The 69,443-nt window shown below is 58.7% G+C and overlaps 2 protein-coding genes across 2 annotated transcripts; both read right to left on the reverse strand.

Annotated features, from left to right (window-relative positions):
* Positions 1 to 9,681: 9,681 nt before the first annotated feature.
* Zbp1 (Z-DNA binding protein 1) lies at positions 9,682 to 17,281 on the reverse strand. The gene is made up of 7 exons (XM_090352735.1): positions 17,248 to 17,281; positions 16,543 to 16,726; positions 14,856 to 15,100; positions 13,680 to 13,847; positions 12,449 to 12,637; positions 11,522 to 11,716; positions 9,682 to 10,261 (listed from the first exon to the last, which is right to left on the reverse strand). Exons 1-7 carry the CDS (start codon positions 17,279 to 17,281, stop codon positions 10,116 to 10,118), a joined length of 1,161 nt encoding a protein of 386 aa, XP_090208861.1. The 3' UTR covers positions 9,682 to 10,115.
* A 6,099-nt stretch (positions 17,282 to 23,380) lies between these two features.
* On the reverse strand, positions 23,381 to 59,912 carry Pmepa1 (prostate transmembrane protein, androgen induced 1). Its single transcript, XM_090352564.1, has 4 exons — positions 59,769 to 59,912; positions 30,793 to 30,947; positions 25,378 to 25,431; positions 23,381 to 25,128 (listed from the first exon to the last, which is right to left on the reverse strand). The coding sequence occupies exons 1-4, from the start codon at positions 59,872 to 59,874 to the stop codon at positions 24,622 to 24,624; spliced, it is 822 nt and encodes a 273-aa protein (XP_090208690.1). The 5' UTR covers positions 59,875 to 59,912; the 3' UTR covers positions 23,381 to 24,621.
* Between the last annotated feature and the right edge of the window lie 9,531 nt (positions 59,913 to 69,443).

Consider the following 69,443-nt stretch of genomic DNA (forward strand, 5'->3'; position numbering starts at 1 on the left):
CTCCCCGGTCCCCAAGCAGGGGAAAACAACATAATGTATTCCTGTCTGCAGCTCCGAGCAAAAGCTCATTTCGTGTCTTGTGTTTCCATTTCCTGAAGATTAATAAGGGTGGAGGGGCATGAAGGCTTCGCGCCGAATATTTATTTAGTCAATATACACATCCATTTAGCAAATTAGAGATTGCAAGCCATTTCTAAGCGGTGCTGTAAAAATAATAGCTGTACTTTAAACTTGTAATGGATTTTCGAGGGGGCAGGGGGGCAGCCAGGACGTGCCTGGCACTTAATGAGCCCAAAGTTTAGTTCTCTCAACTTCACTGAATGCCTGAGTCATCCTGGGTGTTTGTTAAGGAAGCAGATGGCTGGGTCCTGTTACCCAGAGTACCAGGGCAGGATGGGGAGGGGGCTCTGAGACGCAAGCAAGGGGAGGGGGGGCTCCAACACCCAGCAGGGGGAGAGGGCTCTGAGACCCTGCAGTGGGAGAAGAGGGGGGGCTCTGAGACCCAGCAAGGGGAGAGAAGAGGAGGGGCTCTGACACCTATCAGGAGGAGAGAAAGAGGGCCTGAGACCCAGCAGGGGGAGAAGAGGGGGGCTGTGAGACCCTGCAGAGGGAGAGAGGAGGAGGGGCTCTGAGACCCTGCAGGGGAGAGAGGAGGAGGGGCTCTGAGACCCTGCAGGGGAGAGAGGAGGAGGGGCTCTGAGACCCTGCAGGGGAGAGAGGAGGAGGGGCTCTGAGACCCTGCAGGGGAGAGAGGAGGAGGGGCTCTGAGACCCTGCAGGGGAGAGAGGAGGAGGGGCTCTGAGACCCTGCAATCAGGAGGAGAGGAAGAGGGGCTGAGACCCTGCAGTGGGAGAAGAGGGGGGCTGTGAGACCCTGCAGGGGAGAGAGGAGGAGGGGCTCTGAGACCCTGCAGTGGGAGAAGAGGGGGGCTGTGAGACCCTGCAGGGGAGAGGAGGAGGGGCTCTGAGACCCAGCAGGGGGAGAAGAGGGGAGCTGTGAGACCCTGCAGAGGGAGAGAGGAGGAGGGGCTCTGAGACCCAGCAGGGGGAGAAGAGGGGGGCTGTGAGACCCTGCAGAGGGAGAGAGGAGGAGGGGCTCTGACACCGATGGGGAGGGGGACTCGGCTCCGGGTGTGTGGCCTCCGTTCCCCTCCTGGCCACAAGGGGCTCCGTGGGCCTCTGTGGAGGGCTGAGGGGGGGCAGCCCCCTCTGCTGCTGTGACAGACACTGGTGTCTCTTCATGGATACCCCGCCATGCCCCAGCCAGGCAGAGCACAGCAGCCATCCATGTGGCTCAACGCTGCAGCCAGGCAGCTGCAGGCCGTCATGGCCGCCTCAGACCCGTGGCCAGGCTGGGAATGACAGCGGCTGCAAGGCCAGTGGTCTCTGCAAAGGGCTGTGGAAAGGCCCAGCCCCCTCCCCAGGGCCTTGCTGCTCCCCTCCACCTTCCCTGTTCTCTGTGGACCTCATGCCCTGTGTGGCCGGGGTCTGGTCTCTCCCCAGGAATGAGGGTGCCGTTGAGGCAGAGCTCCCCAAGCTGGCACCCTGAGTTTCTCAGTCCCTGGCTCCTAGCAGACGAATCAGAGCAGCTGATGTCCCATTACTCATTGTCCTCTTACTCTTTATGCAGGAATCCCCAACTCTAGCTCTGCGGCATACGGGTAGGGGACCCTATGCCAGCTGCTGAGGTGGAAGTGGAAGGCACCTTCCAGGTGTCCTGTCCTTTTTCTTCCTCCTAAAGACTGCAATGGGGGCTCCATGGCTGGAGCACAAGCAGCCATGTTGGGCTATAAAGTCAAAGCTCTGTGATAAGCATGGAGGAGTAACAAGGGAAAAGGCACTGGGGCTTTAGTGCTTTCTGGATGGTGCATACCTGACCCTGAGCTACCTTCCTCTGGGTTTTTATTGCCTAGTGGCAAAGTAATACACGGTGCAATAAAGCCATAATAATATGCTTTATTAAAGCGACTCTCTCGCTGGGCTCCTGTTCCTGTGCCACAATAAAATCCAAAACAGTGTGTGAGGCCTCTGGGAGGGCCCAGGATAGAAGAGGAGCCGCTGTGGAGTTTTCACAGGCTGCTCTCCACCAGTTAGGGATTCCCGGCGGCATGGGGGGTCCAGTTACCTGTCACTCTGCCCTCAGCTGAACACGTCAGCAAGTGCCCACCCATGGGCCAGCCTCTGGGGAAGTGGAATGGAGCTCATGCGATGCCAGGCCAGGCAGGCCTGGGGCACTGAGAGTGGCCAAGTAGCAGGGCCCAGCAGGGAGAGGCAGGGCAGGGACTCCGAGGGGGCAGTGCGTGTGGGGAAGGGGAGATGGGGGAGGCCTCAGGACCTGGCTTGTGGCTGGCAGGTGCCACAGGGCCAGGCTCCTATAGGGAGACATAAGAGGGACCAGGGAGAGGTAAGGGAGGTGAGAGGGCCAGCTGTGGTGGCCATGGCACTGTGGCGCCTGTGGCGGCTGTAGCAGCTGTAGCAGTTGTGGCATCCATGGCACTGTGGCACAGTGGTGGCTATAACACTGGTGGCTGTGGCAGCTGTGGCAGGATGGGCCCTGTGGAGGCAGTGGGGGGGAGAGCCACGGTGTGTTTGGTGCATTGGTGCTTGCAGTGTCTGGGGGAGCCCAGCCCCCCGCTCTGCATTGCTCTGCTCTGCTCTCACAGGCGGTCACCTCCCCATAGTGACCCCAAGAACAACCTTAACCTGAGCCACGAGTCCCAGAACCCCCTGGGTCCTTCACCTTTCGTCTCCTGGTCTGCTCCTGGGACCCCAAATGTGAGGCATGGACTTGTCCATTTGCCCTGCCTCCAGTTATCAGGGCAGAAGCCAGCCAGGGGCAGAGCTAAGCCAGGGGCCCAGGGGCTCAGCCTGGCTGCGAAGTTGGGTTCTGGGTCTGGTTTGATGCGGGTGGAGGGCTTGGGACAGCTGGGGACCTGCCCAGGGGCTATCACAGTCTGGCGACCCATCTCAGGGCAGTTGGGGGCCACGCTGACCTGCTACGTGAAAGCTGGGGGTCTCCGCCTGGAGCACGTCCGGAGCTGCAGTTCCAGCTTCTGCCACAAGAGGGCTCACTGGCATCTCTAAGTCTCCCTGGATGGAGGACGGAGGACGGAGGAGGCCGGGTGGGTGGCTGACCTGGGAGGGAAGGGTGTCCAGGGGAGCAGGGGCCGCTGGGAGGGTCAGACACAGGGTACAGATGGGGCTAAGCACTCAGACTTGGGGGTGGATGAGACTTCCGGGCGAAGTAATGGAAGAGCCCAAGTTCTTGCCTTCCACCAGCTAACATGGGGCGCTCTGGGGTGTGTGGGGTGAAGGGCTGACACCTGATACTTCTGGGTTCACCTTTCTCCAAGCCCTGAACTTTCCAGACACAGGCTCTCTCTAGACCCTCCCCAGGAGGACAAACTCTGCTGGACTAATCCCCACTGGGCAGATTTTAAAAGAGGGATATTTTTGCTTTCTTTTTGTGGTACTGGGGTTTGGACTCGGGCAGGCGCTCTACCACTTGAGCCATGCCTCCAGTCCCCACACAGGATGGTTTTCAGAAAGTATGTTTGATCATTTCCTTGTGGCTCCCTCTGGAGGCTCGGGAAAGGGTAGGGAGGAGAGGGGACCTGCCAATGTCACCTCCGCAGAAACAATGGCTCTCAGCCCAGGCCAGGGAATGGGCCCTGTGTGGTCCACAAATGCCCTAATGAGGTGACTCTGAATCAGAAGAGAGAGCCCTCGCCTTGCAAATTTTTCTGGAAGGGGTCGGGGTGGGGGGAGGGATTGATTGTGTTGCTGGTGGAGTTCCAGCCTCAGGGAGCTGCTTTCCCTATCAGCCGGCTCCCCAGAAGTGGTTTCCCTGTGCCACAGACCATGGCACGTGTCTCCAAGCCAGCACCACAGGATCACAGGAGGCCAGTGGTGGTGATACCCCAGAGAGGGCTACAGGCTGGATTTGAACCCCTTCTTCCACCCAGGTGGTGCCAGCATCATCCCAGTGAACTCAGCTCCTTTCACCCCATCCGTATACAGGGAAACTGAGGCTGGAGGCCATAGGAACAAAGCAAGGATGAGTGATGGGCCCTCTAGCGCCTACCCTACACGAGCAAGCAAAGGGCACATGCTTGATGTGTCCGCTGAAGGCGGCCTGCACAGCCACTCCCAGGCCTGCCCACCTGCCAGGGGCTGGCACAGGTGACTCCATGACCCTGACCAGACGTGGGAGGGGTCTGGGGAGGGGGCGAGAGGGGGCTGGAACTCAGTGAGGGTAACTGCTCAGCAGCCCCACAGTGTGTTTCTGACGGCTTCTCCCTGGTGGGTGGAAAGCCCCCTGCCCGGCCGCCGTCTGTGGATACCCCACCATCTGTGGATTTCTGCCTGGTGGGTGGAAAGCCCCCTGCCCAGCCGCCGTCTGTGGATACCCCACCATCTGTGGATTTCTGCCTGGTGGGTGGAAAGCCCCCTGCCCGGCCGCCGTCTGTGGATACCCCACCATCTGTGGATTTCTGCCTGGTGGGTGGAAAGCCCCCTGCCCGGCCGCCGTCTGTGGATACCCCACCATCTGTGGATTTCTGCCTGGTGGGTGGAAAGCCCCCTGCCCGGCCGCCGTTCTGGATACCCCACCATCTGTGGATTTCTACCTGGTGGGTGGAAAGCCCCCTGCCCGGCCGCCGTCTGTGGATACCTGTGTGGCCCTGGCTGAGATAAGGCCTGGGAGCCGCCCCGTGGCACAGCCGGCCCACCGCAGACCTCAGCCGCCTGGCTCTGGCCCTGCTCCTCTGGCTCTGCTCAGAACTTGCTGGGCTGGGCAGCCTCCGACCAGCTGCCCGTCCAGGACCCCCTGGGCTCCTGGAGAAGAGTGCGTCCCCCAACACTTGGCAGTTTAGGGTAATTAGGTGCTTGGGGTCGCCATCATGGCAGTGGGGTTCGCCCAGTGTCCTGCTGACTCTGCTTTCCCCCGAGGGCCTAACGAGGCAGCGCGGCTCTTGTCTATTCATTTGGAGACGAGGCCTTGCTCGGCAGCCCAGCCTGGCCTTGAACCGGCCACCCTCCTGCCTTGACTGGCTGCCTAGGTTCTCCACCAACCCAGAGCCAGAGTCTCTGGCATCATTGTTTCCAGCAGGTGATCCTGCCATGCTGCCCCATTAATCATGGCTCAGCCTTTGGGGGTCTAGGTCAGAAGTTCCAGGCCAGGAGAGGGCCCGGAGCCAGCATGACTGCAGAGCGTGAACACTGGCAGGGCTTCCTAATGCAGTGGTGGTGGGGGACCCCCAAGGACGGGAGATGGGGTGCCACATGAGAAGCTGGCCACACGCTGGGCAGCCTGAGCCCCCCAGGGCCTCCCCCGCCCCCCGAACATCTGCTGAGTGCCACCAGCAGGGGGCGCCGGGGGATGGAGCCCTAACGGCCTGGGGTTATGGGTGGGGGAGGGCCAGCTGCCAGAGATGGGCAGAAGGCAGGGGGGAGGCTAGGGGCCTTGCAGGGGGCCTCCAAGAGAAGATAGGGCTTGTCTGACAGGGTGAGGGGCCTGGGCGCAGGCCAGAGTTCTGGCACCGCCCCAGGGGCTTGTCTAGGACAGAGCAGGGGAGGGTGGGGGACAGTGGCTAGGGGACCTGAAATGCCCCAGTGGGGCTCTTCCCTGCTCCTGCAAGGACAGGGCGTCTCCAGAGGGGCCTCCAGACCCACGGGGCCCCGGAAGCCCAGGAGTTGGGCTTCAGTGCAGGCTGAGTGTCAGGCTTCCCGGGGGTCCTGGGGGCGAGGCTGGGATGGAAGAGTCCAAGAGGCAGCCCTGACCTTGAACGTCAGCAGGGAAGCGGGAGCCAGGCAGGAGGGTTAGCCAGGTTACCCGCCTAGCCTGTGACCCTTGCCCGAGGCACGCTGTCTTGCAGGATCCAGATTGGCCAAAGCCGGAATCAGCCGGAAATCAGAGCCTGGCCCAGCAGCTCCATGCGGGCTGTGGGCACCACCTCAGCACATGGGCAGTGGCCTGGCCCTGCTCTTCCCCCAGCCTGGGGCGAAGTCCTCACCCAAGTCCCCAGCCGTGCCAGGATTCGAACCCACAGGGAGGTTCGGAGTCCATGGAGGGAGTTCTGCAGCAGGGTTCTGGAGGCCACGCGGAGTGGGGGGCAGAGACTCCCCACTGTGCTGGGCCTTGACCACGACCCAGAGCCCAGGGTGCTTTGTGGCTGCATTGCCTTCTTCCTAATGTGCACGTGAGGTGGGCGAGGTCTTCCCCGACTGGGTCAAGGGCTAGAGGAGAAGGGCAGGGGTGCTGTGGACCCCAGGAAGGGGCCCAGGAGCCGACCTGGGGAGCTGGGGTGAGAGGAACGGGTTCTGAACGCAGCCCAGGCCCTGCCGTGGGGTCATGAGGCCGAGTGGGGGCAGAGCCAGAGACAGACAGGTGAGACGGGCTCCCTCCCTCGGCCCCCCCTCCTCCAGGCCCTGCTCGTCTCCGTCACATCCTGGAGCATCCTCTGCGCAGGGCTGTCCAAGCAAGGCAGGGGGCTGGAGACCCTTCCCACCCACCCGACCCTGCAGGAAACCAGCACCGCAAGTGGGAGCTCTTGCCCAGGGCCCCACAGCTTTTACCTGGCAGCCTAGTCCAGTTCTGCTCCTTCCCCTGCTTTGCCCAGGCCTAGCGTCTGTCCAGTCATAAGCTGCGGCCGGAGTCAAGGCTGGGGGACGAAGGGTCAGCCTGGGCCGAGTCCTCAGTCCTGAGTGTAAAGGAGGGAACTGGCCTATCCCCATCCCCACGCCCATCCCACCGAGTGTGGAGGGATTGGAAGTTTCCCTTCACCACGCAGAGGGGGCCTGACTCCGGGTCTGGGGTCACCAGAGGTGGGGTCCCCAGGAACGCATCCCTGCCTGGGCTCCTGGGCTGAGCGGGGCTGGCCCTGGGCCCCCGCCCTGGTCATCATTTCAGAGCTGGAGCTGTTTCCAAAACAAGAGCAGGGGCGCCATCTGGTGGCCAGAGCCTCAGCAGAGGCACCTCAGCCCAGGCCGGGGTCCAGCAAGTCCAAGCCAGGGGGGACAGCCCTGGTGGACCCCGCTGTCTGTCCCTGGGCCGTCTGATAATCACTCTGTCTACAGCAGGTCCAAAGACAGCCTTGCTGGGATTTTGCCTCCAGCACCAGCCCCTGCTGATTTCCTTCTAGACTTTTCTCCACGCACCCAGACACTTTTTAATTTAACAAGTGATTCATACCCCGCGCCCCCCCGCCAGAGTCTAGAAGCTGCCGGGCTGGCTCCCACGCCTGCCCCTTCCCGCCCCTTCCCGCCCTGCGTGCCCTGGTGGAGTGGGGTGGCTCTTCCACAGCACAATGAGCAAGTGTCCTGCTGTGGGCAGCAGAGGCCCCAGCTGGGCCCACCCCGCCCCGCCCCGCCCGGCCTGCCCTGGAGCGGGCATTCATTTCATTTCATTTCATTTTAGGAACAACAGAACTTCCAGTTTTCTGTCTTTGCTTTTGTCTTCCCCGAGGGAGGTCTCATGGGAAGTGGGGAGGGATTTGCCCCTGGTGGGGATAGATGTGACCATGTGGGACGGGGCCCTCTTGCCTCCCAGGCTCCCTGGCGGTGGGGGGGGATGAGGGGAGGGTGTGGGGGCCAGAGGATGCCTGCGAGGGTTGAGTGGCTCTGCTGAGTTGATGTTGAGGGCAGAATCAGGGTGGGGCTCTGGGACGGGCAGTGCAGGGAGAAAGGGAGGAAGAGAGGGAGGGAGGGAAGGAGAGAGGGAGGGTGGGTGGGGGCCTAAGAAGGACAAAGAGCACTTTTCTTTACACATGGGAAACTGGTGCAGAGCCCAGGACCTGCCCGAGACGGTGGGGCTGAACTTTGAACCCAGTGTTCTCTGTGGCCTGCCCACCTTGTGGGATCTGGGGGTGTCGCCGTGTGCTCAGCTCTGTGGAGCATGGCCTGTGGCCTGCCCACCCTAGCCATGCCCAAGTGGGCCCGCAGACAGCTGCTGTCCCTCTGTGTGGCCTCTGGTGGCCTAGGTGGGCTGTGTGACCTCTGTCAAGTGGCGTAACCCCTGTGTTTCACTTTCCCCACCACGGGAAGTGGTCGAGCGCTTTCCCGCAGAGGCCGTGGTGTGGCAGTAAGTGATCCCGGGCCATGGATGACGCAGGGCACTGTGGTGCCAGGGGCTGAGGCTTCGGGTGAGCTGAGCATGCAGAAGGGCAGAGGGGCACTCTGGGGTTTCCCCGAGAGAGGAAACCAGCTCCTGAGGTGCTGGCCTGGCGTCCTTCCCCTCACAATTGAGGTACAGTTACTACTTACAGGAGCCCGTAGGAGATGTGGGGTGCCCAGTGGCACATGCCCACACCTGGGTCTTGCTGGGGGCTGGGGGTTTGCGCCCCTTTCTGCCTGTGGTTCCCAAGCTAGACTGGGGACGCTGGCCTTTGTGGTCAGCAGAGGGCGCTCGGCTCAAGGCAGAGAGAGGCTCCGGGCAGCCCAGGGCCATTTCCCAGGCCAGGCAGCGTGGCACCTCGGCGGCCAGCAGATGGCGCTGGACTCTGGATGCTGCCTGTGGTCACTGGGGCTGTGGGGTGCTCAGGGAGCGGGGTGGGGATGGCCTGAGGAAGCTGTCACCCACCCCGGGGCACACGGCGTCCCCAGGGGCTGTCAGCACCCTTCCACTGGGTTCTAGGCTCCAGACGTGCGTCCCGTCCCTGGGCAGGCTGCCAGCCCGATGGCTCAGGGCTGCAGTTGCATGCTGTGCTCCAGGCTGCTCAGTCCTGGGGCAGGGGGGTTACGTGATTCTGTAGCCATCCTGTGGGGTCCGTGTCCTAAACACACAGCCATATGTCTGGGGACACAGAGGCGGGGCTGTCCCAGGTCACTGTGTCCCTACAGCAGGTCCAGAGCTGTTACAGAGGCTGGCGTGGGTTCCCAGGAAAAGGGGGTGCAGGCCAGAGTTCAGCACCAGGACCTCACAGCCTCCCTTCCAGACTCAGAGGAGACCTGCCCTTGCCTCGTACAAGACCAGGGGTCCCAGAGCCCAAGAGAGCCCCAGCCCTGGGGCCTCTGCCCCCTCTCCCTGAACTCGGGGTGAAGGGCCCCTGGGCACCTAGCTGTGTGCCCACAGTGGGTCAGGCTGGGACAACGGGCTGTGTAAGTGCAGCAGCGGGGGTTCAACACCGATCTCTGCCTCTAGGAAAGTGGCCTGGCCGCCCTGTGAATCCGAGTGAGTCCTCATCACATTGCGTGCCGGCCATCCAGGGCCCTGGCGGATGGTGATTACACACAGTGTGGCTGCCAGGGCCAGGCCTTCTTTCCCCTCTCCTCATCCCTGCCCGGTGGAGGGCTGCTGGGTGCTGGGAAGTGCTCTGCTCACCAGAAGGGGGGGCTCCACTGAGCAGTGGTCAGCCCAATTGTCCCCACTTCCTCAGTGGGTCCTGAGCAGCTAAGCCCCCTTTCTAAAGTCAGGGCCGGTCCACAACACTGGGCCAGCTTCACCAACACTGGGAGGCTTAGCCGCTGCCATTTGACGTCTGCGGGGATGTGAGGGCCGGAGCCCCAGCTGCCGCTCGGTAGACATAGGGAGTTTCCACAGCCTGGAGGGCTGATGTTGTGCGGAGTTGAACCTAGAGACGAGGGTGGAGGGCCCTGCTGCTGGGCAGACCCAGAGGGAGGGAGGGAGGGAGGGAGGGAGGGGGAAGAACGCAGTAAAGGACAGCATGTCGATTTCTTTTCCAGATTCCATCAGTAGCTGCACCAGTGCTCAAGCACAACTTGGAAAGTTTCACTCTCACATCCCACGGGAAATGAACGACCTTCCTTGCCAGCCTGGCCTTGACTCTGGCTCCCCGCCTCTCGGCTTGCGTGTCCAGGTTGGGGGCAATGTGGATGCCCTATGCCCTGTGTGGTGTCTTGGCCCCACCCGGCTCGCTGAGGAGGCCGTGGGATGACAGTGGTGGGAAAGCGTCCCCCGGCCCTGGCCTGCGCCTGTGGGGCCTTCCACGCCACAGGGCTCGGCCTGGGGGTCTCCGGGGAGCCTCCCTCCTTCCCTCCCTCCCTCTCTGGCTGGGGGTCTCCTGCGGTGACCGTCCACCATGGCCAGGGCGGTGACCGGCCGGGAGGAGCTGTGGTTCCTGCCCCGCCCGGCATCTGGCCCTGCCCGGGGCATCTGGCTCAGAGCCCCCGCCCCGCAGCATGGCGATGGACGCTTCCCAGCGTCATGGCTTCCAGGTCGGGGAGGAGCGTGGTGGAGCTGCCGGGCTCCTGCCTGGGATTCTCGGGGACATCGCTTCCGAGTTCTTGGGCTTCAGCGCTTAGATCTGGGGAGGGAGACGATGGCACCTGGAGGCGAGGCAGGGGAGCCCAGGGATTCCCGGTTCCCGCCCCAGGACTTGCACTTGTCCCTCCCTTCACCTACGAGCCACTCCGAGGTCGGTGCGTGGGTGCGTGCGCAGCTCCTTCTCCCTTCTTTTGGCTTTCTCCCAGAGCCACCATTCCCAGTACCCCGTGGCCACGGCTGCCCCCCCTCCTGGACTGGGATTCCCCACACGCCCCCCGCCACTCCCCACGCCCCCCGCCACTCCCCATGCCACTGACTCCAGGGCTTGGGGGATTGCTGGGAGGCGAGAGTGAGGCCTGGCCTCCAGGCTGGGTGGCCCCAGGGAGGGCGCGGCCACTGGGACAGGGATGGCCTAGCTCAGAGGGCATCTGGGATGACAGCACCAGGCCTTTGGCACGGGTTGGTGGGTGCCACCAGCAGCTCTGTGTCACCACCGGGGTCCCCAGGGCCACTGACCAGAGGTCCAGGGACGAGAGCCTGGGGCTCCTCCTCACACCCAGGCTGGAGGTCTCAGCCCGTCCTTCTGCCAAGTCCCACAACTCCCGCTCTGCACCCCCAGCTCCCTCACCTACCCACACCACACGCGTGCACACATGTACACCACACACGTACACACATATACACCACACCACGCATGTACATGCATGTACAATATATGTGTTATAGACATATATCACACCTGCACATACCATGCTGCACAGACACACACTAGACATATGCACATACCATACACCCATACACATGACACACACTGCACATGTGTACACACCACAACATGCATGCACACACACTACACATGACCCGTGCATAATATGGTATACACAGCACACAGGTCCTCATGCATGCCATGTGTGTGCAGACATGCACAGATCACATGCACATACACACAACATGCATACACATGTGCGTGTACATGGAACACACATGTACACCACCCACATCCACCCTGCACACACACGCACACAGTACACACATACACACTACATGCATGCAGACATATATACTACACCTACCGCACCTCTACACGTCACACACGTGCGTGGACACACACACACACACGCACACGCACACGCACACAGGCACACGCACACACACGCGCGCACACATGCACACACGCACACGCACACACACGCACGCACACACACGCACACGCACACAGGCGCATGCCCGCCATCTTCAGGCCGTTGTCTGAGTGGCAGGTACCATGGGAAGAGGAGCGAGGACAGCGGCGCTGGCTCACCCGCGTCCCTGCGGCCGTCCTGCCCCGGGCCTCCTGGCCCCCGTCCAGTGGGCATCTTGCTGTGGTGGCCGATGGCGGGGTCCTCCAGGAAACACTTCTTGATGCGGACCCGCTGGGCTGCGTCCTGGGCACCATCGCCCGGCTCGGGCATCCACACTTCAAACACAACTTCTGGGCTGGCCTTGGGGGCCGAGGCTGTGGGCGGAGGGAAGGGCAATGGACAGGGTCAGGCCCAACACCAGCCTGGCTTGCAGGTCCTGCCAGTGGTCACGGGGCCTGCAGAAGGCTGTGCCTGGCCACCCCACGCCCACAGCTTGTCCGACATGGCACCAGCCTGGCTGGCAGCTCCTCTGCCCAAGTGTTTACTGCCGACCAGTCCTCAGGGTCCTTCCCTGGCCTCCTCCCCTGGCCTCCTCCCCTGGCCTCCTGGCCTCCGTCATCTATGCGCCCCACCTCAGAGGCCCCAAGGCCCTGTCTCCTCCTTTGTCCCAGTCCTCTCTCCTGGGGCCCGCCCCTGTGACCTGGCTCCCCAACTCCTGGGAAGAATTGTCCCCCACCCCCTGCAGGCCTCCCGCCTCATAGCACCAGCCTCAGCGCTGGACGCTGGCCCCAGGAGGGGGGACTCTCTGCCTTGCTGGCCACTCCTGGCCCCATGCTCCTTTCCTCAGCCTCTCTCTCCTCTGTCTTTCAATCCTCGGCTTTGGCTGTCTGGTCTCAACTGCCATGTTGTCTGGTACCCAGTGGCTCCCTCCTCTCCGTCCTCCCCTCTCTCTTCTGTCCTCCCGGATGCCAGCTCTCAAAGCCCCCACCTCCACTCCTCACTGGAAGGAGTTTCCCATCATGCCCCTCTGCTCGCTGACTCCAGCTCCAGGTCCTCCCAGCAGGGGACAGAGTGGATGGCTGGAGGCCTGGCCAGGCTCCCGTCACCTGAAGGGCTGCTGTAGGCCGGGCTCTCGGGTGGGGCCCCGAGGATGCCCATCTGCTGGCTGTGGCCCAGCTGCACCTGGCGGAGCACGGATCTGTCCTGGGGCCGAAGGGCAGCGGCAGAGAAGCCCGGGGTCGAGGGTCTCTCATCACCCTGCCCAGCTGGAGGGAGACAGCCCGGATCCCAGAGACCTGGCAGGGAACAGCAGGCCACACTGGCCTGGTAAGCAGCGGGCAGCCAGCTTCACGGCCCAGTTTCCTGACAGCAGCCAGTGCTCAACCATGCCGGGTACCGCTTCCTCCTCCCTGCCTTCCCGGGCCTGGGAGCCGTGGAGAGAACGCCCCGCTGACGCCCCGCCAGCAGAGCCCCAAGCCTCCATCAGCAGCCTGGGGTTTATTTTGGCGTGGCTTCCTCTGGTTCGCTTTCTTCTTGATTTTCTGGCAGTACTGGGGTTTGAACTCAGGGTCTCACACCCCCTGCCATTTGAACTGTGTGTCCTGATCTTTAACTACCACAATTAGTTTAGAGAGGGTCTCGTGCTTTTGCCCTGTCAAGTCTCAGACTTCCATCGTCCTACTTCTGAGTAGCCAGGACTGCAGGACTGCACGCCTGGCCCTCCACGCTTTCTCCCAAGGGAATGCTAACAAATTAGGAAGGCAGGAGGCGGATTCTAGCCCAGATCTCCTCATTCCATGGAAGGTGCAAGCAAGAAGTGACTCCGGGCTGAGCCCCCTGAGGGGACAGTGGCCCAGATTGGGCCGAGCTCCCCTGTGGTGACAGAGCTGGGGTGAGGAGACTCCTGCCCTCTCCCCACAGAGCCAGGCTTTCAGCACATACCCTCCCTCTTTCCTGGAACTGTCCACCTTGCAGCAAGGGAGCTCATTAAAGCTGAGATACATCACCAAGTGCGGGGTGCACCCCAACTTCCAACGTGTCCCTGTTTTGGGAGCAGTGTCCAGAACAGACAAGATGGGACCACAGCCCCTCAGCCGCCCTCTGGGGGAGAGGGGGCTAAGTTATCTTTCATGGAAAAAGCGTCGGATCTTAATAAAAAATGAGCAAAAAGTACCGAGTGAAGGGAGTGCAGGAGAGGTTTGATCCAGGCTTCTTTGTTCTCAGAAAGGCCTGAGGTGGGTGGTGGAGAGTCAGCAAGCCACCTTTGCTCCTGGAGGCCCCCACCCCCGCTGTGCCTCTGTGCCCCCTTCCTGGCCCTGCTGGCTTTGGGTGACTCACCGCCCTCCCCGGGGGCCGCTGCTCTCATGATGGTGTTGCCCTGTCCAATCTGGATGCCCTCCGAGTTGGTAATGGCGATGTGAGCGTTGGGTCCACTCTGGCGGATCACATTGACCGGGTTCTGCTGGTACAGAATCACAGCAGACCCATTTCTCCTTCCAGAATCTTCTGCAGAACAGAATTCCATGGAATCCCTTTGCGCCTTCTTCCAGGCCAGGGGCGGTCAGTTCTAGTCAGTAGCGTGAAATCCCCAGGCGCCCTCCCGGGGTGTGGGCCAGGGGTCGGGGTCCGACCCAGGGACCGGCCTGCAGGTGACCCCAGGCGTTCTTGCCTGCCTGGGTGGCAGACCCTCCAGGGGTCTCACACGGAGCCGGGCTGTAAATGTCCACAGCAGGTCCGCCTGTGCGAGCTGCCAGCCCGGCCTGGCTGCCATGGCGCCTCAGCAGGTGGCCTGCAGCCCCGAGCCAGTGAGCCCCGAGCCTCCTCCCTCTGCCAAGGGCTGTGTGACAGCTGTTCAGGGCCAGCCAGCTTTGGAAGGACTTGAACTTGCCTCCAAGAAATGGAGAGAGGGATTGCAGATCAGGACAGAGCCCCTCTAAAGACGGACATGATTGGGGCTCCCTCCTCCTTCCCCGTTCACGTGACGGTGCGGAGGGAAGGCCAGGCTCCGCCAGCGCCAGCCTTGTCCTCTCTTTAGGTCACGTTTCTGTGTGTGTGCTGGCCCTGGGGCTTGAACTCAGGGCTTGGATGCTGCCTGCCATTTCACATTGTACCCAAGGCGAGTGTTCTACCGCTTGAGCCACAGCTCCACTCCTGGCCTTGTGCCTCTTAATTAAAGGCCAGTCTCATGGACGCTCCCGCCTGGGCGGGCTTTGAACTGTGATCCTCAGGTTTCAGCCTCCCCAGTAGTTAGGATTAGAGAAGTGAGCCACCATGCCCAGCTCCTTAGCAACTCTACAACCCCTGGGCAGAGCGGAAATGCCTGGGGGACGAAGTACGGAGAGGACCAGCCTCCAAGTACTTGTGGCACGCAGCTCCCCCTACGCCTCCACCTCCAGGAAGCCCTCCCTGGGGGCTGCTCATGATGGGGGGCGGGCTGCAGCCCGGTGGAGCCCAGGGAAGCGCGTGAATGCCGTGGGCACAGCTCTGCCCGCCGGTGCGCAGTGCAGGACCCACCTGAGCCGCAGACCATCCACTCTTTCTGGACGTTGTCATAGCTCAGCAGGTGACAGCTCTTCATTTTGTACAGGTGGGGGTTCACGTCCTTCGCCGTCTTCATGCCCACAGCTTTGGCGATGTGCAGAGCCCTGCATGGGCCGGTGGCCTCCAGGTAGCTATAGATTTTCTCCTCTGGGGAGCAGGGCCACAGGGTCAGGGAGCCCGGGGGTGGGGGCGGGGACAGGTGGCAGCCCCTCCACCCACTTCCGTCATCTGCAGGGTGGCCTGGGGACCAGGGGTGATACTGTGGCACGCCACAGGGCCCCAGCTGTGGCTTGTGCTCGGAGCTGCCTAGCCTCTTTCTTTGGGGAGATTGCCTTCTGCCTCTAAACCCTTTGGGAGAGCCGCTGGGGTTGGGGTCCTGAACCCCCAACCCCCTGTGCCCTGTGGGAGGGGCTGGGCCATGGGCTGTGGACAGGACCCGGCCCTTACCTTGTGTGCTGAGCTGAGGGCCAGACCCTTCCGCCATGGAGGCTCCATCTCTCTGGGGCTTGGGAGCTGAAGGAGGGGTGATGGATTCGTGGACTGGATGGGGACCTGCTGCCCCAGGTGGACAGGGATGGACCCTTCAAATCCTGCCTTGTGCCTCCCAGCTGTCCACCATCATCATCATCATCACCATCGTCATCATCACCATCGTCATCACCATCATCATCATCATCATCATCATCATCACCATCGTCATCACCATCATCATCATCACCATCATCATCATCACCATCGTCATCACCATCATCATCATCATCATCATCATCACCATCGTCATCATCATCATCACCATCACCATCATCATCATCACCATCGTCATCACCATCATCATCATCATCATCATCACCATCATCATCATCACCATCGTCATCACCACCATCATCATCATCATCATCACCATCACCATCATCATCATCATCATCACCATCATCATCATCATCATCACCATCATCATCATCATCACCATCACCATCACCATCATCACCATCGTCATCATCATCATCATCATCACCATCATCACCATCGTCATCACCATCATCATCATCACCACCATCACCATCATCATCATCATCATCACCATCTTCATCATCATCACCATCATCACCATCATCATCACCATCATCACCATCACCACCACCACCATCATCATCACCATCATCATCATCACCATCTTCATCATCATCATCATCATCATCACCACCATCATCATCATCATCACCATCATCATATTATCATCACCACCATCATCATTGTCATCGTCATCATCGTCGTTGTTGTTTGGCAGGACTGGGGTTTGAACCCAGGGCCTGGGGCTTGCTTGGCAGGCCTGCTACCACTTGAGCGACTGCCCCAGCTGCAGACAGCTAATACTGTGCTTATTTTACCCCATAGCCCTCCCATCTCCACTTCCTGGTGGCTGAGGCGCAGGGTGTGTCCCTCCACGCTGTCCAGCTCGTCACACACTGCCTCCGGGTCCGGGCTGGGCTCCGGGCTGCTGCCCCTGACCCGGCGTGGCCAGCCACCAGATGAAGAGCAGCGCAGAGCACGCCACAATGAGCCAGGTTGGAACCCAGGGTGTCGGGGCCCCAGGGGCGGGTTACCTGGGCTGGGCTGGGCTGGCCCCTCGGAAGTTGGGTCCCTGTGGCGGCTGCTGGGCAGACACCACGTGGCAGGGCCTGCCAGGGCCACTGTGCCCTTGGGCAGCATTCCGTAGAGGACGCGGTTGAGCTCCTTTTTGGGGACACTGCACAGCTTCACCAGCTGGGCGGCCTTCACGGGGGAGGCGGCATCTCGCAGCACACGCAGAATCCTGTGCTCCAGTGGGTCTGGGGGAGGGGCGTCTGAGCCCAGAGCGGGGAGGGGGAGGCCACCCCCTGCTGTTTCCCTCCATCTCCTTCTCTGCCCCAGCACCCCATCCCCGTCCTCAGCTCCATGCTCGATCCTGAAGCCCCCTCTGCCTGCCCAGAAGCCAGATGGAGCTCGGCCGCCCCCGGCCTTGCTGCACCCCAGGCCAGCTTCCCCAGAGCCACCCTGGCACCCCTAGGCCCCTAGGAATGCGGCTCTGTCCGCCCCAGGGCCTTAGCACCCTCTGGAGCTGGAGCTGTCCCCGCTTTGATATCTGTGCCTGAGCGTCTCGCTCACGGCCAGGCCTCTCTCCAAGTTCAAGCCTTCTCCTCCCGTCCTCTAAACTGAATCACAAGGTGGGGCACCAGCCGTCACACCTGTAATCCCAGCTACTCGGGAGGCTGCCAGGGACGGGCTTCAGGGCTCTGCTGTCACCCTGGCCCAGAGGAAAGCCAGATGGGATCGGGAAGTCCTCCTGGAAGCCTCCTGTGCCAGGGAGGGAGAGGGCATGCCTCACCTGTGGGGCTCTGCTCCACAGGGCCATCCGCCATGCTGAGAGCTGCAGGGAGCCGGGGTCTGCAGGAGGCCTGAGGAGGGGCCTAGGTCCAGGTTCTGTGTCCCTGGGTAGCTGAGTCCCTTGCTTTAGGCAACTCAAATCCCCAAGGAAGAGCTAAGGACTCAGCGCAGCCAGAGCCCGCAGCTGACTGCCGGGAAGGCCGGGCACGCCGGGCACGCCCCGCTTCTGCACAAACGAAACTTCCCCGGGGCTTTCACGAGAAACAGAATTGAAAGCAGGATGGGGTGAGGAGAGCGGCCTGCCCCAGCTGCCAGGAGCCAGGCGCCAGCGGCCTGGCTGTGTGTGGAGCTGGGCCCCTCTCCCGTGTCCTGCACCCCGTGTGCCCATGGCCACCCCCCGGGGCCAAGGTGGTGGGGGGCTTGATTGTGCTGCAGGCCATGATGACAGCGTCTTTCATTAACCCCTACTAACTGCCTTCCCATCTCGGGTGCTCAGCACACGCTCTGGCTTTCTCAGGGGGACCTGATGGGTGGCACGAGACCCCATGGCACAACCTGTGCAGAGGAGATGGAGGTTCACAGAGAGCTGGGCCCAGGGCTCCCACTTGGGCCTTCGTGGGGGGGTCTTTCTTCCCCCTTCCCCAGGGAGAGGAGGAGCAGGAGCGCTTAGTCCAGGGCGGAGGCTGCTGTAGGCTGCCTTCCGGGCACTGTCTGCAGGTCAGGGGTGAGGAGGACGTGGACGAGGGAGCAGACCACGCCCGGGCACGGCTGGCCACGCCTGCATCAAAGTCCTAGGCGAGGATGGGGATGGGAGCAACAGCTGTCACCCAATGTGACACTTCCTCTTAGAGGCCTGTCTGGGGCATCTGTCGCCCTGGCTGGGCTGTCACCGCTGTGCCTGGCCAGCCGTAAACACAGTCCCTAAACGCGGCTTGGGGTGAGCTGGGGTACCATCCCAGGGGGCACCACCTGCTACCACCACGGAGGGCCCAGGGGTCCTGACCCTGGGATTTCAGGGGTGGATGCCGCAAGGCCTCCGAGTCAGGAGAGGCCCAGGGAGGGCTGAGCCTCCGTCTCTACCGAGCCTCAGTTTCCCACACTCTAAATGGGAAACGGAAGGCAGGAAAGAGGCTTTTCTGTCAGAGCCTCCCTCCTGAGCATCCTCGGGGCTGGCGCTGCAGGCAGGTCCCACCATATCCAGCCCGGCATTCTTTCCATGGTTTGACTTGCTTCTTTTAAGCGAGGCCATTTGCAAGCTAGTTTTGAACCGGGATTGTCTTCCATTCCAGATGGTGGTGGCTGGGACTGCGTGGGTGGCTCTGCTTTTCCTGGAAGGGTCTGTGGGGAGACCCTTGGTGTGTTGTTCCAGGCTCTTTGATTGTGTCATTTGTGGCTTCCATTCGCAGGGTTGCCTCAAGTTCTACGATGGCTGCTGGAGCACCAGCTCAGACCTGCATCCCTTTTGTGTGAAGGAATGAAGGTCAGCTATCTCCCTTGCAAGTATTCAAGGGAAGATCAGCCCCTCAAGTCTATGCGGAGTCTCTCAGAACCTACTTACCAGAAAGATGCCGAGTTCAAGGCCAGTGTCTGCATCCACAGAGCCTCCCGTGCAGCATAAGACCGGGGGTGGGGGGGAGATGGCAGGTGGGACTCCCTGTCTCCTCCCTGCACCAGGAAGACTTTCCAAGATGGCACCTCTGACCCTGGGCCCAAGTCATTTTTGCCTTGAAAACTGCATTTTTCTGTGACTCAGGTTGTTCTGGAAACTGTTGGAACTCTCGGGACAAACCAGATGAGAATCACAGGCCTTGGGGTTTTGCTTGAGCTTTTTAAAGGGAGACCATTTTTTAAAATTATTTTTATTTATTTATTTTTTAATGTGCATCCCCATCTCTTCTTCCTCGGGGCCTGAGTTTTGTTTAGTCGGCCGTGAAGTCACCTCGGTGGCCACTGGGTGGCGCTGCTGGGCACATGGAGCCTGAGCTGTGCCCGAGCTGTCTGTGAGCGGCCCTACCAAGGGGGCTCTCAGGTCCGAGACCCCAGCCTGCGAGGGGGAGTGGGAGCACTGCCAAGACTCAGATGGAGGAACAAGGATCCCGGCTGGGCGCCAGTGGCGTGCACCCCATCCTAGCTTACTCAGGAGGCCGAGACGCGGGGATTGTAGCTTGAAGCTGCTCGGGTAGGAAAAGTCCCTGAGACTCTGGTCTCCAGTTAGCCAGCAAAAATAAAGCTGGAAGTGGTGCTGTGGCTCAAGAGGTAGGGCATTAGCCTTGAGTAAAAGAAGCTCAGAGACAGCACCGCAGGGCCTGAGTTTAAGCCCTAGACCTGGCGGGCTCACACACACACACACACACACACACACACACACTCACTCAAAGGTCCTGCAGCTTGTGTCCAGGCCAGTTTGTGTGTGGTCCTCAACTGCCCCACAGAGCTGGCTCTGCTCTGCTCTTCACGCAGGACCTGTTTGCTGGCCTTCTCCCCACCCCCCTTCTGTGGTCCCTGGAGGCTAAGGACTTGGGTGTCCCTACTTGCTGGCTATGTCCCTTGAGGAAATTAGTGATAGTTATCTATAACACTACTTCGTCCTTCTGAGCCTCAGTTTCTCCCTTTGAAGGTGGCACTGGGTGGTGCCCAAGGTCAGAGGTCACACGCAGGAGGCAGCCCACATGGCTGAGCTCACAGAAGCAGGGTCCAGTCCCTGGGACTCTCTACCCCTCCCACCTGCCCTGTGGCTTCCAGTCCTGCAGCCCCCACATCCCCTGGCATAGCAGAGAAGGTTCCAGAGGCCAGAAGAAGGGTCAGGGCGTGATAAGGCTCTCTCGCCTGCAAGCTGGACCCTTGGGGACAGAGACAGCAAAGACCAAAGACACAGGGTGGGCAGCCAGCGCCTCAGTGCCAGGCCTCAGCCCTTGTGGCGAGGCCAGGTGCCATTCATTAGCCTGCTTCTCCGTGGAGTTTGGGCTTCGCAGTGATGGCAAGGTTCAAATTCAGCCCTCAGCCCTCAGAGCCAGGCCCCTGTCCCTGGGCTGGGCTGACTGCTTGAACAGGCAGGAGATTCAATTTAAGAATTTCATTTTTCTTCTTGTGCCGGGCACTGGGCCTTGAACTCAGGGCCTTGCCCTGTCACTTGGCATGTTTGTTCAAGGCTGGCACTCTGCCACTTGGGCCACAGCTCCACTTGTGGATTTCTGGTGGTTAATAAGAGATGAGGCTCACTGATCAGGCTGCCTTCAAACTATGAACTTGGATCTCGGCCTGTTGAGTGGCTAGGATTACCAGCGGGAGCCACCATTCAAAACGTAGGTGCTAAGCCAGGCCTGGTGGCGCCCGCCTGTGGTCCTGGCACTGCAGGGGCCCTTGAGAGCCCAGCAGCCCTGGCTGCAGAGCCGGACCCTGCCTCCAAAAGACAAAAGGGAAATCACCGTTAAACGAACCCACTGAATCAGGACAGATGCTTTTAAAGGCCAATCTCATTATTTTGAGCTCAATAAAAAGCCTTTTAATGACCTGGAAATCCCATCATGATTTCAGCCCTGGGCTAAGTTCTGAGAGGAGGGGCGGGGGGGGGGGGCAGAGGGAGGGACTGAGCACCCAGCCCCTCAGCACTGCGGCCGCAGGGGGCGCTGCACCACAGACAGGCGCCGTGGGCTTCCCTGCAGCTGAGGGCTGAGGCCTCTTGCTATTCCTCTTCTTGGTGCCAGTACTGAGGCTTGAGCTCAGGGCCTGGGTGCTGTCCCTTAGCTTTTATATTTGAGCCCCAGCTTCATTCTGAGCATTTTGGTGGTTCATTAGAGATAAGTCTCATGGCCTTTCCTGCCCAGCTTGACCTTGAGCCTCTAGCCTCAGATCTCAGCCTACATCCTTTAAATTCAGTTACCTTGCCCTCTTACTGGGCCCAACAACCAGAGAGGGGTTTCCACTGAATCCCCAAATGCTACCTGAATGAAACAGAGAGGTGGAACAAGTTGTCTGGCGGCATAGCAGCTGCACACACCTTCTAGGGAGAAGGGGCAGGGGCGGTGGGGGAGAGCAACCCAACCCAAGAAGAGAAAAGGAAGGGTTTGCTTCAAAGAGTGGTACAATTTATTGTGTAAGTATTGCAGCTTTTCCCAATGTCACCACGGCCCAGTGACGAGGGGACCCGAGCCATCTTTCGGTCCGGCTGCTGCCGCTGGTGTGTGTGTATCTCCCAGGTTAACGTGGATGCTGCAGAGATGCCCGGCTGCAGAGACAGCAGTCTCCCAGGCTGCACAGAGAAGACTCGAAGAGCACTTCTGGCCGTCCTAGGGCTCGGGGTGGAATGGAGGAGTCCACAAAACCAAACATGGAACCGCACACACGCCTCCCTCCTTACGGAGGTGACATTCCTTCTCCTGGGCCTGGCGGTGGTGTCTCCGGCTCTGGAAGCTGGGAACCATTAACTGAAACCCAGGCCTGCCCAGCTCTAGCTCTGCTACAGGAAGGGAGATGGCATTGCCTTGAACTTGGAAGAACATGCGGCTGGCTGTTTGGAGAGCGGATGGCTCCAGTGCGGCTGGCCCAGCGTCTGCGTGGACCCGGCCTTTCTAAGGAGATGAATCTTCTCCTGAGGAGCCTTATGGTTGACTAGCAGGCCGACCGCAGGAAGGACTGAACGCCAAGGTTGGTCTGGTACCTTCTCTGAACTTGGGCTGGAGCTGCAGCCCTCCCAGGTCCAGCCTGGTCCCCTCCCCAGCCAGCCACTCCCGGGCCCCCATGGAAGGCCCCAGGGCAGGGCCCACAGAGCAGCCCCATCTCTGAGGCTCCTGGCACAGGCCGGAGCTGTACCCTTGGACCCTGGTAACCCTACGGACCACCAGGCCTGGGTGCTACCCCTTTGCTTTTTCACTCAAGGCTGGCATTCTACCACTTGGCCACAGCTCCAATTCTGGCTCTTTAATGGTTCACTGGTCATTCAATTTCACAGACTTCTCCGCTGGGGGCTGGCTTTGAACTGTGGTCCTCAGATCTCCACTTCCTGGAATAACTAGGATTACAGGCATGAACCACCGGTGCCCAGGTGATGCACCTTGCCTTTGAGAAGCCCTTCCTAGAGTTTGGAGCCAGCATCCATGGGGGCCTGTGCCACCACCAGCGGGGCGTGCCCACCCTCTCTGCCCTCCTCACTGGCAGGACACACAGCGGCACCCCCAAACACGAGATTCCACAGGCTCAGGGGGAGATCTCAGTCAGGCCTGCCGCTGGGATCCTTGCACACAGGAGGGCTCCTTGTCCAGACCTTTGGCCTACATGAAGCCACACACTGATGGTGACAGAAAAAGGACATGCCCATGGCAGGGGCATGGGATGTCTAAACAGCAGTAGCCCTTGTGGACAGGGCTCAGTGAGTGAGGCCCTGCCCTGGAACAGCTTGCCTGAGACAGCAGGGCACCTGTGCCCCGCTGCCCCCTGGTAAGGCGACAGATACTTCCACACAGGACAGATGTGGGTGGACACGGGCCAGCGTGCCCGCATCTTGCAGGACAAACCCTCCTGTTTTCTTTGGCTGGCTTTGAACTGCGATCCTCAAATCTAGCCTCCTGAGGAGCTAGGATTAAAGGTGTGAGCATTGGCACCTGGCTTGAAGAACCCCATTTAGGAGAGAAGGGTGTTTCGAGAGGCAGCTCTGGGTGCGGGAAGATGGCGGTCAGCCAATCTGCAGAGCAAGTAGATCCCAGGCCCCCCGGGGGGGACCCTAACTAGAAAATGCCACACGCACCAACAGAGGCCCACGGCTGGAGCTTTCTAAACTCGCTGGTTTTCAGAAAGTAGAAAAGGTGTCAACACAGTGCTGGCTGCTGCACTGGGGAGGAGTCAGACTCCTGTGTGGGTTGCAGGTGGGTGGCAGGGACTCAGCATGGTCCCCTGCAGAGCCCAGGGAGTGCGGTGCTGGCCTGCCGTCATGCCTCCGCACTCCGGAAGGGGCCTGAGGACAACTCAGCCTAGGTCCAGCCAGACCCCGCCCACTGACAAAACCAGGAAACAAGAGCGGAGGCCCACTGGGTGGCTATGGAGACCCAGATGAACACATCCAGAACACACACCCTCTGCAGGTGGGAAAGAACAAGAAGTCTGGGATGGAAGGGGGGGGTTGGGGGGGAGCCTGGCTTTTCTCTTCTCCCAACCTGTGGGTCTTACCTCTTCCATGTCCTCTGAGTGTATGTGTGTGTGTGTGAGCGTGAGCGCGCGTGTGAGTGTGTGTGGGGGGCGCCTGTTTCTCCCGTCACAAAAAAGAAAGATGAGGATGTGATGCAGTCAACTGCTGACGTGTGGGCCTGTGTACTGGGCCTGCGTGGATCTGAGCACCACGTGCCACCCGTGTACCCTGCCCCACCCAGAGTCACGGGGGCTCCCCCTGGGCCTGCAGGGGCGGGCAGTGCCCACCTGCCACTGTGCCTCTCCTACTTTATACAAGAGGAAGAAAAACTAAGATTCCTTCGAGAAGAGTTTATTTTCATCTGAGAAAAGGCAAAAAAAAAAAAAAAAAAGAACAAAAACCCAAACCCACCTCCAGGAGGCTGGGGTTCTATGGGCTTTTCTTTTCTTTTCGCCCACAATCCAAGGGCCCCCCTGGTCCAGGGGGGAAATAGAGTCCCCTTTGGGGGAATGTGTAGTGTGCAGGATGGGGCACCCTTTCTGCTGGGGCCTCTCCAGACTGAGGGGACGGACGAGGGATAAAGGGACAGGGGACAAGGAAACCAGGGGACAGCCCTGCCTGGCAGACACACTCACACCAGACATGTCTCAACAGATACAATAGAACTTTCCATCAAACAAGCACTGACATAGTTATATTAAAAAATAGTGCAAAATCTTGACATTTATATAAATAACTCTAAACCCCTGCTTTGTATATTTTTTTCTTTACAAGGTAATACACACTTTGAGTTGGCACTCAAAAATTGCCTTTTTTCCCCCTCTGAGTTCAGAAAAAAAAAAAAAAAAACGCCTTTCAATAAGCCTTTTCTAATACAAAAATACTCCTGTCCCCCATACAGTTTCTCTTAGTTTATATAGATTTATATTTATATATATATATAATATTGCAGATTTTTAAACAAAGGTTTTGTGCAAATATGTCTTTAAAGTTACGTGAAACCATCATTAACAAAAGAAAATTAAGCATTCGTGCACACAGCTCAACTGAAAAAGAGAAAAAACTAGTGTAGAATGTTTTTTGTTTTCCTTTTTTTGCCTTCAAGATGTGGCTTGAAACTTTTTTTTTTTTTTTGCAAGCTTTCTGAGCTGCGCGTTGAGACCAGACAGAACATGTAAATATTTACATGTGTGTGGAGAGGCGTGTTGGCCTGGGGTTTGTGTGGTGGTTTTTGGTTTTCTGGCGCCTGCGCAGCTCCTAGAGGAGCTGGCCTTTCTGTTTATCCTCCTTGCTCTCCAGCGGGGTGATGGGGGGTGCGTCCAGCAGGGAGGGCGGCCCGGGGGTCTGCTGGTGCCGGAAGGCGCCAGGGTAGTGGGCGATGACCTCGCTGTAGGTGGGGGGCGGCCCCCCCATGCGCCCGCCGCCGTAGCAGGTGGCACTGATGCCCGAGTTACTGCTGGGGGCGCAGGGCCCGCCCGGCGTGGCGCTGCCCATGAGGTCGCTGTCGAAGACGGTTCTGTTGGGGGGGGCGCGCACCGACTCCCGGTTCAGCTCCAGCTGCTGCTCGGGGTCCCTCAGCTGCAGGGTGCAGGGGCCCTGGTAGGGCGGGGGCTCCTCCCCATCCGACAGGGAGATGGTGGGCGGCAGGTCGATCTCGTGCTGCACGTAGGGGTAGGTGGGCTGGAAGCGGTGGAGCGGCTCCCTTCGGGCGAAGGTGGGCACAGCCAGGCGGTCTGCGGGCCGAGGCGGGGCGTAGACCTGGGGCTGGAAGGAGAGAAGAGGGTGAGGAGGGCACGGTGTGGGGGGGGGAGGACCCGTGGGGGGGGTGAAGACAGCACAGGAGAGAAGCGAGAGGGGGTGGGGGTGAGGAAGCCATAGGGGGGCGGGAGGGCATGGGGTGGGGTGTGAGGGTGTGAGGTGGGGGTGAGGAGGGCATGGGGCTGTGGAATCTGGAGGACAGGAGGGGAGTAGGCTGGGCAGGGGCTCAGGGGGGACGTGGTAGTGGGGTCTCACCTCAGGGATTCCGCCTCCAGACACTGTGCTCTCTGAGGGCCAGAGACACCCGTCCTGCAGGGGCAGAAAGGGACACCCAGGTCAGAGGGGGGCAGCCACTGTGCCTGGCTGGGGCACCTGTAGCCATCTGGCCTCTCCAGGATGGTGGGCCCCTCCCCCACTGCGCTGGGTGGCCATGCGTTCCCATCAGGCCCTGGGTGGCCATCGTGTTCCCATCATGGCTGTCAAAGTCCATGCCTGATCCGTGGGCAGCCTTTCCCAAGGGATCCCCCACATACGACCATGACAGGCTCATCACACGGCTCGGCATGGCATGGCCCCCCGCCTCGCCTCCTCCCTACTCGGGGTGGGGTCCTCTGGCCGCCAGCACAATCACACCTGGCTCACAGAGTCACACACTCATAAAACAGCCAGCAGGCGCCCATGTGGCCCTGGGGAATGTTGAGGTGACAGCACAGTAGTGCCACAGCCATGCAGACTGGCGACGTGCCAGGCATGTGCCTCAGGGCCTCTGCTCTGGCCAGCAACTCCCCCCTGCTGACTTCCAGTCCCTGCTGCCCTGGGCACTCCACTCTTCATCGTGGAGAAGACCCGTGGGCCCATGCCACTTCTGTGCCAGGCTCCAGGGACGTGATGGCAGCTCAGGATTCTCACGAGCTGCTGCTTTGAGCCCACCTGGGGAGGTGGCCTCCCATGAGGACCAGTCTGCTGAGCTGCTGGGGTGGCAGGAGATGGCCCTGACCCGAAGGGGGCTCAGTCAACTGACTAGAGCACACCACTCTCATCTCCAAATACCTTGGTGGTCAGGCCAGCAGCCCACGGTCACTTCAGACAATGGACGTAACCCCTGCCCCCTTCCCGGGCTCTTCCCAGCACCACGCCCCTCCTGGCTGCCCTGTGGAAATGGCCAAAGACAGCGATTCCTTGTGTGGCCAAGGGGGCGCTGGGGCTCTGAGAAGGCCCGGCAGGACCACTGGCCCCCGAGGTCACGGCTCCTGACCCAGCCTGCTCGTCAGTGCTGCCCTGCGTTCTTCAGGCTTCCGGTGCCCTTGCTTCTACCCCTCCATCTCCTGGCCATCAGTGCCCCTGGATGGTGCAGACTGAGCCAGGGCCTCCAGACCCGGCCCCAGCACAGGAAATGGGGTCTGCTCTAGGGGGCCGGGCAGGGCTGGCTCCTGTCTCTGCTCCTCCCCATCCTGCCCAGTGTGGCTGGAGACACGGTCCCACCTCCAGATGTCTTCCTCCTCCAGCCACAGCACAGACAGACCCCGCCTTTCCCTGGCCGCAGGTGGCCCTGTATCTGTGCATTGTGTAGCAAGGACCTGGGGCAGAGCTGCTGGGAGACCTTGCTCAACCACCTGGACAGGACCAGGGTGACCCAAGAGCCAGGGGACCCTGACAACAGAGCCACCCAGCACCTCCTCACAGGCTATAACCCTGCAGCCCACTGCTCACGGCCCAGCTGTCTCTGCCTCTTCTCTCCATGGCCCCCAGGCCTCCGCAGCTGCTCTGTGGACACTGCTTCTGGAAGGGGGTATCCCGTCCACTGGGGTCCACAGCCGTTTGCAGAAGGGGCTAGGAGAAAACAGCTCCTGTGTCACCGGCCTGTCACAGCCTTAACCCTGCTTTCAAGCGCACTCGGTGGCATGCCTGTGCTCCAATAAAACTTTATTTAAAAACCAGGCAGCCAGGCCACAGGCGACTCTCCTGCAGACATCACCTGACCTCGACTGCAGATTCAGAGCCATGCAGGACGTCCCCCAGGGCCCTTAGCTCCCCAGCACCAAGCTACCATCTGCCAGGTACACATCTGTAACAGCCTGACCGGGAAGAAGCCCTGGCCGGACAAGGCTGTCCCCAGGCCTGGGGCTCACCTGAGGGTGCTGGGTGGACCTCAACCCCTGGCTGGGTGTGGGCAGTGACCCTTGGCTGGTCTTCTGGCTAAAGGGAGATCTGAGGACAGATGTGGGGACAGAGAGAACCAAGGGTTTTCTCATCCCAGGATCCTGGCTGAGCTGGTACAAGCTTGCGGACAGGCCAGCCAGGTTTTGCCAGCCACCGTGGGAACAGCGCATGTGTGGGTATGGCAGGAACCTTGACACCTTTGCCCCAAGGTGGGGCGGGGACATCTGCGTCCAGGTGAGAGGATCAGTGACTCTTGCGGCAAGCGCCGCCTCTCAGGTCCACCTGGGACAGGGCTGCAGGACCTGGGATGTGTCCTCAGTGTCCACGTGTCACTGTGGTCCCAGCATGCAGTGTCCTGTCTTCGAGAGCTGCCTTGTGCCTCACCTGGTGCCTTTCTTACTATTGGGGAGGCCTGGGGGGGCATTTGAGAGAGGGCCTTGGCCCATCCAGTGTCACACAGCAAGGGGCAATGGCAGGCACTGGACCGACGTCTTATGTTTCTGTCCCCTGGGCCCAGGGCAGGCAGGGTAAGGTGAGGAGGAGTTGTGGCTCCACACAGCTAGAACAGGGCTCCCCAAGTTTTCCTGAAAAGCAGCCACAGCTGGAAACCCCATCAGCCTAGGTGGGCAGGCTGGACGCAGGCCTGGCCCCGTGTGGGGCAGCTGTGGGATATCTCTGGACGCCAGGAGGCTCAGGGACTCTTCAGAGGAGCCTCGTGTGGGGAGGGGACTCCAGGGAGCCGTCACTGTCCGTGTGGGCCCTCAGCAGGCTCGGTGTTTACCTGCAGGCCAGGGGTCCCCAAGCACCCTGCAACCAGCTGGTCAGCAGAGTGGGGCCCTTTAGCCAGGTGTGGGTCCCTGCCTGCCTGTGGGGCCAAGCTGGGAGCGACTTGCAGGTTGTGTGCCCTCCTCCATGCTATGGGGGGGCCTGCCCCCACTTCCCTCTGCTCTTCTCACGACGTCCCCCCAGTTCTGCTCCTGCTCTGCCCTTGGCTTGAACAGACTCCTGGCCTCGGACCAGAGCTCTGCATCTCCCTCGCAGAATGGGGCTGTAGTGGGGAACATGGGACACTCACCCTGTGGATGGCAGTGCCCACCGTTGCTGGGCAACGGGACAGCCAACACGGGCCCCAGGCTGGAGCACCTGGGCTCTCTGGGTGGAGGCCACTGGGCCTCAAATACAGGCTGGGCCTGGGCTAGGGTGGGCAGTGTCCCTGCCACAGGCGCCAGAGCCAGAGGTCTGGCGCAATGACGCACGGAGGCTGGCCTGATGCGAGCACGGGTGTCCTGACCTGCGGGCTCGGGTGAAGGCCAGCACCCACTTGGCTCAGCTCGGAGGCTCTGGGTAGCGCTGCCAGCCCCGGGCGTCCCCAGAAACCTGTCCAGCCCTGACTCCTTCCTGCGCACCAGGTGGTCACCAGCGTGGGGACAGACGCCGCTGGGCTGCTGCCCTGCCTCCTAGCCTGACTGGCATTCTGCAGCTTCCAGTGCCCCTTGGTGAAACACCAGACCCCAGCCGCAGAGCTCCGCATCTGCTCTAAACCCCCCACAGCAGACAGAGGCCCCTGCCACAGTGAGAGGGAGCGAGTTCTCAGCGGCTGGACACTGCTCCCCGTCCTTCCAGGCCCTGACGTGATAACGAGGCAAGGCCTGCTGACGCTTGTGGTTCAGACATCAAAACGCACAATGGGGTCCACCAGGCCTGGGGGTTCATGTCTGGAAGCCTAGCCATCCACGAGGCTAAGCTCTGGGGAAGCACAGCACAAAGAATAGGCAGGGAAGTCCCTGAGACTTATCTGCAAGTAACCACCACAAAACTGGAAGAAGAGCTGTGGCTCAAGTGGCAGAGTGTTAGCTTTGAGTGAAAAAGCTAAGGGAGAATGCCCAGGCACTGAGTTCAAGCCCCAGGACCAGCAGAAGAATACACACACGAACACACACACACACACCCACACCCACACCCACCCCCCCCCACACACACACCAGTGGCTTTGGGCACATGCTAGGCACTGAGTTCAAGCCCCAGGACCAGCAGAAGAATACACACACACCACACACACACACACACACACACACACACACACACACACACACACACACACACACACACACACACACACACACACACACCAGTGGCTTTGGGCACAGAAGTGCATGCCTATAATTCTAGCTACTCAAGAGTGGAAGAGCAGGGGCTTTCCTCCAGTTCTAGGCAAAAGGTTAGCGAGACCCTGTCTCCATCAATAAGCTGACTATGACTGTCCTCGGCTACTGAGGAGCCAAGGCAGGTGAACTCTGGTCTTACGGTGGCTCTTGGCAGAGATGAGATGAGACCCGGTCTAAAAAAAATCTAATGCTGAAAAAAGGGGGTGCAGGGGATATGACTCGATTGGTGGAGTGTCTGCCTAGCAAGTTCTAGGCTAAGTCCAAACCCAGGGCCATGGGAGCGAGGGGTGACTGTGGTGAGGCCTGGCTCCATCAGTAGACACTGGCCTCGTGGGCCTCAGCTAGGAAACGAAGCCATCTGCCTGGAACCTGGGCCCTTCCTCAGGCCCTGGTGGCATCTCTGCGTGGCTTAACCCTGAACTGCTCAGGGCATGACAAGGAAGACGTCTACCCCCAGTACAGGCGTGCGACCTGCTCTGGAACATTCCGAGCAGAGGAATGAGGCTGAGCCTCCCGGATGAAGACTTGGTGTCTGGACATGCTTAGCTGCGTCGGAGCCTGGCCCTGCTGCAAGGAGCCCCATCTCCATCCCTTAGTCTTGCTGTCCACAGCCCCAGGCTGGGCTCACCCCACACCCCCCACCCCACACGAGGGTGCCTGGCAGATCTATCGTGAACGCAGCCAGCAGCTTCTGGATAGCACGAGACAGGTTGCCTGGACCCCTAGTGGTCAGGAGGCGCTGCAAAGCCTTGTTCCTTGTGCCTGGCTGGGCCTGGGGGAGCTTGGGGCACGCTCAGGTCTCTGCCAGGGCCTCCCCAGGGCACAGACCACATAGCCCTGGGGCTAGAAGAACCAGGTGCCAGGGCAGGACTGACTCTACCTTCTGCCTCGGTCGCAGTGGCTGCAGAATGGATGGCACCTTGCCCATCACCTCTGACCTGCTGGCTACTTGTCCCTGTGCCCTAACTGTCTAAAGACCCCAGGACGTCTGTCCTGCCATGGCCTGCTGCAGTGGCCACCTGACTCCTGCTCCAGTCCTGCTGCAGGTCAGCCTGGCACTCAGGCGAAGACAGTGGCCGGCCTGTGTGATTCTACTCTCTGCATGGCATGTATGCACCAAGGCCCTTCTGCTCCCTCCTGGGTCGCCAGCTCCCAGACGCAAGGTCAGGCTGCTTGCCCACTGCCAAGGGCAGGGCCGGGCACAGGGTAGAGACCACCTGGCCCCTTGAAGCCGTCTGCCTGGCTGCAGGGTCTGCTCCACGTGCCAGGCCACAGCAGGCGGCTCCTCCTCTAGCCTTGGCTTCAGGCTCAGACCAGCATCGAGCATCGGGGCCGGGCCACTCACCGAGGAAAGGCCGTCCTCTCTCCTCCTCTCTTGGCCGTGCCGGCTGATGAAGGAGCGGGCGGACAGCTTGTAGTGGCTCAGCAGACACGTGATCACCAGAACCATCACCATCATCACCACCACGATCACGAGGATCTGCACGAACTCCAGCTCCGCTGTGGGGACAGGCAGGGCACCCGTGAGGCTCTCCCCGCCCCCTCCACCCCGCCCCCTGTTCAGAGGCAGCCAGTGCCCTGTGAGCAGCGGAGGACACTCAAGAGGCCAAGACCCCAGCAGGCACGACTGCAGGGTGCCACCCAGAGCGTTTCCAGTAACGCTGGGCTAAGCACCGTGGCTCAGGGACCAGACTGCCGTGTTGCCTCCTGCAGGCGGGGCGGGGGCAGCTGGGTGTAGAAGGAAGCTAAAGCCAGGTACAGTGAAACGGCACACACGTGCAGGTATGTGTCAGCATACACACACAACCAGAGCACACCGTTACACTCTCACACCCTACAACCCAACCCAAATCCCTAGAAACCCACATACTGACAGATACAACACTCTGGCCTCCTAACCCCACTAGGACACACCTTGAAATCCCTGTAACAGACAACAGCCAGATTTCTACAGCTCGACCAACATCCTGACATCCTACACTCAACTTCCTATACCCAGCAAACACCCTGACACTGGTACCTCCAACCCCACGGGTACACACCCCCAGCAAACACCAGCTTACGAAGTGAGGCAGGCACGCCTGTCAGGCACTCACACCCCTGGAGGACAGGGTTTGGGGAGCGAGGGGTTTGTTTTTCTCCTCTAAGGAGGAGAACCCTCCTGGGCCGGGAAGGGAAGAGGCTATTTTGGTCCTGCCCCAGCGAGGTGCTTTCTGCTGACTCAGGCCAGCCTGTGCCTCAGCAGCTGGTGGCAGCTGGTGCCAGCAGAGGCCCCAGCCACGGCAAAACACGGGGGGGGGGGGTTCAGAGAGTGTGCGGCAAAGGCCAGCCGTGGTCCAGATGTCCCTGCCCGAGTACACAGGAATGTGCCTCCAGTCCTGGCCAGAAGACTCCCGATGCTGACTGGGCACTGGGCAATTCGCTGAGGGAGGGACCCCAGCGACACAGGGTCAAGTCCAAGGCCATTACCAGCCAGCCTCCTGCTGGCATAGGCCTGGCCCAGCCATCCCTCTCTCGCCACCGGTGTTATTTCCTCCAGAGCTGTGACTAGATCAGTGAGCCACAGGTACATGAGGGTGGCAGCTTTTCCCCACAGAAGCCTCCGGTGGCCTCAAGAGTCCTCCAGCACATGGCCTCCCTCACCCCTTCTCCACAACATGAACCACACAAGTACCACCAAGTCAGAGCTTCTCCAGGGTGTCACCTCTGCTGAGATTTGCCCGAGACCCCTGCCACAGCCTGTGGGCAGTGTAGTTCCCAAGGGAACTCAGAGCCTGGGTTGGCAAAGGCCAAGCCTGGGACCAGGCCACTGCAGCCACACCTCCTTCTCCCCCAGCAAGACGGGTTCAGGGCCAGGGCAGCCAGGCCCGACTGTGCAAAGCCCAAGTCTGTCTGCTAGGGCCTGGGACAAAGCTGGGTATTCAGGGGACACACAGGGCTGGCTTTGTGTGACACCCACACCATTCTCAAGGGCCTGAAATCCCCTGCCTTCAACCTTGTACACTGTGCCCCTATCTGGGACCACCCACCCCCCCCAGCCTGTGTGTCTCCAGGGCCTCTGCCCAGGCCAGGGGAAAGGGAGGGAGGAAGGGAGGGAGGGGTGGGCAACCTTTGTTCATGGCCACCGCAGGACTTGGTCAGGCCAGTCACCTTCCTGTGGGGAGTTTGGAGTCCAAGGAATCTTGGGGACAATGCATGAGCCCTGCAAGCTGGCTGGCGGGCGGGGACAATCTGGATGCTTGTAGAGAGTGGGAGAACACCCAGACGTGAACTGCCAGCTCCGTCAGCAGGAACGTGCCACCAGCCCCTCGAGGCAAGGACCCAGCGAGTTCATGCGAGGACAGAGGAAGGGACAGTTCCCTAGAGATGCCGCGCTTCGCAGCCAGAGGCCCGGGGCCAGGTGAGGAGGGGAGGAGGAAACACAAGGCATCTCAAGATGGCTCAGGAGCATGGGGGCTCCCGCAGGGTGTGGGTCCCCAGCCAGGTCCCCAGGGGTATTCCCTCAACCCACCAGTCTCCCCAGAGACGGCGCCTGGGGAGGGCACAGGCCACAGGGGACCTGCTGCTGAGGATGCAGAGGGCACAGGCCGGGCTGCTGGCAGGGGACACAGAGTGAGCAGACCCAGGGTGTCAGGGCCCTGCTGGACCACTCTGGGTGCAGATGCATTGTGGGAGACGGGAGGCCTCAGCCAGCAAGGGAGCAGGCTGGCCTCACCGCCGCTGGGTCTGGTCACCTCACTGTGAAGGCTAAGCATGGACACGGTGGTTATGGCCTCCCTCGTGGGCCCATCTGGATGTGCCTTGTCTGTGGGGCCAGAGCCCTTCGCGCCACCCAGTTCTGGGCCTTCTGCCCTTGACAGCAGGGACCCAGCTCTCCAGGGAGGACCTGACGGCTGGCGGCTCCTGGACATCAGGGTCCTTGTGTTCTGACCGGGCATCTCAGGATGGTGCAATGGACAGCCATGACTTCTGCCCAGTTGGCCTGTGTTGCCGCTTGGCTCCAGGTCCTGCCCAGGCCTGGCAAATGCTCCACTTGTGGCATCAATGGGAAGCCTCTAAGCACAGTCATCCGTCTTCCAACCAGACTTGGACACATGTGGCACCCAGGGTGGTGTCTGTGTGGCAAAGGAGGGATGCTGGCATGGGGTTGGGCCCTGTGGGTTTCAGGATGGCATCTGAGAGAATGGGGGCAGTGCAAGTTGGTATCTGTGGCTGAGGAGAGGCCACTTTCACAGCCCACTCCTCAGACCCTTGACCTTGATGGTAGAAGCTGGGCGTGGGTTCTAATCCGTGAGGGCTCCTTCCCAGATTCAGACAGGGGAGAGGCTGGTGAGGCTCTGCCTGGCATGAGGAGGGGTGACTGCCCTGAGCAGCCGGGTCATGTGATAGGAGCTCCGTGCTGCAATTCCAAACCCAGACGACCCCACACCTGGCCCTGTCTGGCCTGGGGAGCTGGCGGCATCCTGGTTAGCAGCAGCCAGCACGCGGCCCTGTCTGGCCTCTTGGTCACACACGGAGGAACCAGGAATGGGCATTGTCTGAAGTTTATGAAAATCTAAGCTTGTGTGGCTGCCTGGCTGAGACCCGTGGGGTGGGGGTGGGGGTAGGGGTGGCCAGAACCGGGCAACCGGGTTCCAGCAGCTCCACTCATGGCCCCTCCCTGCATTTGAATAAGAACCAAGGTCAACGCCTTGCTATATGTCAAGTACCCTTGGCCCAGGCCGCAGAGAGTCCACTTGTAATAGCCCAGGCATGTTGTGCCTTAGGGGAACTCCAGAGGCCTGGGAAGCAGGGAGCAGACAGGAAGCCACCAACGCGGTGGGCCTGTGTGGGGCTCTAAAACCACACATGAACACCCACACACATCTGTGTCACGCAGGTCAGGGGCTAGCAGGTGCCACACGCCAGCAGCCCAGGGCCCCGCCACGGGACACGGCAGCTTTTTCAAGTGAACAAGATTAATTTAGAGAAAGAGAGATTTAAGAAGCCTTTGTACAAGCAGACAAGAGTTTCAGGGAGTCCCTGTGGACGTCCTGGGCCCACGCTGGCTGGCCTCTGCCTGGCGGGGAGGCACCTGCTCACCCAATGGACACTTGCTGACCGCCTCCTGGAGACATCCAGGCACCGGAAGCCGCAGGCCATCTCCCCTGGGTCTTCCCGCCCGTGCCTGGAGGCCATGGCATCTGGGGCGTCCAAGGGCATTGACCCTTGGGACATGAGGCCACCCACATGTGCATCCATCTTCCCATCGCCCACCATTCACCCATCTGCCCACCACACACATTATAACCATGCATTCAGCTCGCCATCCACCATCAACCACTCATTTACCTAGCCGTCCATCTGTCTGTCCATCCACCATCATCCATTCATTTACCCAGCCATCCCGTCCATCTGTCCACCCATTCCTTACCAGCTATCCACTCATCCACCCACTCACCTAGCCATCCACCTGTGTATTTACCTATCTGACCACCCACCCATCACTAACCATCCATCCACTCATCCTCTATCCATCACCAATCCATCCATCTCTCCAGCCCAAGAGGGTCCCGCTCTGGCCTAGAACACCCGCCCTCCCTGCTGGGCTCAGCTGTTCTCCCGGGCTCTGAGGCCCCCTCCCCTCTGGGCAGCTATCGTGGGGTGGTAGGTCTGACTGCAAACACCTCCTCTGCTGTCAGAATCCCATGGGGATGTAAACAGAAGGCTCCCTTTCCACCCCGTGGGGCGTCTGGAGGCTCCAGGACCCACGCAGACGGATGAGGTGCAGCCATTTCAAGGGGCTTCGGGCTGGGTTTGAGCAACTCCAGAGGTGACGCAAACACCACTGGCGGCATGGGTGCTCAGCCCACTGGGCTGGAGTGAGTTGCTGATTCTCCTCCAACATCCATTTCTGGGGTGACCTTGCATCAGAACTTCACCCCTAGCCTCCGGGGGCCTGAGGTGTGGCAGGTGCAGCGGCGGCCGTGGTGAGATCTGAGTCAGGTGCTCAATTCTGGAATCTCATCATTCAACCTCCTTCAGTAAGAGATGACAAAGCAGCGCCTTGTATCTTTCTGGCAACTATCCACATGGAAAGAACTAGTGGGGTTTTTATCCCCGTTGTCACCAACATCCAGCATCATTAAATGTCCTCTGCCAGGTGAGTATCAATCGTGTCTGTGCTTTACTGGCAAGATGGAGGAATCCATGGCGCTCGTGGAAGGGCACCACGTGGCAGAAGTCATGTAGAACCAGCGCATGCGCTTTGCTGACCCAGGCGGTGATGAGGAGAGGCAGGGTGGGTCTGCCTGCAGTGGAGGATGGGAGGCGATGGGACCACGCAAATGGTGACGTCAGGCCACGCCGGAATCACTGTCACCTCCGTGACAACTGGTGACACTGCCAGTGACTCTGAGGTCCCAGCCTCCTGAGCTGCTGGGGTGCCCGGTGTGAGTGCAGGTGTGAGGCCTGGCAGGTGATCACCTCCCTAAATGCCCAGGACAAGGCCTGGCACACGGCTGAGTGGGCAAGATTAGCTGGCCTCCATGGCCGCCTGGCACCCTTCGGCCTTCTGTGGCCTGTGTGCGGATGGGCCACCTACCCCGGACAGCCGATCTGCCCCAGCCCCACGTACCCCTGCCCGCCCTGGCACTGACTCCCTTCCGGCTTTCTCTGTCCCTCCCATGTGGTGGTTAGCTCTGCACATACTACCCAGGACACCTGCTGGGACACCCAAGGAAACACACGAGGCCTGGCGACCGTTTCTCCATGTGGTGGAGCCGCTGTCGGGAACGCCTTGTCCCGAGAGCGCCTGGCACACGGGGGTGTGCCTGGCGAACAGAATTCCACGACTCAGCCTGTACCTGGCAAACCCCTCAAGGCCCAGCGCTGGCCACCTAAGAGCAATTCCCCCTTTCCCCTCCAGCTACAGTGCCAATCAGGCCACATCCAGGACAAGGACACTGCGTGCCTGTCCCCAGTCCCACCTGGCGGCCAGCCATGGTGATTAGGCAGCTTAGAGATTGGGGACCACTTGCCAGGCCAGAGTGGCGACTGTGCCGCGGGGGTGAAGCTCCCCATCGCTGGACCCTGGAACCAAATAGAGCCTCACACCACCAGCCTCCGACAGCTGCCTCTCAAGCTTGCAGGTGGCAAAAAACCTAAGGTCGCCTGGGAGCCCTGAGGGACCAGCAGGACACCAGTGCCGGCCATGGCTGCACACCAGTGGCAAAGGACTCGGCAGGCCAGGGCTGGGAGAGCTGGGAGACATTGTTCAAGAGCAAAATCACTTCAGCTTGTTTTTGTCACACTGCTTCCTCTACTGTACCCCACCACCAACAGCCAGAGTGCTTCTGACGAATCCACTACCGGGGCTCCTTCCCCACCCCCACTTCCAGCTTCTTCCCGTTTTCTTGTCACTGCTCCCAGGGCCTTTGCACAGACTGCTTTGCTTGACAAGACCATCCTGTCTGGGTCACTTGTCCAAGTCGACATCCCCACTACTGATGTCCCTCTGTGTCCCTGTCTGTCTTAGCCACGAGGTCTTCGTACTGCGTGGCCTCGAGTGTAGGGCATTCTCCTGACTCCTCATCTGTGGGTTCCCCAGGGCCCTTGCAGCAGAGGGCATGGGTGTCCACGAAAAGTGACAGACCTCTCAAAATGTACCAATGCTGGAGACAGGACGATTTCCACTCACACACAACCCTGCACACAACATTCCCAGGGCCACACGACCCTAGGCGCCACGTGACATCGGTGCCACACAATGCCAGTGCCATGCAACGCTGGATGCAGCCCAGACATCCTTTGGCAAGTGAAAGGTGCCACACAAAGCCCTGCACGCTGCCTTCGTGCCCTGGAGCGCTCGCTACTCAGCAATGAAAAGGAACCAGCAAGATAGAAGAACGCTCGAGGAATTCCACCGAGTGAAAAGCAATCTGAGAACACTGCCTACCGCCTGACTCCATGCATAGAACATTCTTGAAATGACAAAATTGCAGAGTTCCAGAGTGGACTGGTGGCTGTCAGGTGGAGGAGGTGAGTGGAAGGCACAGGGGCGGGGCCGGGCGTCCTGAGGCTGGAGCTGGTTGGTGTCTTGACAGGCAGTTACACAGGCCCACGGGAGGTGAAACCGCACAGGTTACTTTCGCGCACATTCAGTGCGCCTGTGCCAAACTGGAAGAAGGTTGTGCAGTGCCCACTCCTGGCCATGACACGGCCCTGTGGCCACAGTGAAGGCTGGTGTTGTGAACCTGCAGAAGGCAACCTGGCACCTGGCCCAGCCTGGCTTGGGGGAGTCATTGCAGTCACCCCTCCAGCCTCCTTGTTCCTCTCAGGGCCTTGTCACCACTGTACCAGCCAAATGGGACCGGGAAAGGGACTACCTTGGCTGCCGCTTTCCCCGTCCAGGTCTGACAACCCAGGTTTGCAGACTACATTCTGAACATGTCACTGGAAATTTGGAAACGAAAGACCTGAAGTCGCCTGGAGACCCCAGGCCCTGGCTCTCCACACTGCTCCCCCCACAAGCTGTATGCAGAGGGAGCCTCCAGCCTCCTTCCCAAGGCCCCCAAAGGTCTGGGGTTGAGAACAAGAGATGAGTCTTGAGTCCGTCCCCCCCCCCAGGAAAGGCATATCTGGGCATCTCACACATGTGCAGTGGAAGTCACAGAACAGGAGAGGGCTATCACTGCATCCACAGGCCACTCCAAGGTCACCTCACAAAGTGCCAACTAGGTGACTGTCAATATGATGTGACAAACTATCAACAATGCAAACATTAATACAATGGACCTAAGCATCAACAATGTAATCAATACAAGGTAACACAGTGCCACCAAAGTTAAGTGTCGCCATGCACTCAGATTTTCCCAGCACATGTACCCGGATGCCCCCTACCCCCAGGGAATGGAGCTCAGAGCCCACGCTCAGTCTCCCACAAACCCCTCTGTCCATCACCCCTTCCCTTCAGGCACCAAGTAGGTTGGGACAGCACTGTGGGCCTTTGGTGGGGACTGGCCTCCTGTGTCCTCACAAGAAGCAGAGACCTGCCTGGAGACAGTCCGTGACCCCGAGCACTCAGCCCTTTAGATATGGAAAATGGAGAGAACTGGAGACCAACATTTCTGACCACTCAGGAACAGTAAGTGCAAATGTCCTCGGGAAGGGACACTGCTCTCCCACGGAGAGACTCCCGGAGGATGGAAGCGGGCGTTTAAGGCAAAGGCATCACAGACTATGGAAATCTGAAAACAAGTCAGGTACACATTTTCAGTGTGAGTTTCTAAACAACGTGCTCTGCCAGCCCCACGTGCAACCCCACATACCCACAGCTCTCAGGGGAGGCCAGGGCTCTTAGTTATCTCTGGTGGTCAGCTGATTCTCTCAGGCTCTTGTCCACCTGGAATCACCAAGAGCCTCGGGGTTCAGTACACAGAAGATGCATATTGGGGAGAAGCCAGCACGACCGGCAAACTTCCCCCACCCTGATAGTCAGCCGACCCAAAGGCAAAAATACATGGGAAAAATAACACGTGTTGAACATGTCCAGACTCATTTTGCCGGTGGTCATTCACCAAATGACACACGTAAGAACGGTCCACAAGCATGGGGTCAGATGCTGGTAGAAGCTAGAGAGGGCGGGAGGCTGCAGTGGGTACATGCCCCCATACCCCGACCCAGGGCTCCCACAGAAGCCACAGGGCACCAGCTGCTTTGGGGTCCCTCAAACTCGGAGGGAAGACTGCAGCTCCACTTGGTCTATCGGCTGTGTGGAGTGGCCCTGGCTGGCCTCTGGAAGGCAAAGCCAGCAGGAGGCCACCTGCCGGGGTGTTACAGGACAAGATGAAGCCCCCCCTCTTACTTCTTCCCCTCATCACACCCAGGTCTGGCCCACGTTAGGCAAGCATTCTGCCTCTGCGCTACCTCCCCCCCCCCCCAGGGCACACACCCAAAGCCAGCCTTGTCTACAGATGAGCTCTGTCCAGGCCCGGCATCAACACAAGCTAGAATGGATTAATGATGTCTGCCCCCAGTAGGGCAGGAAGGAAGGCAGACAGGCTCCGTGTTGGTTCCCAACTTCTCCAGGATGCTAGGACCAGCTAAAATGAACAACTACAGCTGATGGGAAACCCCAACCTCTTGTTTTGTTGGTCAGTTGTAGGGCTTGAACTCTGGGCCTGGGCGCGGTCCCTGAGCTCTTCAGCTCAAGGCTGGTGCTCTACCATGTTGAGCCACAGCGCCACCACTGGTGTTCTGGCAGTTAACTGGAGATAAAGAGTCTCACAAACTTTTGTGCCCGGGCTGGCTTTGAACTGCGATGCTCAGATCTCAGCCTCTTGAGTAGCTAAGATGATGGGCATGAGCCACGGGTGCCGGGCTAAACGCCCACCTCTGGACACTGCCCAGGGTATCCCCTGACCCACACTGGGCACTCTGGTTAGACCTGGGCTTCATCTTGCCAGGGAGACAGCCCTGTGCCAAGCGACCAGGGACCAGGGCACAGGCTGTACAGACCCAGTTCTCAGGCCAGCCTGTCCCCAGGGCGGCAAAGGACAGGCCCTCATACAAGCTTCACTTGACTCTTTTTCTCCTTGGTGACCCTGGCCTGGAGACCGTGGCACAGACTGAAGAAAAAAGCCCCCCCAAATCAACACTACTCTCCCCAGTGGCGGCACCACCCAAACTCTCCCTTGTGGCTTTCCTGGGCAAACCAGAGACTCCTGGGCTTTGCAGTTAGTCTGTCCTCATTCTCCCAAGGAAGGTTCTAGAACGTCCTTTTGAGGTGACACAGCCAGAAGGAAGTCATCACAAGTATCTCAGCAAATCCCTACTCAGTCTGAGCATCTCCTGTGGGCTGGAGAGTCTCCCAGATTCCCCTGCTCCCCATGGCCGCTGGCACACTCCACTTGTGGCCATATGGCAACCATGGGCCCCTGCCACGAGCTACTCAGCATTAAGGGGCTTCTGAGACTCTGCTGCCTGCTCCCCCATGCTGGGACAGGTGCAGCCTCTCCATCACCAGCCACCTCCAGGTACTCGGAGCACACAGTAGGGCTTCAACCATAAGTGAACAGGGAGGCAAAACTCCATCTTGCCAAATACATGATAACTACCAGGGACAGGTGACAAACTTCCTTGAAGGTCAGGGTAGCACAGGGTCCCTCTCCACGGGGAACCCCCAGCAAGCCACTCTTGAGTCTGGGGTGTCAGGATAAGCGGCAAGCTCCTCCATCCACCTCAGCATGGAGTCCTATGAACTGGAGGTGGCGTCTGTGTCTTCCTGGTATATCAAGGGATATTCCTGCTTTTGTGTGTGGGTCTTGGGGCTTGAACTTGGCCTGGGTGCTGTCCCTGAGCTCTTCAGCTCAAGGCTACCACCCTACCCTTGAGCCAAGTCTCACTTTCTGTTTGCTAGAGGTTAATCAGAGATAAAGTCTCAGGTCCTTTTGTGCCTGGGCTGGCTTTGAACCCCGATCCTCAGATGTCAGCCTCCTGAGTAGCGAGGATGACAGGCGTGAGCCACTGCGCCTGGCTGGGGGTCTGCTTCTTGCCTGGGTGTCTCCCCTCAGTTTAGCCTCCACATGCTCAGGCAGCACCGCACAACTGGCTAACCATGGCTGTGGCCGCCCGCTCCATTTCCAGCTTTTCCTGAAGCCCCTGTGGCAGCAGCAACCCCCACCTGAGAGTCTGGGTCCCCTCCCCCATCAACTCCACCAAGGGGGAGGGCAGCTCATGGAGGCGCTATAAATAAGGGAGCGGCGTTCTGCACAAGCAGGCCTTGCTGAAGGAAGGCGGCGCCAGATTCGCTTCGAATTATGAAAATAGATGTTGTCGCCCCGCCACATCTGTTTTCCCTGACAAATGAGCAGTCGCTTGCCTCCTGAACCAGGCAGCATACCAGGCCTCCGATGGGGACTTTTCCAACTCCCTGGAGGGGAAGAGGGAAGAGGGGGGAGGAGGAAGAGGGGGAGGGGGAGGAAGGGGAGGAGGAGGTGGAGCGGGGAGGGGGAGAGGGGGAGGAGGAGGGGGAGGAGGGGGAAGAGGAGGAGGAGGGGGAGGAGGAGGGGGAGGAGGGGGAAGAGGAGGGGGAGAGGGGGAGGAGGAGGGGGAGGAGGGGGAAGAGGAGGAGGAGGGGGAGGAGGAGGGGGAGGAGGGGGAAGAGGAGGAGGAGGGGGAGGAGGAGGGGGAGGAGGGGGAAGAGGAGGAGGAGGGGGAGGAGGGGGAAGAGGAGGAGGAGGGGGAGGGGGAGGGGGAGGAGGAGTCATTCATGCCTCCGCTCTCAAGTCACAGGCTAAGGGGAAATGGGGTCCCTGACCACCAGTGAACAGGAGACACGGCATTATCATGAACGGTGTGTGTGTGCCGGGGAGTGGGAGAGGGGCTAGACTGGCAGACCCTCCCCTCCAGACAAGCTTACTTTTTTGGCTGCACAGAGAAGGGCGGATTTGGGGCAGCATGGTGCTGGCACCCCTCAGTCTCATGTGCCACACCAGCTTGGTTCCTGGCTCCTTTGCACGGGGCTGCATTCACTGCCCCAGGATAAACCCATTAGCAAGCGCCCGTGGGCCAGCCCAGATCTGCTGTGCAATGCCCATCCCGTGAGGGGCTCCCCGGGGCGCAGGCGGGGGGGGGGGTGAGCCTGCATGCGTCAGACTTGGGGTGCTGTCTGGCCGTTTCTCTTTGATGTGTAACTGGCAGGGGGCCCAGGAGCTTGGGGCACAGAAACTGCAGGCTAGGGTCACTGAGGAGGAAGGAAGCTGGGGGCAGCATGGGCTGTACTGGCACGTGGCAGCTGGCCTGCTGGCACAGCCGCTGGAGACAGCCCCGACTTGAGGGATGTGAAGGGACATGCTTCAGCTTCCCCTGCCCTGCCGTGTTCTGCTGGCCTCACTCCTGTCAGGAGCTTGCTCAGGGGTCCCGACAGACAAACAGCCAGCCTCACACCCCACTCCCCTCCTCACCCCACCTGCGGGTAGGTGGATGCTGCAGACGTCATGAAACTTCCCAGCTCAGTCAGAAGTGATAACAAGTTTTCAAGAGGGGCCTCCCGCCCTTCAGCCTTTGCTCCAGAAGCTGGGGGGAGCTATTCACTGCTGCCCCAGGGTGTTCAGAACACACCCCTCTCACTATGGCAATCTGGAGAAGGCCCTGCTTTTCTGCCCGAGGGTAAACCAGTGCCTACTTGGTCCATGTGTTTGGCTTCTGTGGGGGGCAGATGATGGGAGGTTGGGGATTCAGGGCCTCTGCCCCCCCATATAGCTTCTCCCCTGGAAAGGGGACAGCAATGACAGGCCCTGATGGCAGCACAGCTGACTAATGCATCATAAGGAAGAGGTAGAACTCCGAGCCCATCCAGCAGCCTGATACTCTCTTCCAAAGCCACCTCTGATATTCTATTAGCTTATGCATCTTGAATGTGCGTGCGCGTGCGTGCACACACACATATGCACATGCACACACACACACACACACATGGAAGTGTTCAGAGGGGGAGAATCTGTGCGAGGGGCCCACTCCTTAGGGGAGGTCACCACTTGCAATGTCTCTTTCTTGGGGAGGGTGGCAGGCAGAGGGGCGAGGGCCTCAGTGCCTGTAACCTCCATACTTAGCAAGACAGAGGGAAAGCAACTCCCCCCTCCCCAGAACGCACATCTGCAGGACGTCTAGACAGTCAGGAAGACTCCAGAAAGGCGGTGTGCCCCTCGCAGCTTCCGCTAACCGACAGAGCCCTCAAAAAATGACTTGAAAAATAAAACGACATAAAACACAAAAACCAAAAAAGGCTGCTGTGGGCCGAGGAGGCCCTGGAGTCTGGACTGGCATCAGTTTATGAGCAAGTGTTTTGAAATCCCACTTGAAATAAGGCAGTAAATGAACCCAACCTTGTCAGGTCTCTCTCCCCTCACGCAGACCAAATATTCCACTGGCGTGCCGTCTAGACACATAACAAAGACTTTTTACAGCGCGGGAGACGCGCTGACAAAGTAGCCATTTAAAGAAGCAGGATTGCTTTCTCCATCGAAAACGATTTGTCAGATGGCCTCAACTGAAAACGCTGTTATCGGTCTGCTTTGGGGTCTGCTGGGGAGCGGGGTCTGCAGGCTGGAGAGAAATAAGAAATAACACGTGGTCCCGGGGCCGTGCCTCTGGCTTCCTCTCAAGGTGGGGCTGCCAGTCCAGGGCTCACTGGCAGATAATTCTGGTTCTCCCACGAAGCTGCTGGAAGGTTTCTAGTTTTGTGGTGGATCTGCCTTAGAGGTGGCGAATGTCACCAAAAGTGTCAATTTAGGGTACACAGGATCCAGCTGGTCCCTACCTTCTTCAGGGTTGGGGGATAGCGAAGAACACAAGGCAGAGGGAGATTTGAGTCACCTCAACTCCGCATTTTGTGGGTGCAGACCACGTTCAGGATCTCACGGTTAGAACATCATCATTTGCTTTCTAGAAAGCACTAGAGCGGGGGTGGCCCTAGGCCACACCTCAGCTACACGAGGCTCACACGGTGGGACAACAGTTCTCTGGAAGCAACTGGGTCCCCTCATAGGCCACTTGCTCAGCTCACCACCAGGCCACAGGCTGGAGGCCACCAGAGGTGGGACACCCTGAAGCGGGGAGGGTATCTCTTAAGTTTTCTCCCCCACCCCAAGATTTCCAGCCTCCAGAGCAAAACCAGTCACCGCCAGCACTGCTGCCAGTGCCCCACACGGCCCCTCCTTCTGAGCCGGCCTGTTCTCTCTTCCCCTCCCTCCTTCCCAAATGCTGCAGTCCAAATGAAAGACCAGTCATAGACAGACTGAAGCCCAGATCAGCTACATTCAGCCTCTGTGGTCTACGAATAGTTACCTCTCTGAGCCTCAGTTTCCCAAATAGTAAAGTGGGGTCCCAACCACCTGGGGGGGTATGCCCTTTGTAGTGGTCAGCCACGAGTACGGGCTTGCCTGCTCTCCTGTCAGCGGGAGGCTGCGGTGAGACCCCACCTCGCCCATGCAGGACACAGGGCAGGGCTCACTGCCCACACACTCTCTCTAGGCTGGATACTGTGGAGAGCATCCTGAGGACTGCAGGCCGCCCAGAGGTACCCCAGCCCCTGCCCACGGGGCACCCCCAGTTTTAACAATCAGAAATGTCTCCAGACTTCACCAACTTCACCAACATCCTAGAGGTGGAGTGCTGAGAACCACCAGGTGACTGCACTGGAAGTGCCACACCATGACAGCCACCAAGGCTCCAGGAAGGCCCACGTGGCAGTACCATTTAGAGTCACCAAGAGGCAGGGAGTGAGGACGTCCCCAGGCAATTCACACTTGCTTTGCCAGCAACTGGGTCTCCACACCTACTACTGGTCACCAATGGCCAGTGACAAGGAAGCTTTAGGTTCCCACCATCTTGAGGACTTCGCTGGCCCTTCTGAGCACACGGGCAGGTGTGGGTAGTGCCTGGCGGCTGAAGGCCCAGGCAGAGCATCTGGGCTGCCTGCTGGCCCAGTGTGCCTCGGGGCTGTGGGTTCCCGCTGGCAGACTGCCGCAGACTCTTTGGCCCGGGCTGAGGGCTCCTGTAGGTGGTGTTGGCTAGGCAGTTCTGGGCACACGGGCCGAGGGGGCATCCACTGGGTATTTGTGTAGGAAGTGGCCCCAATCCCGTGGTCCACACAGGCCGACGGCAGTGAGCTGCTCACTTGGGTGGACCTCTCCTCACCCTTGCTTCATCTAGGCCCGAGTTCCAATTTCTGGGGTCTATTCCCAAGCGCTGGCCTCTCAGGACAAAGGCAAACAAGGGTGTCTACAGCAAGAAAGGCACTGTGTGACCAGGGCAGCATCTGGCTTTGCTGGGCAGCCAAGACAGTGGGGGGAGGAGGGTGTTCCAGGCAGGACCACCCCTGAGCATCGCACACACACAGTCCCAGGGTCTGCGGGCAGAGACCAGGCTGGAAGCCAGCGTGGGTAAGGAGACCCGGGGCACCGTCCTGATGAAGCATTCCCCCTGCCCCCCATGCCCCTTTGAGATGAGTCTTTAGAACAGTGCCTGTACCCTGGGGCACCCACAAACTAGCTCTTATCACCATCAGTGTAAAAGCTCCCCATGCAGGGGAGGCAAGTGACAGTGGGACTCAGGGGTCTTCCCTGCCTGGCTCTCAGATCGACTGGGAGCCATGTTCCATACGGAGGGAGAGCCTGCTCATTCCCTGGACACCAGCTCTAGAGCTGTGTGACCTCCACTCCACTGGCACTCTCTGGCTCTTAGGAGGTCCCAGGGCCTCTGATCAGATCTGCAGGTTTCAGGTTCATTTCAATGAAGGTCCCACTTATATATCTGATGGCCCCACGGGCCCAGACTCACCATGGGTTGATCACTCCACGTCCACCCGCGCTAAGCAGACCCCTCAGCTCCAGTCTCCAGACTGGACAGGTGGGGTCACAGATTTGGAGCTGAGAGCACAGGCCATCTGAGACCCCCACTCACCCCTTGGTCTGTCTTGGAATTTTTGTCTATCACTTCTATCAGAAGGGCCAGGCTTTTTTTTTTTTTTTTTAATTTGTGCAACAGAGAAGCAAGATAAGCAGTTGTCTCTTGAGTCTGGGGTCTGCACGCTATGGTTCTTGGTCTCTAAAACCAAGGCATTTGCAAGGCCTAATACTACAGCAGGGTCCGGGGAAGGACCGCCAGCCCAGAACACAAGAGGCCCTGGGCTCTGCTCAGGCCTGCACCAAAACAACGCCTAACACAACACCGAGGCTGCTGATAACTTAGCACCTGGTGGTAGGGAAAAGTCCGTGCGTGGTCGGCACAGACCCAGTTTCGTTCCAAGTCTTTTCGATCTGTGGTTGGCTGAATCTGGATGTGGAACACGGGGAGATGGGGAGCTGAGTTATATGGCAGACAGACACCGTGGCTGGGATCCCGTGGTGGGGATTCTGTCCAAAGATGGCACTTGCTGCTCCCTTCTGGCTGGGTGAGGCCCAGGGGTCAGGGCACCCCAAAATGCCAATGCATCCAGGATCTGAGACTGCAGTTCTCAATGCTGAGGGAAGGCTGGGGTCCCTGGCTGGTCCAGCAGGGTGCCAGATTCACTCTGTGCACCTACCAGCCTCCTGCTCATTCCCTGCCTCTCAGCATGATGAGTCTTTTTAGTGTCTCTATGCTTCTAGAGCACCTACTACATGGCATACAACACACAGTAGGTGCTTAAGAAATGCGTTCAATGAACCCATAAATGGTGTGGAGTATTAAGATCAGTCATCAAGGACACACTCCCTCCCCCACTGGGAGGCAGAGTCAGCCTTTCGCCTCTTGTCCAAGCTAGAGAGCAAAGGCAGTGCCTAGCCGGCCTGTTGGCCCATCAGGGAACAGTCCGCTGTCTATCCCAAACAGACAGAACAGGGCCGGGACTTCCTCTGGCTGAGCATACAGCCCACAGGTGGCAAGATCGGTGACCCTAGAGTCAGGCCGCAGCCATCATAGCCATGACACCTGAGACGGATACTTTCCCGGCCTCCGTGTCCGCCCCTGTGCAATGGGACAGCAAGTGGACAGTGATAGGGAGTGCCCTGGGGAGGGAGCCAGGCCCCTTTCAGGTCAGGGCTCAAGCTGGGTCTCAGGGACCGGGGATGCCTGGTGTTCCAGCTCCCACCACAAATGGGGCTCCGGTGTTTGTCCCTGCTCTGGTCAAGAGCTCCCAGAGATGGTCAAACTGACAGGAAAGGAATTATCCCTGAAGAACCAGCACAACACAAAACCCAGCCCAGCCCCAAAGCAGCACAGGCCCAGGATGCCCACGCCGGACCTGGGAGCGGGCCAGGGGGTTGTGACCTCTGCTCAGGCCAGCTGCCAGGAGCTGTCTGTCTGAAGCTGGGGCCCAGAGATGGCATTCCAGCCGGCAGGCTGCAAGGCCCCCGTGGGCTGCAATAAAAATTCCTAGACAGGTAGTCAGGTAGGGGGCGGGTATGCAGGACGGTGCAGGATGAGCGGAGAGGCAGGCGGGTCGGGGGAGCTGCTGCCCTGTCCCACACAGCAGGCAGGGCTGGGGGTTCTCCTCTCAGTCTGGCCCCTCCTGCCGGTGCCGCGCCAGCCCCCAGACCCAGGATCTACAGCCTGACTGATGCCCCCAACCTCGACTTCCCTGTAGGGCTCTCCTCTAACAGTGGGTGGCGGGGGAGAGTGGTGGGCAGCAGAGGCAAGTATGACATCAGTGCCCCCAGCCCTGGGGCACACAGGCTTCTTCCTGCTTGGCTTCCACCCATCGAATCCCCCTTGCCAGGAGCTACAAAAACACCCATGAAGGCCCATAGCCACCACAGATCCACTCTGCAAATACCAACCGTGTTAGACCCAGTGCTTAGGGACTAAGGAGAACTTTTTCCTACCACCAAAAGGGATCAGTCTCCATGCAGCTGTGCCCTGGGGCCATGTGGGTCTGTCACCCACATACGGTGGGCACCTGGGTGTCTGGGAGAGACTGGCAGGGTGGTGCTGCGCCCCCCCCCCCCCCCCGTAGATCCTGTCTCCAGCATCAGCCTGAGATGGTGGCCCACTGCCTGCTAGCATGTCTATAAGTGTGTGTGTGGCGGGGGGGACCCACATATCCTTGTATTCCCAGCCCACTGCAACCAACAGTCCTTTCCACGTGCACCAGGCATGACCTCGTGACCTCAACCTCGTTACGACTGACTTGACCCTGACCTTCAAATGGCTGGGCGACCTTTGAAGGCCAGAGAAGAAAGCACTTCCCCTCTGAAGGGAAAGCTGGGTCTGTAATTTGTTAACGAGGCATGAGGGGCTCCAGGGCTCATGACCCAGGTTGCCAAGCATCATTCTCACCCTCCTGGCTTCTGCCACATCCACGTAGCCCATTTCAGCTTCAAAGCAGTTTTCTTTTTGACTGAGATGAACACTGAGTCCACTCGCTTTGCTACTCAGCTTGGCCTTAGCACTGAAGTCCCTATTTTCCTAATGTATTTTTAACACATGTGACGGCGAGCACATGGTGATTAAGCTTGGAAAACTGTGCGCACACACCGCCCACAACCTTCTCCCAGGCAGCCGGCTTGCTCTGGGCTCTCAGGCCCCTTGGAACTTTCACAGTTAAGTGGTAGGACAACTTCTCCAGCCCTTGGCCCCGCAGTCCTGAGCCTCGATTTCCTCAGTTGTGGAACGGATTTCCTAATTTCCACGGGAGTTGATTAGGACTCTGTGGGGACACAGCAAGGGCGCTGGGCAGAGCATGCCAGGCAGGAACTCGGGGCTGTTCTCACAGAGCCCTGAAAGACAGGACCGGCTGTACCTACACACAGGAGCCATTCTGATGCCAGCTTTGCTACTTCAGAAAATGCTGGAGTGCTCATGCCTATGAGCTTAGCTACTCAGCAGGCTGAGGCCTGAGCACTGAAGTTCAAAGCCAACCTGCACGCACGCGTACGCACATACACACACACACACACACACACACACACACACACACACACACACGCACGCACAGCCTGTGTGATTCACCTCCAACTAACCAGCCAAAGGCTGGAGGTAGAGCTGTGGTTCAAGTGGTAGAGAGGACGCAGGCCTTCAGTTCAAGCCCCAGTATTTACCCCCTGCACACCAAGAAGAAAATGTGGAGCAGAGTACACAGGACCACAGCCTGCCAGCCCCGCCCTGCTCTCCGGGGCACCGAGTGCACCCACTTACTGGCCACACCCCAGCCCCAGACATTCTATGCGGTTGTCTGGGAGCACGGGTGCTTGCTGCCTCTGAGTAACTACCTCCCCAAGACATGACTCATCTGTCTGGGGTCACCCACATCCTCGTTCCCGAGGCGGGCAGGCCAGGTGGGGCGGGCGGCAGAGTGGGCGGGCACACGGCCCAGGCACTGGGGGCTGACACATGGCTGTGGGGGCCATGGAGACCCGGCGGTGCTGGAGAATGCATGGCCTCCAGGCTTACCAGGGCCCTGAAGCCCCCGGCCTTGGCTGGGACCGGGCCCAGGTCTCTAGGGCTCGGATTCAGGTTATGAAATGTTTTCCCAGGAAGCTCCTGGAATCCCCTTCTCATTCACATGCTGTGTTCTACCCTGAAGGCACCTGGGAATGGGGTCACTGGTGTCCACGTCACGAGGGGAAGAAGCTGGACACACGGAATACTGCAGCTGGGATCCTTTATGCTCTAGGCGGGAGGCCCAGGAGCCTTCTGGGGAGACGAGGTCTCAGCTGCGTGTAGGCAGCTGCTACACACACACGCCTGCCCCAACACGCCACACTGCATGAGTGTGCCCACAGCTCAGAGCACACCTGCAGAATGCACCGTGGCGGGGGGCTCAGACTCACCGGCTGGGAAGGAGCCATCAGATGTGACAGTGACGCCTCACTCTCACAAGATTCTGGGGGTTCAGTTATGCTCATTTGAGAGTGGAAAACAGGGCAGAAAGGAGATGGAGGAAGGGGTGAAGGAGGGAGATGACCCTGGGTCCTTTGCGGCTTCAGAGACAACCTGAACGCCTAGCTGGAGCATTCCCTTACACCTGGGCTGCTGTGCCCGCTGCCCACTCCTCAGCCATCCACCCACACTCCTGGTGTCCAGAGGGTCCCAGTGACCTCTTCCTCCTCCAGCAGCTCATGTTCATGACCTGAGCCAAGAAAGGAAGTGTGTGCATGTGGGGGGGGAGGGAAGAGGCTTTCCCAGCCTCCAAGAAGGGGCACAGGCTCGGGTGGGGAAATCCAAAGTCCACAGGCAGAGGTTGGAAATCAGCTATGCCTTCTATACCAGGGGTAGGAGCTCCCGAGATCTGAACCTGGACAAACCATGGCCCCAGTTCAAATCCACTCTGTTCCCCTGCTGAGTAAGTTCTGGCAAGTGACTCAGCTCTGCCTTGGCTGGCACTGCCAGCAGGAGCTGCTAGAGTCTGCAGGGCCCCACATTGCTGGGGCAAGCACCGAGGAAAGTCTCCCGGGAGACAGACAGCCTCCCGGAGTCTCCTCTTTCTGATTTTGTCCCAAACACCACCTCTATCACTTCTGAGTCTACTCTACAGAAAGGTTCAGAGCTCACTCTCACTGGAGTGTAAAGGAATGCTGCCTGGAGCTTCGGAAGGAACTCGATCGAGACTTTTGCGGGAAGAAGCTGGTAAATAAAGAGAGTCGTGGGCACTTCTGGGTCTCTGACCTTCATCTCAACCACCCACCAAGTGTCTCTCCCCAAGTCTGAACACGATCACCATCAGATTCTTGTTCTGGGATTCGCACGCACAGATACCACCTCACTCTGGGGGGCGAGGCTTGTGACCTGCTGGGGAGGGGAAGAGGATGAAGACCTGAGGGTGGTGGTCCCAGGTCCTGGCATCCACAGCTGGGGGCCTCCTCAGACCCCACAGAAGGGACAGCCTGAGACTTCTTTACCAACCCCAGGGCTCATGGTAACAAGGGGCAGAAGAAGAGAAGGGATCTCCCCACCCCCAGATGTTACAGCCCCCTGTTCTCCTGGCCACCTTTCTGTTCAGAGAATTCTAGCTTTCTATACCCTGTGTACACCGCAGAGCTCATTATTCAATCCCACTCCAAGCACCCTCAGACCCCCTGGTAAGGATCACAGCCCAGCAAGGATGACAGTGCCATCGATTAGCGATATCTGCCACAAGCAGCAAGTGGAGTGTTAGATTGAACATCAACAGCCCTAATCTATATTATCAAGTCACAAAGCAGGTCAATAAATCCTGCCTGGGTCACTAAAGGGTCACCAGCAAGTCTCCCCCTAGTGAACTTCCTCAAGCCTCGCAGCTGAGAAGTGAATAGATATCAATTGATATGCTCTGCGCCTGATCCAGGATGGGCAGAACCTGAGCTGGGTGCGAGGCAGAGCACACTGGGTAGCAGGCAGTGGAGGTTTGCCAGAGGAGACCTGACAGGAAAAGTTACCGTGCAGGAAGAAATGGTCCTCCGCTAATCACAACTCGATTTCCAGGATGCCCGAAGCTGGACTCCTAATCCCCCCGTGGGCCACATGGCAGGCCGTTCTAATCCCCCTCTAGATGGGCCTTAGGGCCCAAAGCAACTAGGAAAATTAGCAGAAATTGGTATCACATATCAACTCATACACTTCATTGCATAATGCAGAGACCAAAAGACTGGAAACATCTAATAATTGCTATTACAGACTGGAGTCAGGGGAGGGGACCCTCGGGTCTGGACCCCTTCCTCATTTCATGGTGAAGCCTGCTCAAAGGCTTTCTAAAAGGCATCGTGGTGAGCCAGAGCTGAACAGGGTCAGCGGGGAGATGCCTATGTGTCGGTCTGCTGCCCGGAGACCACGATCCACAAGCGGGAAAACCACACCTGGACAAGAGCAGGTCAGCTGGCATCTGTTGGCAAGATGGAAGGTGGCAAACAGGGTCTTCAAAAGGGGAGGGGGAGTGCTATTTAGTGGGTTACAGTGACCCATATAATTGACACCTGTCATCTCGTCACTCCCTGATCCTTCGGTACCCTATAAATAGATAAGAGAGAAGCAGTCCCCCCAGTGGCCGTGACCCCTCACCTGCGAGGCTGGGTCTGGAGTGAATCACCCGCAGCTCAGCACAACGGCCGGCGTTCTCAAACGACTGAATGACGGAGGTGGCACAGACACTATAAATGAATCACTCTGTCGGCAAGACCAAACCTTTGGCTTCTACAGACACCCATTACCAAGTAGAAAGAAAAGAACAAAGGAATTACTCAGGGTGTTTGCACAAAGTTGATTCATAGGTTTACAGAACGATTACTGGCTAAATAGTTTTGGAAAAGGCAACTTGAGACATGGCCAGAAGCAGCCCAGCTAGTGGGCTGGGAATTTACAGAATGGGGTGGGAAAGGGGTGTGGACTCTGGTAGATTCAGGGGACCCTCCCACCTTTTACTTTCTACCTTCTCCTGGAAGGTAACCCGAGACAGGTGTGGCCACAAGGTGATGCAGACCAGTACTGACTGCAGTCTCAGCAACTTCTGGGCAGAAACTGTTACTTTGTATTTCTTGAAGGTAAAAATTCTCAGGTCGGCTCTGCACAGACAGGACAAGTTGCTTCAGATCAAAGCTACTTTAGTAGCCTAAACTACAGTATCTGTTGTAGCCACAGGCAAATGCAGTCTCCTAATGAAGGGGACCAACCTATGAACGCCCCATGGCCTGGCCAGAACCTGGCTGGCCGGCCTCTGATCTGTGGGCATGGGCTACACAGAGTCTCTGAGAATCTGCCTAGCTGGGTTGGCCAATGCTGGCTGACAGCCTAGGCAGGGGGGCTAACACAGACTCGTGCCCGCCTTACACTCACAGGCCAGGTCCCTTATTGTCAAGACTGCCACCCCAATACCACGTAGCATGCCGCTGCCAGGCACTGAGCCCTTGCCAGGCACTTCACAGACAGCGTACTTAGTAGCCTCGATGTAGGAACTCCTGATCCTCCTTCAGAAACGCAGCAGCTAAGACCTGAGAGAGGAATCAGTGCCCAGCTTAAGATGGCAGAGCTGCAGCAGAGACCTCCACTGTGTGCCAGGATGCAAGGGCCTCTGTCTCTGCAGGACCCTGGTAGCCTGGACTGTCCCACCAGCAAAATGGGCAAGCAATGGGTGACCAGCCAATCCTACCACAGGCCGAAAGACCTCTGCACTAAAGGCTGTTCTGTGCCCCAGACGCCCCTGATAGGGGGGATGTGGCCCCTTCAGGGCACTGCACAAACGCACATCAAGCATGCTGATGACACATGCAGGCGCTGGGGACCCGGATGCATGCAGGAGCCAGAGACTTCATCTCCTCCCTCCTATGACCCAATACTGTCTGGCCAATGCAATATCTGGTGGCCTGTGGTGTGAGCTGACAAGCTTGTTGGTACTTTTCCTTAGTGCATGGTCCAACACAGGCCTTCGGTCTTAGGAGAAAGCCTGAAACACCCCACAGCAGTGAGCCTGGCAAAAGAACCAAGCTGGGGGCAGGGACCACTCCCACACTCCACAGGGTGTGGACCAGGACCTGGGGTTTGAGTCTCCACGAGTTTCAGCTAGGCTGTGTGGTCTGCAGCAAGCGCTTTGCCCTCCCAGGCCCCATTTTTGCATCCATAAACTGGTGGTAACAATAACATGCTTTCTCTTTCTCCGAGTTGTTTTGAAGGTTCAGAAATATGCATCACTGGTGCCTGGCACATAATGACTCCACACCCAACCAGGAAGCAGAGTGGAAGCAAAACTCCGGCATCCTGGGAACAGAGGAGCAAAGCCACTCTGTGGCTCTCAGAAAGCTCAAGTATGCCCCCACACATTTCCAGGCTCACCTTGGGGCCTGGGTCCCCCCCCCCCCGCCCACTGCAGCCCTGTAGGCAAGCCATCCTGGCAATTTCCCCCTCTTGGTGGCAGGTATCTCTGCCAGTGACTGACAGGACCTGAGAAGACCAGAGAAGCTCCGTAGTATCGAGGATGGGGAGGAGGTGGCCTCAGTGTGCCACAGCCGCACAGAGGCATGGCCCGCCAAGGAGGACGGAGAGTACCCTGCGACCCGCTGCAGGATTCCGCTGCTAGCCGGCCCCCCATTTACTTCCCACACCGAGGCCTCGCCCCACACGAGCTTCTGCCCTTCTGGGATACTAGGACACAGGGCTGGCGTGGGCTTTACCACCCGAATTCAGTGCCAACCCCAGGATCTTCACCAGAGCAGCTGGGCCTCAGGGAACCACTGGCCATTCCTGGACACCGTTAGGCTCCCTTGCTGGGCAGGCATGCTGGGACTTCTAACAGGCCAGTCTGTGGTGGAACCTGGCAGACACCAAAATCCAAAGACCTCCCATCACGGCACGCAGGCCAGGCAGGGCTCCAGGGGCCCTGTACTCCAACGTGCCCGACTGCTTCCAGCCTGGGAGGGGGAGTATTTTTTTTCTCAGGCAAAGTATCACTGGGTGCCCTCAAGGAGTCCAAGCAGAATGGACACAGGTCTAATCCATGCACACTGTCACCCCACGCCCTGAACACACACAGCTTTGCCAGACGCCTGACACACCCACAGTGAAAGTCTCAAGCCTCGCTTGGCACAGCACTGCTGTGAACCTAGCGTGCTGACAGCAAAAGCGAGTGGCTGGCAAGCTTGTGTTCGTTTGTCCTTCTGATCCTTGGTCACCATGCAGAATGAGACACATGGTGGGTCTCCTTCCACACTCGTGGGGCTGGGGCAGGTTCTCCACAACCTCTCTGTGATAAGAAGCAACACTGGCAAGAGAAATAAACTGCATCCAGGGTTGAAACTGTGTGGGTCTGTCATGGAAATCCTGCCCCATGGGCCCCTGGAGTGGAAATATTTGGCCACCTGAGTTCCAGAGGGTGTCAGTGAGCAGATGGATGACGAAGCCTGTCTTTTCTTGTTATCAGCCTTTTAACTCTTTTAATTTTACTACAGTTCTGGGGATGGGACCCAGGGCCTCACACTGGGCAGGCAAGTTTTCTCACTGAGCAGCCCATGGCAGCCCCTTTAGTGGAAACTTGTACCCCAACTTCAGGCCACCCCAGAGACAAAGGCATCTCCCTACCTCGGGGGATCCCAGGGCAGCCTGCTTCCTGCTGTCCTCACAGCTCCCCGCGTGCCCCAGACATGCCCGTGTTACACAACACCTTTCAGAAAGCAAAATCCAGCCCCTCGGCTTTGATCTCCTTCCCGCATGTGGAGCAGGCAGGCAGCAGCTAAAGCTGGCTGGTCCAGCCTCCAAGTTCAATTGCAGGAGTCACCCCACCCCGTCCAGCCCACCATCCAGCTACCTCAGAGGCCACAAGAGTCCTTCTGCCAGCGTTCTCCTTCCATAAGAGCATTAATGCCTGGCCCGGGGCATCCAGGCCCACAAATTTGTGGCTGAAGTAGATCTTGCAGCTTGGGGGCTGGTGGGAGGGAGGACGATGACCCAACAGCCATTGTCTCCGGACGGCACAGAAATCTGCCTCACTTACAGGGGACGAAGTATACTTTCCTTTAACGCCACCCCCTCCCTTTTCCTTCCTGACAAACTAAGATGTCTTAACCACTTCCAACCTAAAGAGAAGCTGGCAGGGCAGACAGAGAAGGGCAGAGGCTGTGTGTGCATAAGTGCCTACACACATGTGGCATGCATATGGCTCCTGACCCTGGGTCAAACTGTGCCTGTAGCAGGGCTGGCTCATCCCAGGCCTCCTTTGACATAGCAGCCACGGTCTGACCCAAGACCACAGTTTCAACATGCGGCTCTCCCACCGCACCAGGCCCAGACAGCAGGGAAGGCCTTAGGGAAGGCCTTGGGGTCCCCGTGCAGACACCCATTAGGAAAGAAGCCTCCACATTGCCACCTCCTGGAAAACACCAGTTTCCATAGCCTCCTTAAAGCAGAAAGCCTGTGTCCAGAGGAACCCCCTTTTCCCCTGAGGGACATAAGGGTCCTCCTGACAGGCAGAGTGGCAGGGATCCACCTGGAGGGCAGGTGATGACCCCAGGTGGCCACAGCCCTGCTGCGCCGGGTTTCTGAAGGGGAAGCTAGAGTCATCTTGAAATCCAGATGCTGCTCTCTGGACCCAAAGCCATTTGCGGAAACTGGCAGTGGGTTCATGTGGCTCTGACCACAGCTATCAGCTCCACAGGATATCGTCCCAGGCCACCAGCAATGGAGGCCGAGACACCCTGCATTCGGGGGCTGGCAGAGGTCAGTGGCCTCACAGAAACCCAGCTGGTGGCCGGTGAGTTTCTTTCTTTCTTTCTTTTTCTTCTTCTGTGTATGTGGTACCATGGAATCAAACCCACGGCTTGGTACATGCTAGACAAGCACTCTACCACTAAGCGACACATCCATCTTGATATGTGGGGTTTCTAAAGGTCTGAAGCGGTGTTTTAGGTTTTGTTTTTTTGGAACATGCTGGAGAAGAAGAATCACACTCGAGGACTCTGGGCCAGCCAGGGCGTTGACAAGACAAGCTGTGCGGTCATCACAGATTGGGTAGGCTGGGGCAGGCCCAGGAGTCACCACAGCTGGGACAGGCCAAGGCAGGTGTGCCCCTGGGGCCCTGGAGAAATGCCTGCAGTGACCCCCACAATCCAGTCTATTCAGAAAGTACCTCGACCCCCAAGATCCAAGCAAAAACTGGAGAACCATATCTGAGTGGAACCAAAGGCCAGGAAGAATGCCAAGAAGAATGTGAGCCAGGAGACCATTCCTCAAAAGTGGCTGCAGACAGCACCAGGCTGAGGCCTCTTGGTGGGCTGTCACGCTACTTGGGCCAGACACATTTAGTCCCCAAAACTCTGGCTTAAAAAACCAAACAAGGAAGTAGGGCTGTGCTTCAAGGGGTAGGGCAGTAGCCTTGAGCTGAATAGCTCAGGGACCAACACCTGGACCCAGAGGTCAAGTCACATGACTCCCCCCCACACACACACACATAAAGATTTTTAAAAGCTGGGTGTAGTGGTGGTTCACACTTGTAATCCTAGCTACTGAAGAGGCTGAGATCTGAGGATCAAGGTTCAAAGCCAGCCCAGGCACAAAAGGACCTGAGACTCTCATCTCCAGTTAACCTCGAAAAAGGGAAGTGGGGCTTGGCTCAAGGGTAGAGCGGTAGCCTTGAGCTGAAGAGCTCTGGGACAGCACCCAGGCTGAGTTCAAGCCCTATGACCCCCACAAACAACAACAATAACAAAAACAGCTTATGTTTTCATTATGTGCTTGGGGAACACAGAATTCCACCAGTGTTGAGAAAAGGAAAAGATGAACCCACCCCCCTACCTACCCTGGAGTTAAAGATCTTTTCCAGGTTCCAAGCTCAAGGTGGGCCTCTCTGGTGCCAAAATTCTCCTTCTAGGAGGCAGACTGTGAGGTCCATGAGAAACAAGCCCCATCAGGCACTAGGGGGTTATAGGAGCAAAACTTTCCAGCATGAACTCCCTGATTTCTTTTTTTTTTTTTTTTTTTTTTTTTTTGCCAGTCCTGGGCTTGAGCTCAGGGCCTGAGCACTGTCCTTGGACTTTCTCAAGGCTAGAGCTCTACCACTTGAGCCTCAGCACCACTTCCGGCTTTTTTCTATGTATGTGGTACCGAGGAATCGAACCCGGGTCTTCATGCATGCTAGGCAAGCACTTTAACCACTAGGCCAAACTCCCGGTCCCGAACTCCCTGATTTCTAAAAGCAAAGCCATAAACAAACTCCAAGCTCACCAAGGCTCCCCCAGATCTGCAATCTGGGACAGTTGAATGCCAAGGAGAAACCATCAGTTAGCAAGAGCCAAGTCCAGCCTGACTAGAGAGCAGAGACAGCAAATCTGGTTCTTAGGAAACTGAAAAAGTAGGAACTGAGATCCAGGGTGCTTTAGGGAGCCTGACAAGTTCAATCTCTTTCTGCACACAGAGCAGAAGTGGGCACCTAAGACCCCACTGTGTCTTCAGAGTTCTACATAACTGCAAATAATTCTCAGTGCTACTAAAAGGCGAACCGTAGCCCCCCTACCCTCTCCCTTCTTTCCCTCTCTCCTTCATCTTTGGATGTAAAAAAAAAAAAATTCCAGGGTCCACTCAGCTGCCACTTAGGAGTGAGCCTGTGGCCAGCTGATGCGCATATCAAGGAAGGAGCAAAACAAGAATCTGGAATACGAAGAGTGAATTCCGAAGGGGTCCCCCACTTGGGGTAATGGTGACAAGCCAGAGGAGGCCTGTGGGGGAGCTCTCCTGAAGCAGCCTGAGAGGGCAGGGGTCAAGGTGGGGAGCAGCAATGGGAGCAGCAGTGAGCTCTTCTCAGCACATGGGGATACCCCTCAGCCAGAGCCCCAGGCCTCCGGCAAGTCTCCCCAGTTCCTTGTGGGCCTTTGCCAGGTAACTCGGTTTCATTCAAGGCCAGTCTGCAAGCACAGGCTCTGCGCACATCCTCTTGGAAACTCCACGCCTGGAAACCAGGCAGCTGGGGTGCGGCTGGGAACAGCAGGAGGGGAGTGGGTGGAGGTGGGTGGAAAAGGACCCCACCACCAAAGCCTGGCTCTTCAGCCTCCACAGGGCTGGTCACGGGTTATTTTTACCCCCTGTGCCTCACTGTAAAGACCCAGGGACCCAAAACCCATGGCAGCCGCCTGCGGAAACAATTATGAGTCACCGAGTGACTGCCCTCCTTCCGTGGCAGTTGCCCCTGGGCTCTGAGTCTGGCTGGGAGAGGACTGGCTCAAGCAAATTAGGGCTACAGAGGGCTGTGTGCCCCTTCGCAGCACAAGGCAGTGCCTTGGGGCAAAGACCTGAAGGCTGAAGCTCTGAGTAGCAAAAGGTCTCTCAAAGGGAAGACTAGGAGTGTGGAGGAGCCAGAACAGGATGGAAGATTTGAGCCTCCACCCAACCCAACATCCCCCACAGGGTGGGCTATGTCAGTAAGGAGGAGAAGCTTCCGGGTCTGGACTTGGGCTGGGCCACAAGATGCTGACACCAGCCGAAGCTTCCAACACCCCCGTCCCCACCCAGGCTTGGTCCACCGCTGCCTTTCAGAGCAAGGCTGTCCTACACACACACAAACAGCCCAGAACTTTGACTCATTTGTAACCACTGTCCCAGCCAGACTGAGCCAAGCTGTCCAGACAGAAGCTATTTATAGGAGTGTCGGGGACACAGACATTCACAATCACACAATCACACACACGTATCCACAATGGGCGAGATTCAGACATTCACAATCACACAATCACACACACACGTATCCACAATGGGCCAGATTCAGACATCTGGATCCTTGGATCCGCCTGGAGCCACATCAGACATCCCCCACCTCCCAAGACGCACACCACACTCCAGAGAAACACCCAGACACAGTGACAGTGACACCCCCAAATGCAGAGACTCGCACTCCAGAGATCGTGACTCTTTCCCAGCACCCCGAGATGCACCTAGGCACAGACCCGCGCGCTCGGCTGCCGCACGGAGCCCCAGACAGACTCGCAGACCCGTGCGCTCCTCAGTCCCACGGAAACCCATCCTGGACCCCGCGCCACTATCTCTCCAGACGTGCGCCCGGCCCCAACACCTGGCTGGCCAGACAGTGCCTCACCAACGGCTCCCCCACCCCCGCCCCAAGTTGATGCAGAGCTGGCCTAATTGCTCCGTAGGGAAATAAAATGGAAACTTCTCGGGCTCGGCGGCTCCGGCTTTCCCACTCCGTGAGCAGCCGCCGGCCCCGGGTCCGAATGTGGGTGAACCGGCGGGGCGCCGGCCGCGGGGACCCGGCCAGGCTCGCAGCGCCTCGGGACAAAGCCGGGCCGGCCGCCAGCGGCAGCGAGCCGAGAGGGCGCGCGGGGCGCACGGCCCGAGGGGCGCGCCCGGTCCGGGCTCCCCGCACCGCGGGGCCTCCGGAAGGGGCGCGGGGTCACTTACTGATCTCCATGCTCTGGAACAAAGAGCGCTTGCAGTTGCACGTGCAGGAGACATTGGGCTGCCCGGCGGCGGCGGCGGTGCCGTTGGTCCCCATCAAGCGGTGCATGGACGGCGCGGCGGCGCGGCGCGGGGCGCGGGCCGCGCGGGGGCGGCCGGGGGGGGCTCCGGCCGGCGCCCGACGCTCGGGCCCCGCATGCAGGAGGCGCCCGGCGGGCCGGGCTCGGGGCGCCGCCGCCTTCCCGGGGCGCCTCGGGGCTCAGCGCGCGGGGCCGCGCTCCTCGGCGCCCCCCCCGGCCGCCGCTCCGCTGCCCCGGGGGCGTCGGCAGTGCCCGCGGGCGGCGTCGGGAAAACGGGCTGGCAGCCGGGGCGCGCACGGCCGCCGGGGCTGAGCTCCGCCGCTGGCTTCCCCGCCGAGCGCCGAGCGCCACCGCCGCCGCCTCCTCATTCAAGTCCAAGGGGATCGGGTTTCGCCCCGCGCCGCGGTCGGAGGCCGGCAGACGGTCTGACGTCAGCGCTAGACGGGGCCGCCGGTTCCCACTGCGCGGGGGCCGCGGAGGGGGCGCGCGCTGCGCCAATCCCGCCGAGCTTCCCCCGCGCCCCTCCCGGCCCGGGGGCGGGGCGGAGGCCAACGGGGCGGGCTCTTAAAGGGCCCGAGCGCGGCGCCCGCGTGGACGCGGGCTCGGCTCTGCGGCGGGGCGCCGCGCGCGCCCTTCCCAGCGGAGGCGGGTGCCGCGGGTACCGAGGGTCGCGCGAGCTGCGGGCCGCCCGCCCCGCCCCCTGCCCCCGGGGTGCTGCGCCTCCCTGGGGTTCCGGGCCGGGAAATCAGGGCGCGGGGAGGAGCGCGCGGAGAGTCCCCACCGCCGGGTCCGCAGCCGCCCTGGGCTCTGAGCCCACGCGGCCTCGTCCCAGGCCCAAGGCAGCCCATTGGGGAAGACTGGAACTCGCGGAGACACGCCCGCCGTGTGAATGCGAGCCCGGGACCCCAGCGCCCCGACTACCACGGGCCAGCGGGGCTGGGGCGGCCCCGGGACGCCCGCCCGGGGCGCGGCCTCGGAGCTCAGACGGGAGGGGAGACGGCCGGGGTGTGTGGTTCATTAAGTGATAATCGGGGGACCCTAGAACACGGTCACCTGACTTTAAACTCTTACCCAAGTCCCCGCCCGAGCGCATCTCCTAGAACTTTTCCTAAAGCATCACCGAGCACGCACTTATGGAGCGCCTACTGTGTGCCGGAAACGCGGCAAATATTAACCTCACGTCCGCTTGAGGAAGCAGAAAGAGCGTGTCCGTTCTGCAGACTGGGGTGGCTGGAGGTCACAGACGAGGAGGCTGAGCTCCCCTGGTCTCTCGGGCCACCCTTCCCTCCCCCCCCCCCCCCGTCTAGTTCTGGTTCTTTTACCTATCCACCTACAGAACTCCCGAACGCCTGCCGTGGTATTCATGAGCTGAGGCCCTTTTTATATTCAGAGGAGGAAAGACGAGTGACTGTTACTTTGTTTTCAATAGATAAGGAAAACGGAGAGCTGGCGCGGCCGAGGCTGAGCGTGGAGGAGTCTGGACGCGCTGTGGGCGCCTGGCGTTGTGGCCCTGAGCGCTCCCGGGAGGCTGAGCACTCTCCTCTGGGCTCTGGAGCTCAGGGCGATGACTGCGAGGTGGGGGTTGAGGGCGCGGAGTCCTGAGAACAGCCCCCCCCAGGGGCGCTTCCACCCCGGGGCGCTTGCACCCCGCTGCTTGCACATGCTACTGGGCTGGTCTTTCTGCTACTGCCAGCCAGGATTGGCGTCTGTTTCCCCAGCAGGTATTTCAGCCGTCTGGCTGCTGTTTGGCCCGGGGAGCTTGGAGGGCCAGCCTGGAGACCCCGAGCCTGCCAGGCAGCTTCTCTCAGCTCCAAAACTGCTTCCTTATAGCCATCCCTTTTGTTGTGGTGGTGGTTCAATCTACAAACTTTCCCCAAGGTTCCAACCCCAGCAAGGGAAATTCAGTTCTGCCACACAGACACATCCCGTTGTCCTCCCCCTCCCAGAAGTCTTTCCTAAGGGGATCTGGCGGGTTTGGTGGGGGGGGGGGTGGAAATCACATGTTGATTGTCTTGGAAATGAGGCAGCTTTTACACAATGGGGGTTGAAGCGCCAGCAGGCAAAAATAACCACTTAATCCGGTGTGTAAAACAACAAACCTACCCACAGCACTTGACTTCTCATCCATCTGTCTGGGGCCACAGAATGACACCTTTTTCTGGACGCCCCAAGGTGACTCCCGTGATTCCCGTGTGGCACCTGGGATTGGCTTAGCGGTCTGTGGCCCTCGTTCCAAAGTTGGCTATCCCCGAGGGCGTCATGCTGGGTATCCAGCAAGCTTGGCAGTTGAAACTGGGCCCCCAAAGATGAGTTGACACAGCTGTGCGACCTCTGCTGACTGTCTTCACCTCTCCAGTCTCCTGGAAAACAAGGCTGTTGATGGAGCCTTTGTGTGGTAGAAGGACAGGATGAGGGTTGAGTGCTGGCAGCTGTTTTATTAGTTGAATCTCGGGGTCAATCTGGAAGAGGAGAACTTGCTCTCACCCTACCTACCTTCCGTTTTATAGGATTTGTGCCCCCACACACCCTGGCTAAGGCGGGCTGTAGGAAAGGACCAGATTGGTCTGGAGGAGGCTGAGGAGTGACCACCGGTACCCCAAGGAGATTTCCGGGTGTTTAGGGCTGCCAGATAAAATAAGGCTTGGATGCCTGGTGAAGGCTGAAATTCAGACAAACCATGAGTAATGTTTAATGCAAGAATATCTTGCACATATTTGGGATGCATGTTAGAATTAATCATTGCATACCTAAAATTCAAATTTAACTGGATGTCTGTGCTTTACTTGCCCAATTTTGTAAACCTTTGTGTGCCTGGCACTGTGGGTGTTGGGGATTCGCCATAGGGGGTTGTGTCCTGGGTCAGGCTGGGTTCGGGCATAGAGCACAATCCTCTTGGGCTCTGCCTAGGCTGTGTGGGCAAGGCGAGGGTGCCAGTGTCCCCAATATGAGAGCTTGCTCGTAGTGCCGTGAGTGAGGGTACCAGACCCCCACCTCAGGGGAACAGGCCGCCTGGCTCCCCAGAAGAAAGACCACAAGTCAGGGAATGGAAGTTCCTTTGTTCAGGCAACAAATGCTTTTCCTCTATCTGGTGCCAAGCTCTCTGTGCCAGCAGAACACTCTGCCCTTGTCTGAGGTTATGGAGGGCAAAGGCACCCCGTGATGAGGAGCCAGAGGCCAGCCCGGAGCACAATGAGGCTCTCCCAGAAGGGTGAGGTCTCTTTCAGCCCCATGACTGGCACCCCAGGAGGGCCCTGTCCACCCCCTGCCCACCGAGAGAGATGGTAGGTCAGGACGATGCCCTCAGAGAACCAGAGTGAGAACAGAGAAGGACTGGAGAATCTGGGAGTCCAGGAGTTCAGTGGCCTCTGTAGAAATGAGATTCAGGTATGTGAGGGATGTTGGGAGGGCACACCAGGCCTGGGGCAGGCTCTGCCCTGCCAGAGCTTGTGGGATTAGAGGAGCCCAAGGTCTCACCTGGTCCCAGCAGGTGTAAAGTTTGAGACTGTAAGGGTTGTGAAATGGTTGGTGTCCCCAGGAGACTGTCAAGCCTTTTAGGGCCTCCAGACAGTCCAGTCTGCTGTCTGCCTGGCTGCCTGTGGGTTGCAGCCACTGCGGAGGCAGGCATCTCCAGAGAAAAGGTCTTGTCCGAGCTGGCACGCGGGCTCTGCTCTCAGCAGCAAGGAGTGGGCCAGGGCGTGGCAGTTCTTTGGGGGGAGACCCCTGCTATTACATGAAACCTGTGCTCTGGTGAACCCCAGGCTTAGCTCAGTGCTTTACTGTCCAATGTTCTACACAAAATTGGGAATAATGAATAATTTTGGAACAAGGGCCTCAAACATTCTGTAGTCAGTCTTGCTCAGATGCCAGCCTGGAGTTAGCTGCCAGCTGGGAGTCTGTAAGAGCCAACGTAGGATTTGGCTGTGGTTGGTGGAAGCTGGCAATGTCCTGATGATGCCCGATAGCCAGTGGTGGTTGGGAATGGTGGAAAGTGGCCAGTCACCATTGAGTCAACAGAGTATGCTGTGAGGGGACTTCCAGGGGGCATCCCTGGACCTCAGAACCCATCCTGGACCACTTCTGGCTTACCACCTTCCCCTTTCCCTCAGCCCAGGGCCTCAAACTGCTGCTGAGCTACTTTTGGTTCTTAGGGTTTTTTTTTGTTTGTTTGTTTTTACATAAGGCTTTGCTATGTAGCCCAGGCTGGTCTAGAACTTGTGATTCTCCTGCCCTAGCCTATATGCTGGAATTACAAGAGTGTACCACCATGCTAGGGGGACATGAAAGCTTGGGATCCCTGAGTGAGATGGAGTGAGGGATGTACCCCAAAGCCTTAACAAACAGTTTCTTCGATATCCTTCAGCAGACTCACCCTCGACCTTAGTTGCTCTGACATCAGTGCTAGGCTCTGGCTACACTCAAGCCCTGGGTCCCTGGAAGCAGTACCCCTTTGCTGTCTGGTGGTTCACCATCCTAAAAAAAGAATCTCATCTAAGCTGGGTGGGGTACTCACATGCCCTACATAAGTCCTATATATTTGGGAGAGTAAAATCAGAAGGATCACCATTCCAGGCCAGCCCAGGCTAAAAATGTGTGAGATCCCATCTCAACAGAATATATGTGTGTGTGTGTGTGTGTGTGTGTGTGTGTGTGTGTGTGTGTGTGTATGGTGTCTTGTGTCTTTGGGTATGCATGTGTGTGTGGTATTACCAGCTGTGTTGTGTGTGTGCAGTTGTGTCTACAGGAGCTTAGCTCCTGGACAAATGTCATCTGGTTGAACTGTGACAACAAACCAGGGAGGCAGGTGAAGCTGGCACCAGTACCCACTTCAGCCTAGGCTACTAGTTCTCCACCACTTCTCCCTGGTGATTCCTCCTTTCTAGCCCAGCAGACAGGGCTTTGGGGTCCACCAGGGAGGCAAAGGTAGGAGGAAGGAGAAGGAAACTTTAGCAGGGTGCTGGTGGCTCACACCTCTAATCCTAGCTCCTCAGGAGGCTGAGATTTGAGGTTTGCAATTCAAAGGCTAGCTAGGGCAGGAAAGTCTGTGAGAGTCATATTTCCAATAAGCCGCAAAAATCAACCAACCAAAACCAACCAACCAACCAAACAAAAAGCCTTAAGTAGTGCTCTGGCTCAAGTGGTCAAGCACTAGTAGCTGTGAACAAAAAAGAAGCTCAGAGACAGTGTTCAGGCCCCAAGTTCAAGCCCCAGGACAAATACACACACACACACACACACACACACACGGAAATTTTAGAGTCCCTCTTGTCTTCTTACTGGTGAGTGAGGATGACTTAGTGACTTAGCTAAGGTCAAGGTACACAGGGAAGGTAGAGCAGAGAGCCTGGACCAGCTCCAGATCAGGCCTGGAGGGTCTTTAGCGACCATAAGTAGTTTAGTATAAGTGCTTTTGTATGGAAGGTTGAATCTAGAGGGAAATAAGCATGGAGTAGGGGAGGTTTTGGACATACAACTCACATGGACAACACTTCTATAAAGAACCATCATGGACCAAGCACACCTGAACAAGAGACCTGTGTCTATGTTTTATGAACAATAATGGGAGAATTCTAGGTTGGGAGAATTCCTAAAGTCAACTGAGCTGGGTGCTGGTCAGACTGGGCCTGGCATTTGCTACTAGTGGTTGGGGAAGTGGGTGGAGAGGGCTGAATGCAAAGGTGGAGCGAATCAGCTACAGAGCGCTGTGAGCCTGTGCCTGCCTGGCTCTGCACTGTGCTATGTGAGTCCTGGCCAGGCCTGGGACCGCGGCTGCCTCAAATGCTGGGAGACGCGGTGATTGTGGAGACCCAGGCTGCTCTCATCTGTCCGGCCCCCCCCCCCAAGGCTGGGAGGCTGTTTGTTTCATCTGCATTAGGAGCCTCCAACTGGGTGACTGCCATGGTCCTTAGCCATTATGGCGCCGGGGAAAGGGCATATGAGAACCAGGCTCAAAACCGAAGGAACTGGTGGTGTGTGGGGGGAGGGGAGTGGGGGTACACCTGTGTTGTCAGCACTAGGGCTTGGACTCAAGGGGGCTGGTGATCTACCACTTAACCCACATCTCCGCTTCTCGCTATTTTGCTCTCTGCTTGTCCCCTGAGATCCTCAGATCTCAGCCTTCTGAGTAGCTAGAATTACAGATGGGAGTCATGGGTACCCGACTACATTACTTTTTTTTTTTTTTGTCTTTCGTGGGGCTTGAACTCTGGGCTTGGGGGTTGTCCCTGAGTTCTTCAGCTCAAGGCTATGGCTCTACCACTTCTGGTTTTCTGGTGGTTAGCTGGAGATAAGAGTCTCACAGACTTTGGTGCCTGGTCTGGCTTTGAACTGCAATCCTCAGATCTCAGCCACCTGAGCAGCTAGGATTACAGGCGTGGGACATCGGAGCCCGGCTACATTACATTTTTTAAAAGAACACAGGCAGCATTTGCTTTGTGCCTGGTCACATGCCCAGCTCAGGGCAGCCACTGGCATGTGACGTATTCAGGAAAGATCTGAATAAATGAATGAATGAACAGCAATTGTGTAAAGCAGATCGCGCCCTTAAGGTGTCTGGGTGTCCTGCCTGGTGCTTTCATGTGTTCCACACACTTAAAGGAGACAACTTAAAGGAGCGAAGATTCAAGGAAAGAATCCTCACCCTTCGTTGCAAAAGGCAATGAAATTAAGGGAGAAAACAAAGCAGGCAATGGTTGAATGCAGAAGGTCAGAGAGAATACAAGTGTTCAGGGCTAGGTCTTTGAAAATCACTTGAGGACACAGACAAGCCTTTTATAAAGCAAACCTAAGATAGGCGGCAGAACTAACCTCGATCTTTTACTCGTAAAATTATCAGGAAAGAGCAGGAAATGTGCCGACACGTTCGTAGAGGACAGCTCTGTGCAGTGGGGGTGGAGGCAGCATATTTCTGTTAAATCGTCTGAAAGGGGCAGCCGCGCCTCTGGAGCTCCGCCCGGCCTCCTCCCTGGCCCGCGGCTCCTTTAACCCGAGTCGAGACACCGAGGGGGCGGGGTGCCAGACGCGGATGACGTCACGGCAGCCCTAAATGACACCGCCCCGCAGCCAATCCCAAGTTCGGGCTTCGGAGAGGGCAGCTTGATTGGACACGAGTGCTGGTTGTGTCCACCAATGGGAGAAGAAGGGCAGGAGCCGGGCAGCCACGTGGGATTTAAATCCACGTGGTGGTGGCCGTGGGGCCGGGCTGCGGGGCGGGGGCCGGGTGGGCGGGGCGGGGGCCGGGTGGGCGGAGCCGGCCCGGATGGGCGGGGCGAGGCCGGTCCTGGCTGCTGTGGCTGAGGCCGGGTGGGCGGGGCCGGGGCCCGGGTGGGCGGGGCCGGGCCCGGCCGGGTTCCCGCCTCTGGGACGGGCGCAGGCGGGGCCCCCTTCCTCCGCCCGGGCCTGGGATGCGGGCCCGGTGACCCAGCCAGGCGGAGCCAATTCGCACCCATCGTTTTGGGGGATCATTCCACGGGGCGGACGAGCTGCGAGCATCTCCGCTGGGACCCTGCTAAAGACTCATTCAACAGCCGGCCACGTTGCAATCGAGTCCCAGACAGCTGGCAACCATTGCCTGTTAGGTGGAAGGTCGCGTTCTGGATACTGGTCGCCTAACTCCATCCTCCCCTCCTGATTTACCTCAAGTAAAGAACACCTAGGGGGGCCGGGAGTTTGGCCTAGTGGTTAAAGTGCTTGCCTAGCATGCACGAAGACCCGGGTTCGATTCCTCGGTACCACATACATAGGAAAAAGCCGGAAGTGGTGCTGAGGCTCAAGTGGTAGAGCTCTAGCCTTGAGAAAGTCCAAGGACAGTGCTCAGGCCCTGAGCTCAAGCCCAGGACTGGCAAAAAAAAAAAAAAAAAAAAAAGAACACCTAGGCCCTGAGACGTGGCCCTCGTGTTGCAGGTGGTGGAGAGGAGGGCAGGGGCGGCTGAGCCCTGCTCACCCCTGGACATTGTGCAGCGCCTTGCTGGGACCACTGCCTCCCAGGGCAATGAGTGTTTAGCCATTGCGTGCCCTCCTCGCCCCATCGTGTCCCCAAGGAAAGTCTCATAAGTCCGGCCTGTGCTCTCGAGAAGGGAGCAGGAGTCAAGCCAGCCTGGCCCAGCCAGGAAAGCTGGGGTTGTCCCTGCCCTCTGCAACACCAGCTCTCCTGGGAGGCAGTGGTCAGGCAGAGGTGGTCACGTGTCTGCCACTGAGGCCACCCCTCCCTCAAGCCCACTGCCAGGGAGCAGACACAGATGGACATGACAGGATCCAGCAGTCCACACCAGCACGGACCAGTGACCAGGCACGGCCACAGCAGCACTTCAACTTTGTCTGCATCAGGCCTCAAAGTTTTCTAGGCTTTTCCCCGTGAGTGCCCCGGTCCCCACCCCTCCCATGACACACAGGTAATGTCTGACATGGTGTCCTTCGGGAGCAGAGGGGCACAGAGCCCCTTGTGATGTGCATGTGGTGTCCGGAAAGCCCACGCTGCCCCCGTGCTGGGCCACAGCCTGGACACAGGGGGTATGTGGGAGGGGGAGGGCGGGACCACAGCCTGGCAGGCCTTCCACATCCACAGGGGTTATGTCGGGGGGGCTGCCTGTCACTGGATACAGTGAGGACAGTTTCCAGATGGGGGCGGAAGGTACCCCATGTGGTCCTCATGTGGGAATTGTGGTTTGTCGAACCTCCACCCTCAGTGTGCTGCCTTCCACCTGGCTGTTGGTTCTTCCCTAGCCTGCCCTGCCCTGCTCTCCCCTCCCCTCCTCTCCCCTCTCCTCCCTCCCTTCCTCTTCCCTTTCCTTCTAACTTCCTTTAGACTTTCCTTTCTTTCACCCCTGACCGAACACTGGTAACACAGTTTGTAGCACAACAGAGAACAAACAGCCCCACAGTCCCAGGACATTTCCAGTCATTGCCAACTGGACGCCGCTGCAGACTTCATCGAGATCCTGAGTTTTGATTTTACCTATATTTTGTCTTACCTTGAACCTCTTAGCTGAGCTCACACCATGTATGTCCTTTGTATCTGCTTTTCCACCCACCATTCCTTGTTGGAGAGGGAGACACAGCTGCTTCTTCACTGCTCAGTAATCTTCCTTTGTGTAATGCCACCACAGTACTGCCTGTCCATGCTCCTGCTCATAGTGTTTGCTTGTTGATATTATTGTCCCAGAGACAGAAGGTAACAGAAGAAAGAGGGAAAGGAAAGGAGAAGGAAGGGAGGGAGGGAGGGAGGGAGGGAGCTGCACTGTAAATACTCTCCTGTGCTCAGGCCTCTGGCGTGTGGATCATAAGGAGAATGGACAAGGAGTCCTGTTTTTGGATGTCTGGTCTAGGGAACAGAATAAACTGGTGAATCCCCTCACTTTCCTGGTCCTGCTTGGAACAGAGCTGTCAGAAAAAAGACAAACCCCCAAATGCTGCACTGAATTGTCCGCCTTGCACCTTTCCCCTCACCTGAAGCCTGGCAGAGCCGCTTGGATGAGACGTCACCTTTCCTCCACTGATGAGCCAGTCAGACGTGGCGTCTGTTGTGTCTCCCACACAGGCAGGGCCTCCTGATTTCATCAAGATGACTTCAGGAGAAAAGCCGGGTCTCCGGGAGGCAGCTGCA

Source organism: Megascapheus bottae, chromosome 18, assembly GCF_031878675.1.
Source record: "Megascapheus bottae isolate mThoBot1 chromosome 18, mThoBot2.hap1, whole genome shotgun sequence".
Classification (NCBI taxonomy): Eukaryota; Metazoa; Chordata; class Mammalia; order Rodentia; family Geomyidae; genus Megascapheus; species Megascapheus bottae.

Coding starts and splice junctions, on each gene's coding strand:
- Pmepa1 (XM_090352564.1), bottom strand. CDS start 59,874: ATGCACCGCTTGATGGGGACCAACGGCACCGCCGCCGCCGCCGGGCAG. Junction 25,432..30,792: donor GAGAGGACGGCCTTTCCTCG/GTGAGTGGCCCG, acceptor CTGCCCCTGCAG/GACGGGTGTCTCTGGCCCTC. Junction 25,129..25,377: donor CTGGAGGCGGAATCCCTGAG/GTGAGACCCCAC, acceptor CTCTCCTTCCAG/CCCCAGGTCTACGCCCCGCC.
- Zbp1 (XM_090352735.1), bottom strand. CDS start 17,281: ATGGCGGATGGCCCTGTGGAGCAGAGCCCCACAG. Junction 16,727..17,247: donor TGTGGAGCAGAGCCCCACAG/GTGAGGCATGCC, acceptor CTCTGGGCTCAG/ACGCCCCTCCCCCAGACCCA. Junction 10,262..11,521: donor GGACGGCCGCAGGGACGCGG/GTGAGCCAGCGC, acceptor CTCCCTCCCCAG/ATCTAAGCGCTGAAGCCCAA.